Below are 72089 nucleotides of genomic sequence, written 5' to 3' on the forward strand. Positions count from 1 at the left end.
TTACTCCCTATGGCCTTCATAGTTGCCATCATAGGGGGCCTCTTTACTAACTTGCATTAAAGTGACATGCCTATGCCCTTGGCATTTAATAAACTGCAGCAAATGAGTACCTCAGTTTAGAAAATCCTGCAGTGGTACCGGGAATGCACACTGCTGTCCTCTGGAACATGCATTCCAAGTGCCACTGCTGAGATAGCTAAAGGGACATAAGCCATGAGTACAGAGACCCCTTAAACTGGTATAAAGACAAATCTCCATAAAAGATGCCTAGTATCTACCTCCATCCCTCCATGGCACACATCTTGCACTCTGCCCCCAACAGAAGAAGTTAAACCTGACTCCTGGCTGAAACCTCATTTTCCCTTCAAAATCACCAAAATGGCACCTTGCCTGCTAACCCTCATCCATGGACCTTTTCTTATACAATTTTGAAGAGCCAGGATCCTCCTTGAGGCAGAAATGGCCCCTTATCAATTGTTCCATCATGCAAACTGGTGCAGCTGACCAAAGGAGGAATAGCCTAGTGGTTAGAGCAGTGGACTATGAACCAGGAGACCAAGGTTCAAGTCCTGCTGTCGCTCCTTGTGACCTTGGGCAAGTCACTTTACCCTACATTGCCTCAGGTACAAAAACTTAGATTGTAAGCCCTCTGGGGATAGAGAAATACCTACAGTACCTGAATGTAAACCGGTGTGATATCTCAATTGAGATGAATGTCGGTAAATAAAATAAATAAATAAAAAAATTTACCCCTCATTTTGGTGGGAGTACGTTTCAGCTAGGGGGCAAAGCTTAACTTTGTTCTTTTGTTGGAGGGCTTGTTGGGGATAAGGGAGTCAGTGGGGCACTTGCAGTGGGGCAGGTTAGTTTTGGACTGAGAGGGTTATTTGAATGTGAGGTGGGTTCTGACTTGGGGTTTAATGCTCATTAGCCAACGGATGCCATTGGAGAAAATGTTTACTATACCTCTTGAGGTGTGTTAACGTTTTATAGATTAATGTGGATCACAAAGTTTATTGCAGTTTGTGTTACTCCACTTGAGCATTAATAAGTTGCTTGCACATGATCCTCATTAATATTTTGTTTGCATTTGATCTATTTTGTTTTGAGGGTTTTATATATTGACAATGTTCACTTGAGCATTGTCAATGTCGCACGATAACACAACTTCATAAGTACATAAGAACTTAAGATTTGCTATACAGGGTCAGACCAAGGGTTCATCAAGCCCAGTATCCTGTTTCCAACAGTGGCCAATCAAGATCACAAGCACCTGGCAGGATCCTTCTCCTTATCCCATCGATAAGCAGTGGACTTCTGCAACTCTACCTTAATAATAGTTTATGGACTTTTCCTCCAGGAACTTTCCAAACCTTTTCTAAATGCTGCTACACTAATAGCTTTCACCACATCCTGTGGCAAAGAGTTCCAAAGCTTATATTACAATCGGCAGTATGGGCCGCCACTCTTACCTCCAGCCCCAGGCCCAAGCTACTGCCACCCAGTGCTGCCAAGGACCCCTCGTACAGCTGCGCAGCAGGCTGCTGCATGTCAACAGGCCACATGCTCCAATATAGCTCATGGCTGGCCGCCGCCGATATCCTCTCTCCCAGGCTCCTCTCAGTGCGTGCATGCCTGTCATTCCCAGACTTAAAGAGCCTGTGGCAGAAAATCTCCCATGGTGCCCACTATTGACCTCATAGGCTCTGGCCTATTAATGACCCTTGCTTCCTTTAGTCTTTGCCTCAGTAACAGGTCTCCCTACATCCTACAAAACGACAGGGGAGAAGAAAAACTGATACTTCACGCATATCCAGCATAGCTCCCTGCTTCAATGGCAGGGGAGAAGAAAAACTGATACTTCACGCATATCCAGCATAGCTCTCTGCTTCAACGGCAGGGGAGAAGAAAAACTGATACTTCACGCATATCCAGCATAGCTCCCTGCTTCAACGGCAGGGGAGAAGAAAAACTGATACTTCACGCATATCCAGCATAGCTCTCTGCTTCAACGGCAGGGGAGAAGAAAAACTGATACTTCACGCATATCCAGCATAGCTCTCTGCTTCAACAGCAGGGGAGAAGAAAAACTGATACTTCACGCATATCCAGCATAGCTCCCTGCTTCAACGGCAGGGGAGAAGAAAAACTGATACTTCACGCATATCCAGCATAGCTCTCTGCTTCAACGGCAGGGGAGAAGAAAAACTGATACTTCACGCATATCCAGCATAGCTCCCTGCTTCAACGGCAGGGGAGAAGAAAAACTGATACTTCACGCATATCCAGCATAGCTCCCTGCTTCAACGGCAGGGGAGAAGAAAAACTGATACTTCACGCATATCCAGCATAGCTCCCTGCTTCAACAGCAGAGGAGAAGAAAAACTGATACTTCACGCATATCCAGCATAGCTCTCTGCTTCAACAGCAGGGGAGAAGAAAAACTGATACTTCACGCATATCCAGCATAGCTCTCTGCTTCAACAGCAGGGGAGAAGAAAAAAGGATTCGCACTCACAAAGCGGGGAGTAGCTGGCTTGTTACGGCGGTTACTACCCAAAACCAAATAAGCCTGATACTTCACTTTCAATGCATATCCTGCTTCAACGGCAGGGGAGAAGAAAAACTGATACTTCACGCATATCCAGCATAGCTCTCTGCTTCAACGGCAGGGGAGAAAAAAAACTGATACTACACGCATATCCAGCATAGCTCCCTGCTTCAACGGCAGGGGAGAAGAAAAACAACCAATAAGGGCTGAATAACACAGTCTGGGTAAAACAAATAAGCATGGGTGTAGCTTGCTTATTGCGGCGGTTACTTCCCCTACTACCCATAACTAATCAAGCTTAATATTTCACTTGGTTGCAGCTCCATCACTGCTCTCTACATTAATGGTGGGGGTGGAAGGGAAATAGAACCAAAGAGCTAAGAGAAACAGATAAGTATGAGAAAAAAATGTGAAGCTTGCTGGGCAGACTGGATGGGCCGTTTGGTCTTCTTCTGCCGTCATTTCTATGTTTCTATGTTTCTATCCTAGTAGAGTGAGTTGCCCTCCAGTGTCCTTCATCCTGTTTCTTCAGTCTCCAGTTCCAGCATCCTTTGTCTTGTCTCTTCAGTCTTCAATTCCAGCGTCCTTCATCTGGTGTCGTCAGTCTTCAGCTCTAGTGGTCTTTGCCTTTGTCTCCAGCTCCAGCAGTCTTCATTGTTGTCTACACCCTCTGTGGCCCTTGTCTTATTCGTCAGTTCCTGTGGGATGTCTCTTCAGTTCTTCAGAGTGCCTCACTTACTTGTTCCACCCCTTATCTTCCTGACCTGTCTATCCATCCCTCTTTTCCCTTTAGATAGATATTTGATATTGACCTTGCCTGACAAACTGATATTCTTGTTGCTGCCTACCTTTGACCACTGCCTGACTCCTGGACGATCCTGTCTGCACACTGTTTCAGACCATAGCCTGCCACCAGCTATGTCTCGCCTTCACCTGTTCCAATACTGCTACATCCATGGATCTCTCCACAAGCAGATGCTTCCCCCTGCCAGTGCCAGTACCCAGAGGCTCAACCTGAGCAGAATGTAGCCTGGTAAAGGCAAAGCTGCAGTTGGCCCACTGTCTCGTTGGGTCTGCTGCCAACAGTAGAGGCCTGCAGGGCTCCTCCCTGCAGGTTGTGTCAATTTCACCTTGGAGCAACAGCTTATTTAAGTTTTGAGTAAAATATATTTTCTTTTAATAGTTTTAAATGTTAAGAACATAAGAACATGCCATACTGGGTGAGACCAAGGGTCCATCAAGCCCAGAATCCTGTTTCCAACAGTGGCCAATCCAGGCCATAAGAACCTGCCAAGTTCCCAAAAACTAATTCTATCCCATGCTACTGTTGCTGGTAATAGCAGTGGCTATTTTCTAAGTCAACTTAATTAATAGAAGGTAATGGACTTCTCCTCCAAGAACTTATCCAATCCTTTTTTAAACCCAGCTACACTAACTGCACTAACCACATCCCCTGGCAACAAATTCCAGAGTTTAATTGTGTGTTGAGTGAAAAAGACCTTTTTCTGATTAGTTTTAAATGTGCTACATGCTAACTTCATGGAGTGCTCCCTAGTCTTTCTATTATCCGAAAGAGTAAATAGCTGATTCACATTTACCCATTCTAGACCTCCCATGATTTTAAACACCTCGATCATACCCTCCCTCAGCCGTCTCTTCTCCAAGCTGAAAAGTCCTAACCACATTAGTCTTTCCTTATAGGGTAGCTGTTCCATCCCGTTTATCATTTTGGTCGCCCTTCTCTGTACCTTCTCCATCGCAACTATATCTTTTTTTAGATGCGGTGACCAGAATTGTACACAGTATTCAAGGTGCAGTCTCACCATGGAGTGATACAGAGGCATTATGACATTTTCCATTTTAAATACCATTCCCTTTCTAATAATTCCCAACCTTCTGTTTGCTATTTTGACTGTCTCAGCACATTGAACCGATGATTTCAATGTGTTATCCACTATGACACTTTGTTGCGTCCGTCGCTGCTCGAAGCCCTCACTCCGCCTTCTTTACCTCTGTAGCGACCCTCTGGGTCTGATGGACGGTCAGCTGCTGCGGTGTCTTCTTGCCGTCTCCCTCCGGCGTCCCCGGACTGGCATGACTCTGTGGATCCGCCATGTTGCCTGATGATGTAGGGTGCGCACGCTCCGATTGATGTACCAGCAAGGGTTCGAACCTCGGGGGCGTCCCCCTGAGATGATGTCATCCGCTTCCAATATAAAAGGTCTCAGTATTCGCTAACAAATCGAGTTAGCAAGGGGATTGCTGGAGGGCGAGAGGAGAAGGAGGACAAAAAATTACCTTTTTCGCAGCTGCTGAGTTTCCCGGGGGTAAGCAGTTTTCGTTTGCCCCGACGGTGCTAAAAGATCTCCAGCCTGCGACTGACGCCGCCGGAGGGGCGTGGCTGTGCCCGGACCCGGAAGTGGGATTGTATAAAAGACTTTCTCCCTTTCACTCCTCTGAGGGCGAGAGGAGAAGGAGGACAAAAAATTACCTTTTTCGCAGCTGCTGAGTTTCCCGGGGGTAAGCAGTTTTCGTTTGCCCCGACGGTGCTAAAAGATCTCCAGCCTGCGACTGACGCCGCCGGAGGGGCGTGGCTGTGCCCGGACCCGGAAGTGGGATTGTATAAAAGACTTTCTCCCTTTCACTCCTCTGAGGGCGAGAGGAGAAGGAGGACAAAAAATTACCTTTTTCGCAGCTGCTGAGTTTCCCGGGGGTAAGCAGTTTTCGTTTGCCCCGACGGTGCTAAAAGATCTCCAGCCTGCGACTGATGCCGCCGGAGGGGCGTGGCTATACCCGGAAGTGAGCTGACTTTTGCCTGTTATAAATTTGACTATTATCCGGCGCGCAGCTGCCGCCGGCGCGCCGCTGAAGCCGCGCGCGCTAAAGGGGCGCGCGACACTAAGGCTTTGCCGGGCTTCGCCGGGACTTAGCAGGGCTCAGCCGCAGTTACAGGTTAGGTGTTGTCTTCTATCTCCTTAATGTTTCCCTCTCTTAAATAATTAATACATTACCACTTTTCCTGCAATAGTGTCCTTTCCTTGAGTCTCTCAAGCCCTCCATCAAGTGATAGCTACCATAGTTTGCATTACACTCGACACAGCTCTGACTTTTTGGAACTTAGAGCCTGGTTTTACTACCTATTAAATAAGCTATGCCTCACACCAAGAGGAAGGCAAAATTCAAGCCTCCGACTGGTGAGACGCCGGCAAATCCAAGTCAGAGAACTGTGTCTGAATGGTTGACCCAAAATTCCCCAGATGAGCTAACCATTGAAGGAGTTGAGTCAGAGCGGGACACACTCCTTCCGGTTGAGGAAGCATCTTTAAGCCCTGGGGCACCTGATGTACCACCACCACCTGGATTAGCGGGAGTATTACTCCCAGAAAATTCAGGTGAAAAACGGGAAGAGGTAATTCTGAATACCTCGGTCCTTGATAATATAATACATCAAGGGGATAAGGAAAAATTGATAGATAAAGTTAATCAAGAATCAATTCAACATACTATTTTGGAGAAATTAAATCTTTCTCCAAAGAGTACTAGCACTCCCAAATTAACTAAACACGACAGAGAGAAACCCCATCATAATGTTGAAATTACAATTAAATCAGATGTAATAATGACTAAACCAGCAAATGTCACATTGGACAATGTGTGGAATTTTTTAGTTAAGATGGATGGATCAATCAATAAATTAACAGAGATAGTGATGAAAAATACAAATATATCAGTTCAAAATTCCGAAAAATTAGTAGAACAAGAAAAGGATATTAAGGAACTAGATAAGAGAATATCACAGGTAGAGAAAATACAGAGCCATCAAATAACTGTAGAAACTGAGGTAAATAGACGGATGGAAGGAATGGAAAATTCGATTAGATCATTAAATCTCAGGATAAATAATTTTCCTATTATTAGGAAATTAAATCCAATAGAGCTTTTTAGAAATTACCTGATGCAAATTTTAGAGATTCCTGAAAAATGCCTTCCAGTAATTGTAAAAGCTTACTATGTTGGTATAAAGAGAGAGAATATAAGGCAAGAACAACAATTGGAAGAAAAAATACAAATTGATACATCCCCTGTGAAAATAGTGGATAAGGATAGTTCCTTAGATCTGTCAGACTTAATTCAGAAGTCTCAGGAAGAAATTGAAATAAAATCAAGAGGCACACTACTAGTCCAATGTGCTTTCATTACTGACAAAGATACAATAATGAAATTCTTCTTTCGCAATCGATTAAAACAGTTCTACGGACAAAAGATCTGGATTTATCCAGACTGTGCAAGATCTACTCAATTGCGAAGGAGAAAATTTCTTTTGTTAAGGAAGGAGTTAGTGGAAAAGGGAGGATCTCTCACATTAAGATATCCTTGTCGATGTTATGTAAAATTTGATGGAAAGAATTATATATTCACAGAACCTGAGGAACTCAGAAACCTTCTCGTTGTATAGTACCAGGTTTTACGGTTAAGGAGGGTTTAACTCAATGCAAACATTCTTTATATTTAATGCCTTTTCTTTCTTAGTATTGAATTTATGCCGCTTAAGATAGTAGACTATCACTATGATTTACCTTCTTATAAAATAAATAGACAGGTTTCTAGTTAGTTAATATTACCTTTATATAAAAGATGATGTTAGATCTTATGATATTAAGAACCTGTCATTATTATTGTTTGCTTGTAAGTACATTTTATTTGTTGTGTTTATGTTTTAAAACAATAAATAAAGAATTCAAAAAAAGCAAGGGGATTGCTTCATCTTTTCTCCCAAGCTACTCTGCCTCCTCAGACTTACCAGGGGTACCCGCTCCTCGGGGGCTTTGCTCTCTTTTCTTTATTTCAGATTGAGATAGGAACCGGTACTCGCTCCTCGAGGGCCCATGTTCCTGAACACTCTGAAGATTCTCTACTGCCTGGAAGCTATCACAGATACAGACATTTGTGAGTTACCATCGGTCTCTCAGAGCTTTCCTTGGAACCAGGTACTCGCTCCTCGAGGGCCTAACCCTTTCCATCTACTGAGTTTCCATAAGACCTTATGTGAGTTTTGACATCCAGTTCTGGCTATGAACACAGCATACCCTATCTACTCACTATCTATAGTTTCTCTACAGCTCAGCAACCCTGGGATCATTGTTCCAGTACCTGAGGGACTTCAGCCCTGCCAGGCATATCAGCTCACTACTGCCACCTCTGGTGGTTCTACTAACCTGTCTAATAAAAGAATTATCTGTGTCTGCCTCCATACCCAAGCCTAGCCGGTGGTCCCTCTCAGGATATCCACCTGGGGGCGCAGTCATCTGCCATTGGCCCAAGGATCCACCTATCTACATTCCTCTACAGCTGAGTGCCCTCTCCAAGCACTCCCCTGGTAATAGATTGCTACTCCTTCTCCATCAGGAGCCTTCAGAATCAGATTCATTACAGATTGCAACTCTGCAGTTTGTATCTTATCGGATTGTTAACTACTCCCTCTACAGGAGCTGAGCATATCAGATTGCTAACTCCTCCTTCCACAGGAGCAGATTCATTACAGATTGCTAACTCCTCCCTTCTTGAGGAGTAGAGCATAACAGATTGCTAACTCCTCTTTCCACAGGAGCTGATTCAAAACACACCTAGATCTCTTTCTTGGGTGGTAGTAGCTCCTAACATGGATACTAACATTGTGTAATTATAGCATGGGTTATTTTTCCCTATATGCATCACCTTGCTCTTATCCACATAAAATTTCATCTGCCATTTGGATACCCAATTTTCCAGTCTCACAAGGTCTTCCTGCAATTTATCACAATCTGCTTGTGATTTAACTACTCTGAATAATTTTGTATCATCTGCAAATCTGATTACCTCACTTGTCATATTTATTTCCACATTATTTATAAATATATTGAAAAGTACGGGTCCCAATACAGATCCCTGAGGCACTCCACTGCCCACTCCCTTCCACTGAGAAAATTATCCATTTAATCCTACTCTCTGTTTCCTGTCTTTTAGCCAGTTTGCAATCCACAAAAGGACATCACCACCTATCCCATGACTTTTTACTTTTCCTAGAAGCCTCTCATGAGGAACTTTGTCAAATGCCTTTTGAAAATCCAAATACACTACATCTACCGGTTCACCTTTATCTACATGTTTATTAACTCCTTTAAAAAAGTGAAGCAGATTTGTGAGGCAAAACTTGCCTTGGGTAAAGCCATGCTGACTTTGTTCCATTAAACCATGTCTTTCTAGATGTTCTGTGATTTTGATATTTAGAACACTTTCCACTATTTTTCCTGGCACTGAAGTCAGGCTAACTGGTCTGTAGTTTCCCGGATCGCCCCTGGAGCCCTTTTTAAATATTAGGGTTACATTAGCCACCCTCCAGTCTTCAGGTACAATGAATGATTTTAATGATAGGTTACAAATTTTTATTAATAAGTCTGAATTTTCATTTTTGAATTCCTTCAGAACTCTGGGGTGTATACCATCCAGTCCAGGTTATTTACTACTCTTCAGTTTGTCAATCAGGCCTACCACATCTTCTAGGTTCACCGTGATTTGATTCAGTCCATCTGAATCATTACCCATGAAAACCTTCTCCATTACGGGTCCCTCCCCAACATCCTCTTCAGTAAACACCGAAGCAAAGAAATCATTTAATCTTTCTGCGATGGCCTTATCTTCTCTAGGTGCCCCTTTAACCTCTTGATCATCTAATGGTCCAACTGACTCCCTCACAGGCTTTCTGCTTCGGATATATTTAAAAACATTTTTACTGTGAGTTTTTGCCTCTACGGCCTACTTCTTTTCAAATTCTCTCTTTGCCTGTCTTATCAATATCTTACATTTAACTTGCCAATGCTTATGCATTATCCTATTTTTTTCTGTTGGATCCTTTTTCCAATTTTTGAATGAAGATCTTTTGGCTAAAATAGCTTCTTTCACTTACCTTTTAACCATGCTGGTAATCGTTTTGCCTTCCTTCCACCTTTCTTAATGTGTGGAATACATCTGGACTGTGCTTCTAGGATGGTGTTTTTTAACAATGACCACGCTTCTTGCACACTTTTTACCATTGTAGCTGCTCCTTTCGGTTTTTTTCTAACTATTTTTCTCATTTTATCAAAGTTTCCCTTTTGAAAGTTTAGCATGAGAGCCATAGATTTGCTTACTGTCCCCCTTCCAGCCATTAATTCAAATTTGATCATATTACGATCACTATTGCCAAGTGGCCCTACCACCGTTAACTTTCTTACCAAATCCTGACCTGTGCTCCACTGAGAATTAGATCTAAAATTGCACCCTCTCTCATCGGTTCCTGAACCAATTGCTCCATAAAACTGTCATTTATTCCATCCAGGAACTTTATCTCTCTAGCATGTACCATTTTTACATTTACCCAGTCAATATTGGAGTAATTTAAATCTCCCATTATTACTGCACTACCAGTTTGGTTATCTTCCCTAATTTCTCTTAGCATTTCACTGTCCATCTCGCCATCTTGGCCAGGTAGATGGTAGTATACTCCTATCACTATAGTCTTCCCCAACACACAAGGGATTTCTACCCATAAAGATTTGATTGTGCATTTAGTCTCATGCAGTATGTTTATCCTGTTGGACTCTATCCCATCCCAGACAAAAAGCGATACACCACCTTCCAGGTACTTCTCTCTGACATTGCAATATAATTTGTACCCCGGTATAGCACTGTCCCATTGGTTATCTTCCTTCCACCATGTCTCTGAGATGCCAATTAAGTCTATGTCATCATTCACTGCTATACATTCTAATTCTCTCATCTTACTTCTTAGACTTCTGGCATTAGCATACAAACATTTCAAAGTTTGTTTATTATTTGTATTTTTATTCTGCTTATTAATTGATAGGGATAAGTTAGAATTTTTTAGCTCAGGTGAGTTTTTAGTTACAGGCACTTGGACTACTTTTCTTATTATTGGAACCTCACTCTTGGAATGCCCTAATTCTATTGCATCATTATTATCCTTTGAAGATACCTCCCTCCGAAAAATGCGCTGCTGAGTGACTGTTGGCTTTCCCCTTTTTTCTAGTTTAAAAGCTGCTCTATCTCCTTTTTAAAGGTTAACTCCAGCAGTCTGGTTCCACCATGGTTAAGGTGGAGCTCATCCCTTCGGAAGAGACTCCCCCTTCCCCAAAAGGTTCTCCAGTTCCTTACAAAACTGAATCCCTCTTCCTTGCACCATCATCTCATCCACGCACTGAGACTCCAGAGCTCTGTCCGCCTCTGGGGACCTGCGCATGGAATAAGGAGCATTTCAGAGAATGCTACCCTGGAAGTTCTGAATTTCAACTTTCTACCTAAGAGCCTAAATTTGGCTTCCAGAACCTCCCTCCCATATTTTCCTATGTTGTTGGTGCCCACATGTGCCATAACAGCTGGTGCCTCCCCAGCACTGTCTAAAATCATATCTAGGTGACGCATGAGGTCCGCCACCTTTGCACCAGGTAGGCATGATACCAGGCAATCCGCATGCCTACCAGCCACCCGGTTATCTACATTCCTAATAATCGAATCACCAGCTATGACAGCCAACCTAACCCTTCCCTCCTGGGCAGTAGGCCTTGGAAACACATCCTCAGTGCGAAAGGACAATACATCACCTGGAGAGCAGGTCCTTGCTACAGGATCATTTCCTACTGCACCAGGTTGATGCTCTCTGATCATCAAGGTAGCACCAGGGCTGCCAGTCTGAAGTTGGGACTTGGCTACTATGTCCCTGAAGGTCTCATCTATATACCTCTCTGTCTGCCTCAGCTCCTCCAGGTCTGGCACTCTAGCCTCCAGAGATCAGACTCATTCTCAGAGAGACAGGAGGTCTTTTCATTGCATGCACATGTATAATTTCTCACCGGCGGGTAAAAAATCATACATGTGACACTCGATGCAAAAGACTGGGAAGCCCCCCTCTTGCTGCAGGACCTCTGCCTTCATCTCAAATTTGTTCAGTTCCTAGTTAAGTTTTAGGTTGCTATGGGAATAGGAATGTGTCTAATTAGCCGCATCTCATTGAACTTCATTGTTTGTTCTATAGTCTTTGAACTCTTTGAAAGAGCAAACACTGATTAACATTTACTCATTCCATTCCATTCCTTAGCCGTCTCTTCTCCAAGCTTAATAGTCCTAACCTCTTTGGCCTTCCTCATAGGGGAATCAATAGTTGCCCTTCTCTGTACCTTTTTATAATTCAGCTTTTTTTTTTGTTGTTTTTTTTTAGATGTGGTGACCAGAACTGTATAGAATGTTCAGTTAAATTCTAAATTTGATGTTTAGTGCTTTAGTGCTCATTGCTTCATTATCACTGCTTAGTATATAGGCTCCACAAAGAGTAGAGTCACTACTAGCAGGTACAGGAACTCTATTGAAATCTTGCAAACATCACTACCAGAACCTTCTAAAGGATCACATTTGAATGCTTCACCAAAAGCCCCCAATTTTTGATCGTTACCAACACCTTCCATAGCACCATCATTAAGATCTCCTATACCTTGACACCAATTTTTCTTTCCAAGTTTTGCACTTGAATCTTTCAACGTATCACCACTATTTTCTTCCATATGTAATGGACCCTACAGTCACATTACCAGTAAGCCCTGGGCAAACTCCTTTATTCAGCTAGAGATAGTGCAGTTAGACGAAATAATTAGGGGAAGATCCATTCAGTATAGCCCCTACCTTTGAAAATGCAGGGATGGATGTCCCCCTCTGTAGATTTATAAGGACCTCTCTACAAAGAGCTCAAGGGGAAGGGAAGCATTACTTTAAAGTTTTGGAGGAGATTGGGGTTGGTTTTTCCTCTGATTTTAGAATTGTGGCCTACCTGGAGGCCTGTGTTCCACGTTGCCTGGGATCTTTGAACTAGGCTGGGGACTCACTCCCTGCCTACAACCCACTCCATAGGTGCAGGGTGTTTGTCCTGGGATAGTTTTGGTATTTTTTTCCCTTCAGTTATAAGAGGACCGTGAGAGCCCAGGTTGTTGCTCGGGAAGATATTTTCTCAGAGAAGCCTCTCCTAGGGACCAAGATTAGAGAGAAAGGCTACCCTAGTACTCTGGGCCCTGAAAGGGAAACCTTTTCCCCATCCAACCAACAATTAAGTCCCTGGAAGGACTGTGATCAAACTAGCCTGGTGAGGTTTCAGCCAAAAGAGACAAATTCTTTTATGGCCCCATTGGTTTGCAGTCTGCACCGGGGGATGGGGTTGCACATAGCATAGCTGTTATCAGCAACTTCCATAACCTCACCAGTTGTACCTCTGATAGAATGAAAACTGAGTTTCTAGAACATCTCCACTAGCAAAAATCACATCTCTACTCTCTTCATACCTCAGCTCCCAAGAAAGTGCTGCATTCGTTGAGTAGCCATATTTATTTATTTATTTATTTACTTATATATTTTTATTTTTTCTATACCGACATTCCTGTACAAAAATACAAATCATATCAGTTAACAATGAAACTTCAATTTTGCTCGAAGGCGGTACAAGGAACAATGTTGCCAGTTAAACAGTTGAAAACATGTTGAAAATGGTTGAAAACATGTCAGAACTCGTCTAAACCTAACCTGAAAACTCATGAAACTCATATCAACATGAGAGCATTAAATACAACAAATAGATCATAATGGGTAATAATGGATCATAGCCATATAGAAATGTTAAGTAGCAGTAGTAGTACACCAGTGCTGGCACCTTTCATAGTATTATCATTAACATTGGACATAGCAACACCACCAGTATGGCTCATATCAGTATCATCAACCCCTTTTATAATACTATCACCAAGAATTTACACTGTGTTACCACCTCCAATCTTTGTGATTTTCTTTTTCAGGCGCATGTTTGTTTTGTATTCCACCCCCCTCTTTCTCAGAGTGTGCGATTGATTTTGTTATTGATAAAGAAAATGTCTGTGAATTGATTTCAATCACGTGACAATGGGTAATGGACCCACCTTCTTTGGTTACTCACTCCAGTAGAATGCTCTGGTAGTCAGAAAATTCCAGGAACAACTATTTTTTCTGTGCCAGATATTCATTCTGGGATTTATTTTCAAGCTTTGCTCTCTCTGGTTATGTTTGCTAATTCTAAAAGTGTTTACTTGCATGTATTTATTTATTTACTTTCTTATTTATTTATTTTTTTATTCCGCCTAAGTCCAAGACCTGCTCTAAGCATGTTCCAGATAACATAGATATCAAATCATGACAGTTACAAGTACAAATAAAACATAATAAAATCATAATACAACAAAATAAAACATCATTAATGTTGAACAAGCCTATGTATCTTATATTCAGTAAATAGGTCAATCACAGCCTGCAAATGCCACACTAAACAAATATGTTTTTTAACTGTTTCTTGAAGGATTTATAATCGACCTCTTGACATAATGTCAAGGGTAGGTTATTCCATACACTAGGAACAGCTCTGGAGAAAGTATGATGAAAGGACTCTTAATCGAACCTTCTTAATACTTGAGATTTCTAGTAAAAATTGATGTTCCGATCACAACACCCTTGAAGGACAATAACAATGCAGACAATTTCTCAAATAAAAACAGAAAACCTTGAAGGTTATAACTAAAATCTTAAATTTTATCTGATTCTCAATGGGAAGCCAGTGTAGTAATTTTAATACTGGCGTAATATGATAATGGTGGGCACAGCCAGAGACTAATAGGTAGATTTTAAAAGTATTGCTCGTGCAAAAGTGGACCCATACACGCATATATGGTCCACGCGCGAGCAACTCAAATTTTAAGAAGCTGTGAAATACGCGTGTACATACCTGTGCGCGAGTTAAAAACAAGGGGGCGGAAAAGGGGCAGGGCCAAGAGTTGTGCACAGAACTCCACATTTTAGAAAAGCTGAGAGAGTGAGAGGCAATATGACACTATATATAATCTCCTCTGTAAGAGGGGCTCTTACAGCTCAGGGTGGGTTTGAATCATAAGAATCTTATCCAAACATTTTTTAAACCCAGTTACGCTAACTGCCATAACCACATCCTCCGGCAATGAATTCCAGAGCTTAATTATGCATTGAGTGAAAAACAAGTTTTCCGATTTGGTTTAAATGTGCTACTTGCTAACTTCATGGAGTGCCCCCTAGTCCTTCTATTGTCTGAGAGAATAAATAACTGATTTATATTTACCTGTTCAAGTCCTCTCCATGGCCCGGGTGCAAGGGTCTAGCGCACCAATGTAACACCACACCCTCCCAAACCTACCCAGAGTTGAAAGTGGCTCTCTTACAGTGGTACATATATTTAGTGTCATATTGTCTCCTTTACAGTTCAACTGTCTCTCTCACTCCCTCTCAAAACAGGAAATATTGTCGGTATTTCCTATTATGTTGCAAACAAATGCCCACTCCTATTAACTACCGCTCTATACAAGTTATCCTCAAGTGTTATGTTAAGGGTAGTAATATTCATAATCAAAACCAAACAGCTGTCAAACCCATAACAAAATTCCCGTTAGCGACATTTTTACGGGGTGAGCAGTCTTCTTGATAATTCATACATGTTCTTATGTTCTTAACTTTGCAGTTTGTTGCCCTCCTGAGAATTTACACATGTAGGCTTTCTTTTGCTTGATTTTTAAAGGTGAAATCTGGGGGCTTTGCAGTGGAATGTACTCTCAGGCTCTGCTCTGTTATGAAGCCATCCTTCCCTATTCAGCACCCCCTCCCCCAATTTCTGGTTTCCTTATACAGATACTTCCATAAAAGGGGATGATCTTTATGTAACCTTCCTTCTTAAGGCAAAGATGTTTTGACCCCTGTATTTGATGGGCAACTTGCAAACGAGCAATAATTACTTATTACATCCTTTAATTTTCATTTTGTTAGCATGTAACCTCTGTATATCCAACCCCTTACTTACATATAGCATCTAAAGACATTTACTCTATTTATTAACTAATCTTGGAAATGCCACCTTAATACACACATTATCCTATGATTTCAACTAAATTGATAATTAATGCAAGTGGAATCAATAAGGAATTCAGGAAAGGTAGGTTTTTTTTCTTTTTTTTTTATTGTAGCACTCTAAGTGAATGAGAGCATGCAACTTTGAAAACAATTAAAAAAAGCTTACACGTAAGCTCTGTTTTCCCTTAATGGCCTTTCTCAGTCCTGATTTAATCACAATCAGTTGATGTTATTAATGGCCTAATTTGGCTTTAATTTAATCAGGGGATTTTTCTAAACTTTAAGAGACGGTCAGAGCTGGAGATCGGAGCAGCCTTGCGGCTATGTGCTTTCTCATTATGGAAAGTAACATTAGAATATTGTATTAGGAGGATCAGAAAGGGTGGACTAGTGGTTGTGATTATTATATCTGATGTTATCATCTGATAATGATCAATGTATAGATGTATTTTATTTCAAAATATAATTTATGCAAAAATAGAAATAAAAGTACATTAGCAAATAGCAATCTATGTCACAGGGACGGCATTTGATGCCATTGCAACATGCTAAATTGCATGACTGTTATGTGTAGTCGTTCTTCTACTTGTAGTTATAAAGGCAAGGGATCACGCTCACTACCACCAGGGCTCAGTCCATGCACGGCCCCACCATACACTTGCATGGATTCTCCAAAAGGAGAGAGAGGATACACCTCCAAGGACCAAGGTGTAGTGTAAATCTCCCTTTCCATGGGTGTTAACGCAGAATCTATGTCTCTGTACTGATAAGTACCAATACACAGGGTGCGCACATGAGCAGAGGGTTTCAAAATTATAAAGTTTACTCTTCTAAAGGTTTAGTGGAAATTCCATTTTTTTTTCTCATTACTTCCATAATCACAGAATAAAACCAAGCCCAGAATAATCTATTGCATTGGTCCCTTTTCCCCGGGGGTGGGTGGGTGTAGGGATCCTCCTCTTTCTTCCTGCAAATGGAAAATAAAGCAGTATGGGGGTGCACAGGAATGGGTTCTTCTGTCCCCGGAGCTCTCTCCCCTTCCATATAATAATACCTGTGGCCCAGTGCTTGATCCTTTCTTCTCCAAAACTCTTCTCTCCTATTTCTCCTTAGCAGAAGCTCCCGTGTGGGGGCCCTCAGGGTTCTCCTCGCTCCTCAGCAGCGTGGATTCTATTTGGTATTCTCGTACTCTTCCAACCCCCTTCTCAGGCGTCCCTTTGATCTTTCAGTCTGAAGGTTCCAAAAGGAGCGCATCAGAAAAAAAAATGCCCTTCTTCCCCACTCTTCTCCCTCAGGCAGGAAGAGACAAGGAAAAAAAAAAAAAAAAAAATATATATATATATATATATATATATATATCTTCCTAAATTAAAGAGAGGACTGTGTGAACTGAAATTGAAACTGTTCAGTCTTTGAAGGAACACTTATACACCGTGATAGAGATTTGAAATGCTAGCTGAGCTTATTTTACTATGGAGAATTTATCAGCAGCACAGTCCGCCAACAATGGCCGTGTTTTGCCGGCAGGGCTGCGTCGGGCGGGACCCGCAAATGAATTCTAAAGAAGAAGCAAATGAAAAACAGCCGTTAGAGCAGAACAGCGGTCAAGGCGGCGGAGAGAGTGAGACTTACAGATTTATTAAATTATAGATTTGCAAATTATAGAGGGATTACACTGGGAAATAGCGAACGCAGCATAAATAGTTTTTAAACGATGGCAAAGACAGACATGAAACAAAAAATGCCACGAGCGCCGCAAAATACCTTTTGAAACTTAACTGAGTCTGAGGCTCAAAACCAGAGGTCAGACAAAATAGTGCGGCGACGCTCCTCCGTGCAGGGGACATTCCTGAGAGGGAGGAAAGCAAGGCAGTAGTAAAGCGCTCAGATCAGACTGACGATTACTCAGAAGGCAAATGATCATGTTAAACCGGTAGTTACTAGTATGAAGGTTTAAATTTAAATGTAAGCTTGCGACATTTTGTACCGCATGATTTTCTACAAGCGCTGTTTACTCGCATCTTCCACATCCTGAGCTATTTTCTTATACTCAGAGGTTGTGCATGATATTGGTTGACATTTTTTTTACCTCAACCAATCATATTTCATCAATCGTTAAGTGAAATATTTTTTTTTTCCTATTTTATTTTAAACAATTTGTATTGCTTTTCCAGTAAATCACAACATAGTACAAACAACAGGGAGAATACAGTGTTCCTTCTGCACTCCACCACACTGAACAAAACATATAACATCCGGAAGCTGTCTTGACCACCCCCTTCCCTCCCCCCCCCCCCCCCGACCCTTAAGACAACATCTAAGTAATTCCGTGATATGGGTTCCAATTCACTGCAGCAAGGGTGAATCCCACGCTCTAAGACCGGATGAGATGTCAATCATTTAAAATCCAGCTACGAACTTTGTGAGGCAAAGTCTGTATGTACGAATCCCAAACTTGTAGGAAGATGCAATGTGTCTTTGGAGAGGTTCGAGCCGACATCCGCTCCATCTGCATCAATAGATGAAAGTGGTTCCTCCAGGCCCAGAAGGAAGGGCCTGCCTCTTCCTTCCACTGTAAGAGAATCAATTTCTTCCCTACAAAACAAGCTTTCATAAATAAACGACGGGGGCCCACCTCCCGGATACGTAATAGAGGAATACATTCAAAAAGTATCAATAGGGGGGAGACAGGCAGTGAAATCCCCAAGATACTGCCCAGGTATGACATGACACGCTCCCAAAATCTTTGAATAATCGGACAGCTCCAAAACATATGAGATAGAGTGTGAAATTTTAATGTACATGTTACATTTTTTTTATGAGACCAAGCTAATTGTATTTTAGCAGGAGCTTTAATGACCGGGCCTCGTAGTTTGAAATATAGCAACATGCCATACAAGCTACAAATCTCTAACGAAGAAAATACATTAAAATCTCTGTGGGGGACTGTCAGACTACATTGTGATGTCACTAACAATTTTAAAAGCTGCTCTCGCATTGGTTAACAACAAGCATTTTGAAAGTTCCCAAAAATTTGTTTGCCGATCATAACCATATGCACATTTTTGTATTATTATTACTACTACTACTACTACTACTACTAATTATAGCACTCATCGTATGCAGAACTGTACAATAAAACATATAAGAGACAGTCCCTGCTCTGTAGAGCTTACAATCTAATAAAGACAAACAAACAGGACAAAAGTGACTTGAGGAATTTCATTTATTAATATAATGGTTTAAAATTAATGAGGCTGTAAGAGGGGCAATTAAGGGATAAGATTTTAAAGTAGCCTCACAAATTTTAGGTTTTCAGATGGGATTAAATATTAAGGCAAGTCTATTCCAAGCATATGGTACAACCAGGTGGAAAGCACGATTGACAGTAAAGGAGAAGGCCATTGATAGGCGTGAATTGCCTCATGAGTGGAGCACACAAGAAGAAGTGTAGAGAAATAAGAGAAGAAAGGAAGTGAAGAGCTGCAGTGTGAAGTCTCTTGCAGGTGAGTAAGAGGAGATTGCCTATATGTGGGTACAGGTAGGGAGCCAATGTAGTGACTTGAAAAGAGGGGTTATGTGGATATAGCGTAAAGTTGCATAGCTGAATTTTGAACATAAGAACATAAGATATGCCACACTAGGTCATGCCAAGGGTCCATCATGCTAAGCATCCTGATTCCAACAGTGGCCAAGCCAAGTCACAAGTACCTGGCAAGTACCCATACATTCGGTAAATTACAAGCTACTATTGCTTCTTAATTACCGTAATAGCAGTTTATGGATTTTTCCTTTAGGAACTTATCCAAACTTTTTTTTAAACCCAGTTACACTAACAGTTATAACCACATCCTCTGGCAATGAATTCCAGAACTTAACTATGTGCTGAGTGAAAAAGAATTATCTTCTATTTGTTTTAATTGAGCTTCATAATTTGTCCTTAATAGACCCTGAGTGCCTAAATCTCAGACCAACACATCCCGCGCTCTATTTCAACCACTTTTTCTAAATCATTTGGCACAAACTTTTTGAAAACGATACACCACTATGATAGTGTACATTGTTTATACCTTGTTCTATGTTTTCACGTCTTTTTATATTTTATGTTATTTTTAATCTATGTATGTTTTATCATACATAGATTAAAAATGTATATAGAGACATAGAGACATATGCACATAGAGACATATGTACATATGTACATAGAGACATATGTACATAGAGACATCTATCATATCCCCCCTCAGTCGTCACTTCTCCAGACTGAACAGCCCTAACTTCTTTAGCCTTTCCTTATAGAGCAGCCATTCCATGCCCCTTATTTTGGTCGCCCTTCTCTGCACCTTCTCCAGTGCAGCTATATCCTTTCTGAGATGCGGTGACCAGAATTGCATACAGTATTCAAGGTGCGGTCTCACCATGGAGCGATACAGAGGCATTATTACATCCTCCATTTTATTCACCATTCCCCTTCCTAATAATTCCTGTTTGCTTTTTTGATCTCCACAGCACACTGAGCCAACGATTTCCACTGTGTTGCCTAGATCTCTTTCCTGGGAGGTAACTCCTAAGATAGAAACTAACATTGTGCTACTACAGATTGTAGTGAAGAGAGAAGACTTACTGGGAGACGTGTGAAAAGCATGTTGAAATAGTCTGAGAAATGGTGACAGAGTGGATAAGGGTTCTGGTAGTGTGTTCAGAAAAGAAGAGATGAAATTTAGTGATGTTACAAGGAAAGAAGTGGCACATTTTAGTAGTGTTTTGAATATGTAAAAGGAAGGAGAGGGAGATCTTGAAGATGAATCTAAGGTTACGGTCTGAGGAGACTAGGAGAATTACAGTGCTATCCATTGAAATAGAGAAAGGAGGAAGAAGGGAGGTGGGATTGGGGGAAAGATAAGGAGCTCCGTCTTGGCCATGTTGCATTTAAGATGGTGATGAGACATCCAGGCAGCAATGTCAGAGAATCAGGCAGAGATTCTGGGACTGGTTTCCTGATGAAATGTTTGGTGTAGAGAGATACATCTATGAGTCATCAGCATTAAGATGTTATTGAAAGCCATGAGAGGAAATCAGAGCACCAGGGGAAACTATACAGATAGATGAAAAAAGAGCCCAGGACAGAAATCAGAGGCACTCCAACTGATATTGGGATGGCAGTAATAGTGGATCCTCCAAAAGAAATACTAAAAGTGTCATGGGCGAGTTAAGAAGAGAACCAAGAGAAGACAGAGTGCTGAAATCCAAATGAGGACAGAGTATCAAGGAGTAAGTGGTAATCAACAGTATCAAAATCAGCAGAGATAGGTCAAGGAGAATAAGGACTGAATAAAGGCCTTTTGTTTAAGCCATAAACAGGTCACTGGAGATTTTGGTAAGGGATATTTCTGTGTAATGCAGAGGGCAAAAATCAGTCTGGAGTGGATAAAGAATGGCTTGAGATGAAAGAAAGTCAAGTCAGTGGTAGTGAACAGCAAGTTCAAGAATTTTGGAGGCAAAAGAGAGGAAGGATATGGGATGACAGCTGACAAGACAGGTAGGATCCAGGGAGGGTTTTTTGAGGAGTGGTGTGATCACGGCATGTTTGAAGGCAGCAAGAACTGTAGCAATGGAGAGTGATAGACTGAGGAAGTAACAGATGGAAAGGATGACTGCAGAGGAAACAGAGCTCAGAAACTAGGTAAGAATGGGATCAGAGAAACAAGTAGTGAGTTTGGAGGAGGAGAAAACATAGGCATCAGAATGGGGGGGGGGGGGTGTCCCACAGGGCCCAATGGCCTCCCCATAATTTTCCACTGGCAATAGAAAAAGTGAAGTCTCATTGGCACTATTCCCTCCCCAAGAGACCACCCCTGCTGCAGCTCCTGCCGCGACCCCCTCACTCTCGCTCCATGCTCCTAAAGAGTTGGAGGGTTGCAGTCTTGAAGCACCTGGAGCTTTTTCCTCCTCCTTGGCTGCCAGCACCTAAATAACATCATCAGGTACTGACAACTGAGGAGAAGGATGAGGCCTGAGGCCCTTCAAGGCTGTGAGCCTCTGATTCTTTCGGAGTTTGGAGGTGTGTGAGGGGATCACAACATCACTGAGGTGGGTTGTGCAGAAAGGAAATAATGCGCAAACCCACCTGCCTCCAATGAGGCGTTGCTTCTGGGGAAAGGGAATGAAGGTGAGTGGCGAAGGCATGAAGAAGGTGAGGGGAGCGTGGGGGGGTAGGAGGGAAGGAAGTGAGGGGAGGGAGTGGATTGTGTGGATGAGAGTGAAAGAGAAGAAATTATAGGGGCAGAGAGTGAAACAGTGGGGATTCTGGAGGGTAGGACTGAAGGAGTTGAGTGGGGGTCAGAGTAAAGGACTGAGAAGAATGTGCAAAGTGAGATGAAGGAGGTGAGGAGATTGTAGGGGTGGGAGTGAAGGAGATGAGTGGAAGGGTCACTGGGAAGGAGTAAAGGAATTGTGGGGAAGAGAGATGAAGGAGGTGAGGAGATTGTGGGGAGAAGGTAGCGAATGAAGGTGACTGAGGGGATTAGAGGAAGAAAGGTGGTGGCAGGGGAGAGAAGGAGCAGCTGGGACAGGAGATGAGATCAAGCAGGGGTGGGATTAGCAGAAAAGGGGAGGGGCTAAAGAAAAGGGGATAGAGAGATAGAGGTGGATTGCTGGAGGGGAAAAAGCTGGAAGGAGGAAGAAAGAGGAGGGGGCTAAAAAGAGAGACCTGGTCTTTGATTTGTTGGGAAGAGTCTGTATTATGTTGGGGCCACCAAGTATTCATTGTTAGGCTTGGGGGAAGGCATCTCCCAGCATTCCACCTCCCAGCTCTATCCACCTCTTTTCCCTATTCACCTCTTCTCTCTTTAGTCTCTCTCTTCAGCCCCTGTCTCTTTCCACCGTTGCGCCCTTCTGCCCCCTCCTTATCCTCTGACCTCTTCCCCATTCCCACCCCTTCTCTTCCTTTTTCTTTTCCATACTGTCATCACCCTTATCCCTGTCCCCCATAGCCATACCCCTACTCCCACAAGAATAACCACAATGGCTTGGTAGGCCCAACAAAGTACAGTATTATGTTGGGGCCATAAAGCCTTCATTGTTTTTCTTGGAAACAGGCCTCTCTTCCTGGACCCCAGACCTCTCCTTTTTTTCCTGCCTCCTCTTCAGCCCCTTCCTCTTTCTCTTCAGCACCCCACCTGTATCCCCATCCTCCTTCTCCTTCAGCATCCCACCTCTCTCCCTATCCCCACTCCTTCTTGCTCTCTCCTCATTCTCCTCTTCAGCAACACATATTTTTCCCCCTCTCTACCCCTTGTCCCATCCTCCACCTCGCTCCTCACTTCCCTCCTCTCCTCTCCTCTCCCTGCTCCCACACCCCTTCCTCTTGCTCTGTTCTCCCTGATCCCTCTCTTCCCCTTGTTGCTCTGTCTGAGTCCTGCCCAACTTCCACAAGAAAAATTACAAAGGCTCAGCGGCCCCAACGTAATTTTATTTTATGTGGGCGCCATAAAGACTGGGTGATTTTTCTTGTCAGGGTATGTAGTGGATTCCTTAGTTGGCTTGCTGGCTGAAACTGGGGAACTACAATGCCACGGTTCATCCAGCAGAGGAGAGGGAGATGATAACCGGCTAGGCCCTTTGTGCAGTTGGGAATGCTGTCATCCAACTTCATATTTGCCCCACTTATGCAGGTCATTGGTCATAGGCTTATTTGTGAGAACAGTCTGGCAAGTGGCAACATAGGGTGATAGTAGACAAACGAACCATGGAGTAAAACGATACTTACCAAAATAAAAATTCATTTGATTTTGAAAATGAGAATCCAAACCAATTTGGAAAAAACAAGAAAGCACATAAAAAAAATAAAAGTCAGAAAAAACATCGTCTCTTTATCCATGTTAATTTTCCTAGATGTTCTTCAAACCCCTGCATCAGCATCTACTTTCATCCTCTTGAAGAGTAGGGTAGGGTAGTGTCTTTGTAGTTCCAGCATGATCAAGGGCTGGAAAAAGGGTGACAAAACCCTCTTCCTCAAAATGTACTCTCAAACAGATACCTCCACAAGTTGCTTAAAACTCCCAAATTTTCACAACCTTCACCCTTTGCTGGTATTACCAAGGCAAAAGCTTAGAACCCAGCCCTTCTAGATGAAGGGTTTTCCCTTTCTTCAGGAACTGATTCAAATACAAAAGTACACAACTCTTCCACAAATCTTATAGGGGTAGATTTTCAGACGAGCGCGAACAGCCTACTTTTGTTTGCGCTCCAGGCGCAAACAAAAGTACGCTGGATTTTAGTAGATACGCGCGGAGCCGCGCGTATCCACTAAAATCCTGGATCGGCGCGCGCAAGGCTATCGATTTTGTATAGCCTGCGCGCGCCGAGCCGCGCTGCCTCCCCCCGTTCCCTCCAAGGCCGCTCCGAAATCGGAGCGGCCTCGGAGGGAACTTTCCTTTTCCCTCCCCTCACCTTACCCTCCCTTCCCCTACCTAACCCACCCACCCGGCCCTGTCTACACCCCCCCCCTTACCTTTGTCGGGGGATTTACGCCTCCCGGAGGGAGACGTAAATCCCCGCGCGCCAGCGGGCCTGCTGCGCGCCGGGCCGCGACCTGGGGGCGGGTACGGAGGGCGCGGCCACGCCCCCGGGCCGTGGCCACGCCCCGTACCCGCCCCCAAAACGCTGCCGACACGCCCCCGCAACGCCGCGCGCTCCGGCCCCGCCCCCCGACACGCCCCCCTCCGAGAACCCCGGGACGTACGCGAGTCCCGGGGCTCTGCGCGCGCCGGGAGGCCTATGTAAAATAGGCTTCCCGGCGCGCAGGGCCCTGCTCGCGTAAATCCGCCCGGTTTTGGGCGGATTTACGCGAGCAGGGCTCTGAAAATCCGCCCCATATTCTCTAAAACTCCTGTCTTGGTCAGTCATTCTATCAGAAGCCAAGACCATCTCCTGATTATTTCTCTTAGGGAAAGGCAATGACCCAGTCCACATGCTCAAGGAGACATTTATATTCCCTAACTGCATCCCCTCCAAAAAATGTGGGGATGGGGAGGCGGATCCAAGATGGCCACCGGATGTTCTAGCGTGGTTTGAGCGTTCCTGACTAGCTCTCACTTTTGGATTTCTTGCGGAAAGATTACCTTTGTTGATGGGGAGGAAGCACAAGCCAAGGACCCCGTACCCCACGGTTGCTTCAGTGAGCACTCTGACCGGTCCATGTCACGCGCAGTGACAGAGGAGCGGGAGACCAGCCGCTGCAGAGAGCAGGAGGGGAATTTGAGCTTCCCTCTCTACCAGGCTCAGTTTCACCATTGAGTCCCGCTGAGAGAACCCCACCGCTTACTCCGGCTGCCAGCAGAACAGCGTTTACTCCGGGGGAAGAAACCCGAGACCAAAGTGTGAAGGATTTCAGCCCAACGGGGTCCGGAGCAGTGTTGTTGGCAACTTCTAGCCCTTTGGGAAAACTGGGGCAAGGCAGTGGCGAGAAAGGAGCATCAAAAGGAGAAGTTTTGGGAGCTGTTGGGGGAATCCACGCTATAGAAATACCATCAATGGTAAGACCGCAAGCAGGGCCGGCGGAAGCACTAGGCGAACTAGGCGATCGCCTAGGGCGCTGAGCATTAGGGGGCGCCGAGCCGCTGATGGCCAATGGCCGCCGGTGGACGTCATCCCAATAGCGGCTGAGCGGTGAACTACTGCTATGCTGTGTGCCGAATACACACAGCAAGAAGATCGGCGGGGCCGTGGTGGAGCTCAAGTCACCACGGCCGGAAGAAAACAATCGCGTCTAAACATGCTGGTGCTCCAGCTCCTTCCTGCCCGCGCGGCCCCGGAAGAAAAATGTTGCCGGAGCCGCGCGGGCAGGAAGGATGAGGTGCATCAGCCAATGCAGGAGCTTCTCCTCCTTCCTGCCCGCGCGGCCCCGGAAGAAAAATGTTACCGGAGCCGCGCGGGCAGGAAAGAGGAGGAGCATCAGCCGCGTACAGAAGAGGAGCAGCGCGGCTCGAGAAGTCCGGGGCGGCTGCAGAGCCCATCCTGCAGCGGCCGTGAAGAGGAGGCCCAGAGGTGAGAGAGAGAGACTGAGGGTTTGTACAGTGTGTATGTGTGCGTGTATGAGATGAGTTGAGAGACTGTGTGTGGGAGTGAGGACCTGAATGTTTGCAGAGACAGCATGTGAGAGCCTCTGTGTGTGTGTGAGAGACAGCATGTGACAGTGAGAGCCTGTGCTTGAGCAAGACAGCATGTGGGAGTGAGAGAGAGCCTGTGTGCCAGAGTCAGACAGCATGTGCCAGTGAGAGACTGTGTGTATGAATGATTGTATGAGAGAGAGCATGTGACAATGAGAGCCTGTGCTTGAGCAAGACAGCATGTGGGAGTGAGAGAGAGCCTGTGTGCCAGAGTCAGACAGCATGTGCAAGAGAGAGACGGTGTATACATGATTGTATGAGAGAGAGCATGTGAGAGTGAGTGCCTGTGTATGTATGTGTGTGAGAGAGAGAAAGCATGTGAGAATGAGAACCTGACTGTGTGTTTGAGGGAAGAAGACAGATGGAGAGAAAAGAAATATGTTATAAAAGGAATTGGCAAAAAAATAAGAAAGGGAAGGTGGAAAAAAAAAAAGCCTGTGACCAACTGATTAGAAAACTAAGATCAGACAGCAAATGTAAAAAAAAATAAATTATTTTTTACTGATTGGAACATGTAATCTTTGGGAATGTGCAAGAGTAGCACTTTCTCTATGCGGATCTCACAATGTACCATGAGGCCTGCACAGAGGAGGCAGCAGAATGGGCTTCAGTGCCAATAGTAGCAATCAGCACCTCCGCAATAGCCATACAGCAACAGTGACAGTGGCAGCAGAGGAATGAGAGAGGCTCTGAGGTTGCTGGCAAAAGAAAGAGAGGGGGGTCTCTGCCTTTAGTGTGTGCATGTGTATGAATGGGAGTTTGCCTGGCGGTGTATGTGTGTGAATGCATGGGTGCCTGCCTGAGGGTGTGTCTGTGTATGAGAATGAATGGGTGTCTTCCTGGGGTTTGTATGTGTGAGAATAGATGCCTGCCTGTTTGTGCTGTATGTGTGTGTGTGTGTGAGAATAAATTGGTGCCTGCCTGGGGGTCTGGGTGTGAGAATGAATGTGTGCATGCCTGGGGGATGGGGAGGGAGTGGTGTGAAAATGAATGGGAGCCCGCCTGGGGGTCAGTGTGAGAATGACTGGGAGCTTGCCTGTGTGTGTGTGTTTGTGTGAGAACGATTGGAAGCTTGCCTGGGAGTGTGTGTTTGTGTGTATGTGAGGGAGCCAGTGAGAGCATGAGTGTGTATGAGAAAATCCAGGGGAGTAAGAGTTTGTGGGGGGGGGGGGGTGTGTGTGGAGGGGGAGAGAGTGCCTTAGAGCCTGAGTGTGTCAGTGTCTGTGAGAGCGAGAGGTTATGGTTGGGTATAAGAGCATGAATGTGTATGTATGTGACAGTGTATGTGTGAGAGAGAATGGACATGTGAGTATGTGTGAGAGAGAGATGATAACCTCAATCAAGAGCTCCCATGTATGGACAGCAGGGGCTTTTTAAAATCCTTATTAGTTTTAATTATTGTGTGTTATTTGATATATGTGCTGTTTTGAAATATTTTATTGGTTTTAGGAAATTGTAAAAAATGTATATGATTTTAATTAATAGAAATTCTATTTATCAGTAGTTTTAAAATATTATTTTATTAGTATGGTTTTACTATTATAACTGATGCTTTATGTTTCTTGATTTTATTTGTTTTATGAAGAATGGTGGTTCTGTTTTTCCATTGTTAATACACAGTCTGGCTTCTTGGGGTTTCCATTTCAGTTTTTTCTAATTTGTGCTCCTTTATTTTGTATTCTGTATTTGGTGAGGGTCTGTCTCTGCTCTGTGTGTGTGACCATGATGAGAGATTCTGCTAGCATAGGGATCTATAGCAATCGGGTTTGTTTTGTTTCCTCAGTAGGTGGAGTATTGGTATTCTAGGACCCAGTGTAATATTTACCCTTGCTTATTCACAGGTAGGGTTATTGTTGTTTGAGTCCTTGGTGTTATTACTGTTATGTTATGATGGGATTGCAGTATAGATTTTGAGTGTCTTTTTTGTGGTGTTTTGTGTTAGTTCACAATGTGCCTGGCAGTGGAAGCTGTTTGTGCTGCTGTTACTGTGAAGTGACACCAGAATTTGAAAATATCTTTCAGTATGATGAGCTGTAAGGGAAACATCCAAGCTCCATTGTTTGGGGGAATTTCAGTGGATGCACAGAGTTACAGAACTGGAGGTACAGGATTTATATTGACATTCTGTTCCTTCCTATATATTCCTGACTTCACTCTCATAGCCACATAGAATCAGTTGACTGAGGCTATCAACATAATTTTATAGTGTGAAACTGGCCAGCTTTTTAAAATAACGCAGAGGACCCTTTGGACTTTTTTATTAACACTTTTTTTTAATAACCAATTTTAAAGCAGGATCCATGCTATAGAGGTGGGTGAGATGAAGAAATGTCATTTTGGCGCCCCCCCCCCCCCCCCAATTCTTCTGTCTGGAGACACCACTGATTTTCTGTGACCTTAAGCATTAGTACAAGAAGGATTAAGGGGGGATGCTGGAGAGGCACACACATGCATTGGCCCCCGGGCACCGGAGACCCTTGGTACGCCACTGGGTGCGAGCCATATGGAGCCGCAAGTGGTGGCAAAGAGGAGTGGAGTTTGGCAGGCCGCAAGCAGTGCCCAACCTGCTTGCGACCCAGAAAACCCCAGTCAGCGGGCGTGATCGAGAATGAGGTAAGGGTCGGGGCCGAGACCGGGGGGGGGGGGGGGGGCGCAAGGGAGAAGGCTCGCCTAGGGCGCCAAATCCCCTTGCACCGGCCCTGACCGCAAGGTTTCTCATTTGAGACGATTTGGGAGGCTATTAATGAGATGAGAATGTCTATATTGCAGCAACTAACTCCAGTAATGGAGCAAGTTAGACGGCATGATGAGAAAATAGAAATGCTTTCAAATATGAATTTAGAGTTGGAACTGCAAGTGGCTACTATAAGGACTGAGATAAAAATGTTTCAACAATCACAAGCAATGTTGCTGAAAGATAAGAATAACACTGCTTTGAAGATAGAAAATCTCGAGAACACTCTTAAAAGCAGAAACTTAAGATCATAAATTTTCCTCAATTACCGTTAAGATCCCCAAGAGAGGTCTTTAAAAAGTATCTGACTGATATACTCAAGGTTTCAGAGGAAATGATACCATCGATTATAAAGATATTCTATCTACCTAAGTCCAGAAGAGAGGCCTCTAATCAAGAAGGTGAATTAGAGACTTTGAGACCAGTGAGAGACCAGCCTCTTAACATAACTGCAATTTTGGAAACATCTGATACGGATCTTGCAGTACCTGCAACATTGATCGTGACTTTGGCATTAGAGACTGACAGGGAATGGTTGTTGAAATTAAGTATAAGGCATAGAAATGAAAGATTTTTGGGAAGCCTCATAAGAGCTTTCCCGGATGTCTCTCGTGAGACCCAGAGGAAGAGAAAAGCTTTCCTCCTGCGGAGACCACAGGTCTTATTAATTGGGGCGAGATATTTCCTTAAATTCCCATGCAAATGTGTAGTTAAATACCTTCAGAATACTTATGGTTTTATTTTATCCACCCCAGTTAACCCAATTCTTAGTGGGGAAAGTCCCCGTAACTACTGAAACATCCTGTTCAGATGTTCCAATAAGTCTCTCATAAATAAATAATTTGTTGCTGTTATATTCGGTATATTTCTTTAATAAGTTATAAAAATACTTTTACTTTAAGGTATGGAGATCCACACCCCCCCTCCTTGAGGACTTTAAAAATGAAGAGATATTGAAATTGTTTAATGATTTCTTAGATTAATATTGTGTATTATGGTATTGAATAAGTGTAATCTCCTCCTTTTTTTTTCCCATCAAGATTTGTTCTTGTAAATATTGTAAACTGCATAAATAAAAAATAAAAAAAATGTGGGGATATCACAGAGGGAGGACTTCAAAATACAAACCCCCCCTCTCTGATGGACAAAATAGGGAAAAGAGCTAGTGGCAGGTAAAACTGGGTCACAGCTGTTATGTAACATAACAGCTCTTATTCCCCACAAGAACTAGGGATGTGAATCGTTTTCCATATCGTCTTAACAATAGAAATCGTGTGGCAGGGCAAGAAAATCGTCTTAGGCACGATTTTTTAGTTAAAAAATCGTTAAAAATCGTTTTTTCCGATTAGTGCACACTAACTCCCGTTAGTGCGCACTAACTGGGAGTTAGTGCGCACTAACTGGGAGTTAGTGCGCACTAACTGAAAATGATACAATTTGACACTTTTCAGGTCAGTTAAGGTCAGTTTAGGAATGAATATGTATTCCTATTGGCTGCCCTCTTATTTATTCATGTTACCAAGTTTCCTACTGACAGTATATGGGGGATGGGAAATGGAAACAGTTGGTAGCTTGACAAAACAAGTAATGTGATCAGTCAATGTGACTAGAACTTGTGCCCTAACCCTGATACCAGGGGTATTGTGATCTTCCTGCACACAGTGCCCTATCCCTATTAATACCAGGAGTGTTGTGATCTTCCTGCACACAGTGCCCTATCCCTAATACCAGGGGTGTTGTGATCTTCCTGCACACAGTGCCCTATTCCTGATACTGGGGGTGTTGTGATCTTCCTGCACACAGTGCCCTATTCCTGATACCGGGGGTGTTGTGATCTTCTTGCACACATCCCGGTATCAGGGATAGGGCACTGCATGCAGGAAGATCACAACACTCCTGGTATTAATAGGGATAGGGCACTGCATGCAGGAAGATCACAACACTCCTGGTATTAATAGGGATAGGGCACTGCATGCAGGAAGATCACAACACCCCTGGTATCAGGGATAGGGCACTGTGTGCAGGAAGATCACAATACCCCGGAGGAGTGAGGGTCAGGCAGCTCCCCCCTGTCTGTGAAGCCAGCCTCTCACTAGTAATGCAGGGAGGGAGCTGTCTCAGACTTCACCATCCCCCCCCCCCCCCCCTTACCCACACACCATTCACTAGCTGGGACATGGGGGAAGTCAGGAGTGAGGGTCAGGCAGCTCCCCCCTGTCTGTGAAGCCAGCCTCTCACTAGTAATGCAGGGAGGGAGCTGTCTCAGACTTCACCATCCACCCCCCCCCCTCACCCACACACCATTCACTAGCTGGGACATGGGGGAAGTCAGGAGTGAGGGTCAGGCAGCTCCCCCCTGTCTGTGAAGCCAGCCTCTCACTAGTAATGCAGGGAGGGAGCTGTCTCAGACTTCACCATCCTCCCCCCCCCCCCCTCACCCACACACCATTCACTAGCTGGGACATGGGGGAAGTCAGGAGTGAGGGTCAGGCAGCTCCCCCCTGTCTGTGAAGCCAGCCTCTCACTAGTAATGCAGGGAGGGAGCTGTCTCAGACTTCACCATCCTCCCCCCCCCCCCTCACCCACACACCATTCACTAGCTGGGACATGGGGAAGTCAGGGGTGAGGGTCAGGCAGCTCCCCCCTGTCTGTGAAGCCAGCCTCTCACTAGTAATGCAGGGAGGGAGCTGTCTCAGACTGGTATCAGGGTTAGGGCACTGTGTGCAGGAAGATCACAACACTCCTGGTATTAATAGGGATAGGGCACTGTAAGAGATGACTGTAGTAGATTGAATAAAGATCTGATGTTTCTGCTCTCCTCACACCAAACAAAAACAACACACAAGCAGAGAAGCCCTTCTTACAAAGCTGAGCTAGTGAGTTAAGTAGGAGGAAAAGTAAACATACTGGTGCCAGTGTGGCTACTTAAAAAATACACTTACCAACAATCAATTACATATATTTGAACTGTGTACAGTTCCAGCCAGGACCACCTTTCTAAAATGCACAGTGATTGGCAAATTCAACATGCACTAGCATTTCAGGTGCCTGCTAACAAAAATAATAAACAAACAAGTTCTAGTCACGTGAGTGCTGATCATTACATTACTTTTTTTGTCAAGCTTCCAACTGTTTCCATTTCACATCCCCCCAACCATATTGGTAACATCAATAGATAAGAGCACAGCCAGCCAATAGGAATACATACATACATATTCATTCCTAAGTGACCTTTACTGACCTGGGAAGTGTGAACACTTTGTTTCATTTTCTGTTGGTGTTCGTTAGTTTCCAGTTCCATTTCCCATCCCCCCAACCATCACCTCAGTGGTAACCTTGGTAACATCAATAGATAAGAGGGCAGCCAGCCAATAGGAACACATATTCATTCCTAACTGACCTTCAGTGACCTGGAAAGTGTTTATTTGTATCATTTTCAGTTAGTGCGCACTAAATCGAGTTAGTGCGCACTAACGGGGAGTTAGTGCGCACTAACTCCCGTTAGTGCGCACTAACACGATTTAACGATTTTTAACGATAAATCGTTAGAATTTCTATTGTATCGTGTTCTATAACGATTTAAGACGATATAAACATTATCGGACGATAATTTTAATCGTTGAAAAACGATTCACATCCCTAACAAGAACAATGAATGGGACCTGGCTTAGTTTCTTTGCAAATGCATGTCTGTTTCTAGTGCTCTTGTGTTGTGTTGCATTGCATGCAGAGTCTGGCTTCTTGAGGATACCATTCAGGTTTTTGTCTGCAAACGGAGAACTCCCAGACAAGCTCAATTTATTTAATTAAGAATTGGTTAACTCAGAACCATCTTTTTATGTATGTAACGAAAACAAGGCTCCTGTGGGCAATTAAGCACCCATTAGAAGGGCTATCACAACAATTGTTTTGTCTTGATGGATACCTCAGTCCTATTCTCTCTGAAATAAGAAGTTTAGGGGTTTTCTTGGACTCACAACTGACATTGAAATCACATATTCAACATTTTTGCCACTAAAAGGTTTACTGCCCTTTGAGTTGTTCCACTCAGTGGTACAGTCCTTGGTTTCATATCGCATGGATTACTGCAGACATTGGATTTCCAGACAAATTCATCCCTGTTTTACATCTTGCTCAGCATCCTGCTGCATGGCTATTTACTGGCTTTTCACGTCAGAAGTGTATGACCTCTGCATTGAGAGATCTTCATTGGCTTTCGGTCAAGTGCAGGTGTAAATTCAGGTTTTTGGTTCTCATTTTCAAACTTCTTGTTTGTGATCAGCGATGTGTGCTATGGAACTGTATTGCCTGGTACAACCCAGCCAGATTCCTACATTCAGTGGGAACTGGACTGTTGCAGATTCCTCCATATCATAATTCTAAGCTAGAGCAGGCTCGGACTGAGCTTGCTCATTTGCGGCAATTTCACACACATTGGGAAATGTTGCCTGTAAAGTTGAGGGAGGAGCAGGATGTGAAACTTTTCAAAAAAAAAAAACAGATTAAAGCTATGTTTTTCAAAAAGGCTTATGCATGAGGAGGCGCTCATATTCTGTTTTAATTTGATGTATTACATTTTAATTGCATGATATTTTTAATAGTTTTAAGATTTTTAACTGTTTGTGTGTTGTATGTATTGTGATTTTATGAAGGTTAAGCTTATAATCCACACTGAAAAACTTTCATAAGTTGAAGAATCTAAAATTCATAAAATAAGTAAATAAATATTTCTGTTTTCAATTTGTGATCACTTATTTTGTATTTGTTGAGGAACATTTTGCATATGTGACTAAGATGAGGTATTCTGCTAGCATGTAGTTTTCTATGTAGGGATCTGTAGCAGTTTTGTTCATTGTACTTTCCCAACAGGAGGGTGTTGGTGTTCAAGGTCCCAGTGTAAAATTTGCAGTGCTCCCTAATTATAGGTAGAGTTGTTGCTTTTGGAGTCTTGTGAGTTAGCACTGCTATAGAATGGCAGTGCTAACTCACTCCCCAGGATTTTGTATTATTTCACAATGTGCCTAGTAGTGGAGGAAATTTGTGTTTCTGTTATATAGATGACACCATTGTTGGCTGTTTTATGTTTAGGGAGGGGGGGCTGTGATTGCAACATATATATTTACAGAAATGGAGGTATAGCATTTATATTGGATTTGTCTTGCAGATACGATGGTACAGTATGTTGGGTCTAATCTCAGTCTCTGAAATTTACTGCTGGTGCTTTTTTTTAATACTTGTATTGTGGCAAACAGCTTCTTTCTGGAGCTGATGTTTTATACATACAGGCAACATAATGAGGTGAATTTGGAAGTTCTTTTTAATGAGGTGAGTGGTTCCCAAACCTTTCTAATAGAAGTGTCAGTAATAAGTGACTATTCTGTACTACGTATGGAGATAAAGAAGTATATCAAATATGAAGTGATGCAATCAAAGATCAAGAAAATATGGCCTAAAGATACAGAAAGAGTGCTATTTATTTGGGAACCACTCACCTCATTAAAAGAACTTCCAAACTCACCTCATTGTGTTGCCTGATGTATAAAACAATAGCTCTAAAAAGAAGCTGTTTGCCACAATACAAGTATTAAAAAAAAAAGCACCAGCAGTAAATTTCAGAGACTGAGATTAGACCCAACATACTGTACCATCGTATCTGCAAGACAAACCCAATATAAATGCTATACCTCCATTTTTGTAAATATATATGTTGCAATCACAGCCCCCCCCCCCCCCCCCCCGTTGCGCTTGGGGGTGGACCCTTGTCCTAGAGCAGTGGAGAACAGCTCCCTGTAGGGACCAGGAAGCACCTGCCCCCAGGAGGTGGAGCACTTGGAGGAGACAGAGGCTTGGATGAGCTTCACCACTGGAAGCCCACGGTCCCCCTGGGTGGAGCCCGTAGGGACCCAGGTCACTTGGACTTAGGTGGGCCTCGCAGGGTCTCCTGGAGAGGTAGTAGACAGGTGTGCCCACGGACAGCAAGGGAGCGTGGTCAGACTCAAGACTGTAGGTCAGATAAAGCAAGGAGGACCAGAACAGCATAGGCGATGACAAGGCAAGGGACAGAGTGGGAATCAGGAGACGTGGTCAAACAGGCAGAGGTCAGAATCCGAGGGTCAGTCCGAGGAGTAGTCAACGAGGCAGAGGTCAGGTTCCAGAGGTCACAAGGCAGGCAGAGGTCAGGATGCAGGCAGCAGACAGCAACGTCAAGGAACAGGTCGAGGTCAGTACCAGAGAGACAGTACGAGGGTACTACTTGGGAGACGAACAGACTCAGGAACAGAGGGGTGCTGGAACATTAGGAGGCAGGAACAAGGCTGGAACAGTAGGATACTGGAACAAGGCTTAGGACGCAGTGACAATCTAGCACACCATGCAGTGCCGACCTGATTGCCAAGTCAAGGATATGCAGGCAGGAACTTCCTTAAGTAGTTTCTTCAATCAGGGCTCGCTGCGGAGCTAGGACCCACCCCTGGCCCTACAAGAGGCCAGGCGGTCCGTGCACGCGTGCGTAGGGGCATGGCCAATGCCACGGGAGATGCCAAACTCCAGTGTGAGGCCTGGTGCGCCGTGGAAGCTCTGGTGACCACCGCCGCGAGATGCTGAGGCTTGGAGGCACTCGCGATTGCCGCTGGGGAGGCCGATCTGGGCCCTGCAAAGAAGCCAGGGAGGTGAGCAGGCCCGTGCATGGGCCGGATGCAGACAGGGCGCACAACAACCCCTCCCTAAACTTAATATTGACGCGTCTATTAGTAATGTTGGGGTCCATAGTCATTGGTCGTTTAGTGGACAACTTGTCTCAGATATTCCATGGGAGAAATATTCCACTGAATATGCTTGATTTAAAGCTACCCAGCTAACCATTTATTTATAATTCTTATAGCCCACTACCTCCTGGACATTGTTCGATGCAGATAGCAACAAAACATAAATAATAAATATACCACATACATTATACATATGCATTAAAATTCTGTCAAACCTAAGTTAACATCTTTTGGAGCAAAAATGTTTTCACTCCTTTCCTAAATTTTAATAAATCTTTTTCTACATGAAGGACCTCAGGGAGTGCAAGTCGGAACCGGCACTTCTACTGACGCTTACGCCATTGCTAGGCTACTACGATGGGAAGCGTACACCTGGAGACCCACTATAAATAAAGGTACGGGGCGAGGGGAAAAGGGAAGGGAAAAGGTTGGGGGTGGGATCTGAGCCCGCAAGATATACTGAAAATGAAAAGGGAACGTCGGAGCAGGGGGTGGGGGAGAGGGCACTCTCGGCCCCAAATATTTTTGTTTAAATATGAAATGAGCCATTTTGGGGAGGGAGTTGCATGTTTGGCCCGTAGGACCTTTGCAACTTGGGTGGGAGGGAGGCGGGAGACTGACCATGATGTTTGTAGTTTTTTTCAACAGGAACATTACTTAGCCAGCTATATAATTTTGAATATAGTCGGTTAAATCTAAAGTTATACTGCCACACGAGGCTGGATAACTGTAAATGTAAAGCAATAAATTAGCATAGCTGGGGCGGAGCTTGGTTGAGCCGTTTCCTCCACTGTGACTCTGTTGTGCAGTTTTCTTTGCTGTGACTTCAGAACAGGAGAAAGGGTGGTAAAGGACTGAGGAAAAATAGATGAAAGAAGGGACAGAGAGGGAGGTAGAGGTGACCTGATTAAGATCTCAAGACTAATTTTGTGTATCTTGTCATAGAAGTAGTCAGCCATACTCTGGGAAGAGAATGAAAGTAGGGGTGGAGGGAAGCAAAGGGAGTTTGAGGAGGAAATTGAGTTTGGCAAAGAGACGGCAAAAGTGGATGCAAGGGAGATGGTCGGAAGGACGTGGTAGTTTTCCTTGGCAAGTGCAATAGCAGACAAAGGAAAGAAACAAGGCATCATGAAATGTGCACACATCTTCTTGTTTTCCCATTTTCAATATATTGTACTTTACTAATAAATTCACTAAATATGATGAGAGCAATTGGTTTAACAGAGATGTCATTGATGGTTCATGCTACATCTCATTCTAGCATGAACCAATGAACAGTAGCATTTTCCTTTTCACTGTTGTTCATGCAATTTCTTTTTTTCTTTTGCACTGTAGATATACAATAGCATTCATAATAGAGTAAGCAATGTTTTCTGCAACTTGAACAGGCTTATGCTGAAGTGTAACAAAATGTAGGTCCTTACTTGTAAACAAAAATGACTATTGCTTTGTCAATTGGATTGAATTTTATGTTCTAGTAGAAAAACCATGAGAAATAGAAAATTGTCCATTTGTCTGTACAGTTACGTTGCTTTTGCTATCCATAAAGCTCAATTGTAGCCTTAGATGAAGACGTCAGTTCTTCAAAAATGAAGTGCCCTCAATCGCCAGAGACTGAGAATAACAGAGGCAAAACCCAAGAAAAGTAATGGCTGGCTGGCTCGGCCATACCTTTTTCTATCGCATGTCAGGAATTTAGTCTACTGCACTAAATTCCTTTTATTGTCCAAGTGTATTCCAGTTTGTATTCTGAGCAATTATGTTGCCTTAAAAATACATTTGGCGAAATCTAATTATACGTCTGAGTTATTAAACATTTTTAAACACTTAAGAAAATTAAAAAAAAGAATCTGTCCTCATTAACAGTCTTTGTCTACAAAGCAAGTGTCTTTCCCAAAGCTGTATAACAGCCAAACTATAATTGCTGACTTCATTGTAAAGAAAAGTATAAGAGCAACAATCAACAGCCTTATTACACATACATAATTGAGTCTCATTACAAGTTTATGAAAACATAAACTGTCTTAAACACACTTTTAGAATTGTAGCATCATCAAATCAGCACTTTTATTATACTAAAGTAATGGTGTTTAAAGACACTCAACATATGTTGCCTGGTCAAAAAAAATAAAGTTGTTAATATGATTCTGAGATGTACATAACTCTTGAATCATAGCTACTTTATTCTCACTAGAGCTGTCGAAGATCTGGATGAAAATGATTTAGCATCCACACAATCCAGTGATTTTTTTTCCACATTTATGACTTTACTCCAGTGTCTTGATGACAAACAAATCCTATTTCATCTACCTGTTACATCCAGAGTAGTGACTATTGGCAAATTTACTGACAGTCAGTAAAAGAAATAGGCCTGGATTTGCCAATAGGCACATTAGGCCTTTGACTGGTGCATCAAAAATCTGGGGGCAGCAGGCTAACAGAAGATTTACTAGCTCCCAGCTGCTAATATCACTCAGCAGAGAACAAATCTGCTTCCCGCTCTAGCCCTTTCCCTCTCAGGCAGCTTACAGAGAACAGGAGAGGCCGGATTGATGCTGGAGGGGATAGAGCAGAGCAAAGAGTTATTCAGTTTCCTAATCCAGTCTCTCCTCACCTGAGCAGGAAACAGAGGAGGGGTAGGGATGGTGTTGAAGCAGGTAAAGCAGAGAACTGCTACTCTGCTCCCTAATCCAGCTGCTTCACCCTAATCTGCTGTTGTTTACCTGGGGAGAGCAGGAGCGTGGCTGGAGTAGATACAACAGCAAGTCTGCAGCTCTTTGTGCTTCTGGGACTCAAGACTTAGCTGTCAGCAGAAGAAGGAAGTGAAGCTTGAAAAGGAGTGATGTGAGAAGAGTTGAATGCCTGGGCAGTATGAGTGGGGGTGAATGCTGTAGGAAGTGAAGAGGGAGGTGATTGCTGGGGGAAGGGGTCATTAAAGGAGTGAATGTTGGGGACATGAGGAAGTGAATGAAAGATGGAAGAAGGCAAGAAGGGGATTGATTGCTGGGGAAGCATGAAGAGAAAGTGATTGCATTTTCCTTCCCATCTCTCAGAACACAGCAATGCAAACTTGAGTAGGGATGTGCAATCCTCACATAGGATTTCGGGGAACCCGAAAACAGAACCACATTTTCCCGAAATTTCATGAAAATTCGGTTTTCGGGTTAGCACGCTAATGTTAAAATGTTAGTGCACACTAACCTGAAATTTGGGTCCCCCAAATTACAAAGGCTCGAACCCCGGGAAATACGAAATTTACCACAGCAGGCCAAAAACGAAAGGTTCAGACTTTGCACATCTCTAAACTTGAGAATTCTGTCAGAGTGAGGGGGAAGAATTAGAGAGAGAGAGACTCACATACATGATTAAACTCATACACAGAGCAGTGTGTGAAAGCAAAGAAGGATGATGAGATTGTGAGAGACAGTCAAGTAGGGCATTGAGAGAGTAGGAGAGACCATACAAGCGGAGTACTGAGGTAAGATTGATTCAGAGAAAGGTCGATAGGAGGACTGTGAGATGGGATAATAGGGGAGAGCAAGTCACACTGGAGAGGATGGAAGATCAGGAAGAATATGAAAGAGGCACAAGTGAAATAAAATAATTGGGAAATTAAAATAGTTGGGATTCAGTTAGTATTGAATATAAAAAGATGGAAATGCTTGCCAATGTGCTTCAATGGTGTATATCAAAATGGTGCCGACCGCTGGGGTGAAGGCACCACAGTTAATTCCGGCATAACCCCAGCAGATGGTGTAAGTTCACAAAGAAAGAAGAAAGAAGGGACACCGTCATCACTGCTCTGAGGCCTGGGCTCCAGGCCTGAGCCTTACCCTAGGGCTGGGTCCCAGATGTTTGGGACTCAGCCTCTGGACTAGGCCGCAGCATAGAGCCTGGGTATGGACCCTGGCCTAGGCCAGGGTCCATACCCTGGCCTAGGCCTAGGCCCAGCTAGCCTACTAGCTGGGCCTCAGAGCAGTGATGACGGTGTCCCCTTCTTTCTTCTTTCTTTGTGAACTTACACCTTTTGATGCTCCTTTCTAGCCTACTAGCTGGGCCACGGCATTGAGTCTGTGTCCAGACATTTGCCTAGGCTGAGGTCCAGACATCAGGACCCAGCCTCTGGATTGGGCTGCAGCATCAAGCTTTGGCCCTGGTCCTGGTCTGGGCCCGGGCTCAGGCATTGGGACCTGGCCTGGTTGCTTCTTTGGATATCCAATGGATCAAGTCAGAGAAATTTTTCGGAGGGGCTCTGGTCTCTACTGAGGCCTTGGTGTCAGCCTGGCCTAGGCTGAGACCCTGGCGTCGCGCTCAGGCCTACACCACAACCCTGTTTTGGGCCTTTGCCTATTCTCTAGTCGAGGCCCTGGCTTTGAGCCTAGGCAATGCATGGGAGTAGGCATTGCACTTGGGAGTAGGCCACAGCCCCTGCTTTTGGCCTCGACCTATGATCTACGTAAGCCCCTGGCCTCATCCTAGGCCTGATGCATTCTTTTTCAATGAATGCAACAAATAAGGATTTTTCATTCTGGGGAGGCCACAATTTATTTCAGGGCCCACACATGAAAACAATTGTCCTTATTCATCATATTTTGCACATTCATTTAAAATGAATGTACATCTTTAATAAGAAGAAACAAGGACTCATCAATTTGATTTTATAAACATTTTTTGCCATACTTTTTTTTTTTTTTATTCTCAGCTGACAGAAAAACTCTTTTCTTCCAGAGTTTTTTAAATTGTTTGGAAAAGTTTGTTGATGTAATTTTTATGTTTGTCCATTTGTCTTTGCGGTGTATCAATGTTTTTATGCCTTACATGTGTTTTTTTTTGTGTTGATTGGTCCTTTATAGTGTCTGATGTTATTATAGTTGATGTTATTGTATTTGTTTGGGATTTAATGGCAGTTTTGGGGGGATGTTCATCTTGATGGATTATGTCATGTTTTGATTTTGCATTTTAAATTGCGAAATGTTATTTAGTTATGTATTGATTTTGAAATGCTTCTTGTGTTTTCATTAAAATTGATTTTGATTATTAAGATGAAAAGATACATTTTTACTCTTGGTTATTAATGGCATTTATTTAATGTACTTTTAAAACCGTATTATTGCTTTTTTGTAGACTTAACATTGCACAACTAGAATTTTAACCATTGTTATCTTTACAATGCCTTTTTCCTTGGCCAGCCTCACAAGGTGCATCCTCTCTCTCTATCCTTCTCTTCTATTTCCACATATTTTCTTATTAGGAAAAAGGAACTCAAAGCCCCTCTGACTGTCTAGGACTGGGACAGGGACACTGTCTTGCTGTGAGCCTGCAGGCATCCACGGCCTCACTGGGAAATGCATGTAATGGATGCTAGCAGGCTGAGCTACTGACTGACTGAATCCTGTAGCTCTCTTTCTTCTGCTGCCATACATCCTAGCCAGCACTACCCTAATGATTACTAAGGGAGAAAGACAGTGAATAGAGCATCGTTATCCAAACTTACCCTGCAATTTAGTACTAGTTCAAAAAGTGCTTCAAATTTGGTGAAGAAAATATCCTACTGTTTCCAAAGAGAATGATGTTGGTGCTTGGATCTTTGAAAAATATCCTTTAAAATTTGTTTTGAATATTTTGCCCTGCCCATTGTCCTTTCTACCTGTTTACCTTAGCTCTCTCTGTCCTTCTTATTCTATCCCATCACAGCCCTATTATTTCCACTGACTCCTTTTGAAAGCCATAGCGGAGGCTGGGCCGAGCAAGCTGAGAACATCTGTGAATTTGAAATACTGTGGGGACTATAAAATCAAGTAGTATTTCCATAGCATTTCAGAACTAGAAATGCTCTAGCTAAGGCGCTGGAGTTTTGCATTGTGAATTTCCAGCAATCCACCATTCCCGGGACAATTTTTATTTGGAGGACCTGAAATTGTAAGAATGAATGGGGGTTCCAGTTTTAAGACATCAAGCCTTAGAAGTGTCATGTTTCATTGGCTGCAAGACAGCATATCCGAATCCTACTATGAATTGTCCATGTTCCCTGCCAGGCCCAATATTTGTGCTCATTCAAGCTAAGTCACTATCATGGCCAGTATGGCAGGGCACTGCTGTAAACTGATTGTTAATTAATTCAAAATTTGTGAAGAGTAAGGGACGAGCACAGGGGATTCTTGAGGATGGAGGAAACAGCAGGAAGCTGGAGACCAAGTGGGATATGTGATATTGCAATCGGTAGACTTCATGGCGCTTTGCAAGCTGTAATATTCTGGGGGCTTTTTTCCCCCCCAGGTTTCTATACAGAAAAGAAAAAATGCTCCTACTGCTCATTGTCTACCATTTCTGCATATTTTCAAAATAATAATAATTACCCTTAAGAAATATGTATAAATTATAAATAAATGCAATTCTCCTCTGTTCATGCCCCTCCTCACAGGTTTTACAGGACGTTCCTGTTGCCCTGGTAATCTCTCTTGCATATCACACGAGGGAGCAGCCCTTTGTAAATCTAGACATGGAAGCTCATTATCAGCTCATTTAGGGCACATCTAAAGTCTTCTCATGCCACAGGCCTAGAGGCATGTCCAAGAAATCACTCAACATGTAGTGGAGTACCAGAAAACGGGCCTTAATCAAAGGTGACTTTTCTCATTCTGTGCCTATGGGATGGGGGGAAGCTTTTATGGAATGAGGCAGATTGTGTCAAACAAAATATGTCATATAAAAAAAAAAAAAAATTGAAAAGAAAACTCCCTTGGCAGAGCAGCAATGCAAAGACAGAAATAGACTGTAGAAACCAGCGGCATTCTGTTCAGTGAAGGGGGCACAGCTAGGACTGATCTGTGCATTTCCAGTTTTGTGGCACTTTTGTATGTTTTTGACATTTGCTCTGCTCTCTAATTTGCCCAACCTTTTCCATCCCATGTCTAGTTGATATTGTCACTGGATGGACAAGCGTGACTTTTCCCACTCCATGCTGGTCCTCCGAATATCAAACAATCTCGCTGTACTTGACAGAGTCCTGACAGCTGCTGTTTGTGTTTAATTTTATAGTCTTTCTCGCCTATGCTTTTCTGAGTTATTTTGCAGCAAATAATCACAGCATGTGCACCCGGTTGTGACACTGCTGCTCTCAAAACCTTTTATTCAGAGCATTTACCCTATATGGTTTCTCAGTACAATGCATTTGGAAAACATTTATGTAACCTTGAAAATTATGTAATGGCACCGTAGTGTATGGCTAAAACTAAGCTATGAAAGCATTAAAGAATAATAGTAGGGAAGTTTATTGAGTACGGCCAATGTCGATAGCGTATTTCAAGGTAGCAAAGAGTAAGAATAGATGGGCCAGTTCATCCAGATTCAAGGCTTAGAAAATGCCACAGCAATAAGCTCTGTCAAATAAAATTAAGCAAGTCTTAAATTAAAAGGAATGACTCAGAGAAGTCACAAATATTGGGGAAACAGAATAAAAACAAACCCTTTACATGTTATTGTAGGTCTGTGTCCCTGCTTGGAAACATGTAAGGCATTATCAGTTCCTTTACAATATTCATGACCCTCATTATCCCTTTCCCAATATGCAAAGATACTCTCCTGACATCATCAACATCTGGAATTGGGCACAAGAAGCGCAATGAGCCTGCTCGTACCATGATGTTACTATGAAGAAAGAGCAGGCGACTGGCCAACTCACCCCAGGATGCTGCGAAGTTCACCGGCAGCAGCAACACCACCATGATGCCTCTCTCTTGCTTCCACACACCTGCCTTGGATGGGTGTGCGCTCAGCAGCATCCAAATTAATGGTCCTGCGGTGGGAAAATGATGGCAGCACTGGGTGATGATGTCAGCACAGCTGGATACTTAAGGCCCAGTCATGCTTCCCCTCAATGCCTCAGCAACAGGTCCCCCTGCCTATCAGTGTGTATTGCTATTTGTCCTTGTGCCTTCTTTGATTTGTCTTGCCTTCTCGTTACCCTGTTTTGTTGTTACCTTGTACTGCTGAGTCCTGCCTTGACCTGTCTTGCCCTGTTGGTCCTTCTGGTTGCTCGCAGTCTGTCCTGACCTTTGCTTGCACCAGATTACTGATCACTCACTGCTGCCCTAACCTGGGTTTGGACCAGAATACTGATTACTCGCTGATTGGCCTCTGATATGCTCCTGCTGCCTGCCCTGACCTTGGCCTAGACCCGGATACCCTTGCTAATTGCCAGCCCTGATGGCTGCCTTGTCCCAACTTCAACTGACCACTCCCTTTCACTTTTCGCCTAAGCCCTGCTGGCTGCTAAAACCCTTAGGCTTAACCTGCAGGGAACAAGGCTGGTATAGGTGAAGCCCCAGTTTCAGTCCCAGCAAGAGCAAGCCCACCAGTTATTAGCATGGGCCTAGAAGATTCACCTACTAAACTTCGTCAACCACACCATAGTCCAAACATCCGTGATAGTTTCCTGAGGCCATGAGCGGGGTGGATTCATCCCTGGCTCAGGCTCTCTCAGGGTTGGCCCTTCAGGTCTAGCAGCAGCAAGACCAGCTTAATAATATGACCTGCATTCTTCAAGGCCTAGTGGCCCAATTGGAATCCCTGCAGGTTCGTACACCTGTACCCGCATTGGCATTCTCCCCAGCTGCTCCTGCCCAGCCCCTAGAACCCATGCCCCACCACTACCCAGATATGACGGGGATCCTAAGAACTGCTGGGGGCTTCATAAATCAGTGCATAATGCACTTTGAACTGCAGGCTGCCAACTTTCCCTTAAACTGAACTAAGGTGATCTTTATGCTGTCCTTCTTGGTTGGCCTGGCCCTAGCCTGGGCATTATCGCTCTGGGAATGGAATGACCCCCTAGTGGAGATCTTGGACAACTTCCTCTGAAAATTTTGGCAGGTATTTGATGAGCCTGGTCAGGCCTCATCTACGGCTATGGAGCTGCTCTGCACAGTGGCCGACTAGGCCATTCAATTTCATACACTGGTCTCAGATCTCCACTGGGGCGAAGATAGCCTGACCTTCATTTTTGGGTGGGATTTGCAAAGCATATGAAGTATGAATTAGCAGGCCTCCACCTGCATTAGAAGACCTCATCACCTTGGCTATAAGAGTGGACCTCCACTTCCAGGCATGAGTCCAAGAGTGGGAGGCATCCTGTCAGCACTTCATACTAGTGCCAAAATTCCAGCAGCATCTGAACCCCACAACAGATTTGGCACCTGCTTCTTCCTCAGAAAATCCCTTACAACTCAGTAGATCCTGCCTTACCAAGGAAAAGAAACAAATGTGCCGGTAGCTTAACATCTGCATCTACTGCACAGCTCAGGGACACTTAGCCAGCATTTGCCCCCGAATTCTGAGCTTAGGTTGGCCCTCCTCTTCTCCTCAGTTGCTCATGCCAATTTGTCTCCTCTCTCATGATACCAAGTAGTACATCAAGATGATCTTGGAATCAAAAGCTGGAGGCAACTTTATAGACCTTGGTTCTCAATCTTCAGCCAGCAATCTCCGACAGCACACTGGATAAGCCAGGTACAATATCCTTGCTTTATGGCAAACCCTTCACTGGTCACTTGTCTGTGGCCACCCTACCAATCATACTCCAAACGGGGCTCCTGGACAAGGAAAGGATCTCCTTCTAGGTTCAAGCCAAAGCAGTCAATCCCATCATTCTTTGTTTGCCTTGACTCCTGCTCCATAATCCATCCATTCATTGGGAAGTTCTTCAGATTCCCTACTGAGGATCCTCATGCCAGCAATGTTGTTTTCTCTGGGTCACCCCTCCAGTAACCCTTGCCTAGACTAAGATCTCTGACCTCCAGGGCCTTCCATCTCAGAACACAGTTTTCTGACATTTTTAGTAAAAAAAAAAACATGCCGAGGCACTGCCACATCACAGGTCTCTCATTGGGGCCCCGCTTGTCATGAGAAGTGCCTGGAATCCATTTCACCATTACCATGTATGGCAACCACAACTACTCTTTCCGGCCTTCCGCCGCAATATGCATCCTTCTCCGATGTGTTCTCTAAAAATGCCGTGGACACATTACCTCCACATAGCTCATATGACTGTGTGATCAACTTGTACCTAATTTGGAGCCCCTGCGGGGCAGAATCTACCCTCTTTCACAGACGGAGACCCAAGCCATGTCAGAATATAGTCAACAAAACCTGCCTAAGGGATTCATTCGGCCCTCCAAGTCCCCTGCAGGTGCAGGGTTCTTCTTCGTAGGGAAAAAGGATGGCTCTCTGCGCCCCTACATTGACTACCATGGCCTAAATGAAATAACCCTCAAAGATCGCTACCTGCTGCCACTTATCTCAGAGCTCTTCGATAGACTTCAAGGAGCTACGATCTTCTCAAAGTTGGACCTCGTAGGGGCTTATAACTTGGTCCGGATCTGCGAGGGCGATGAGTGGAAAACCGCCTTTAACTCCCACGATGGACACTTCGAATACCTCATAATGCCATTTGGGTTGTGTACGCTGCTCCTGCGGTATTTCAAAACTTGATGAACGAGGTTTTCAGAGATATGCTATACCAGTACGTAGTCGTATATATTGATGATATACTAGTTTTTTCACAAGACCTCGAAAGTCATCGCTGGGGCGTTTCTCGAGTTCTACAGCAGCTGCGGGAGTCAGCTATTCGCCAAGCTGGAAAAGTTTTCATTTGAACAGGAGACCATTCCCTTCCTGGGCTATGTGGTATCGAGTCAGGGCTTTCGTATGAACCCTCAAAAACTAAACAGCATCTGTGACTGGCCTCAACCTACAGGCCTTAAGTATTGCATCAGAGGTGGACCCTTGGGCCAAGGTGGGGTTGACTAGGTAGGGACTTGCGGGTCACCACCGTCTTCATATGGAGTGGGCTGATAGACAGAGGCCGCTGGAGCTTCACCTATACCAGCCCTCGTTCCCCACGGGTTTAGCCTTTGGGTGCCGGGGCCAGCAGGACTTAGGTGGGCCTCTGTGTGTAGTCAAGGTGAGAGTTGGTTCAGCCCAGAGACAGCAGGTGAGAGATGGTACAGATTTATTCTGGACAGGGTAGTGTCCTGGAAACTCGAGTACCAATGGAACAGAGACAGACGGGGGTGCTCGAGCAAGAGCAGGCTGAAGCCTGAGTAAACCATGTCCACGGAGTAAGCTGGAGCATCGAAGAGCAGGCTTGAGTCAGGGCTGGTGTCATTCCAAAGGCAGTGACAATTGAGGCTGAGATCTGATCACGGAGATAGTCAATAGCAAAGTCAGGCGAAGCAGAGGTCTGGGTCTGGAGATAGGCAATAGCGTAGTCAGGCGAAGCATAGGTCTGGGTCTGGAGATAGGCAAGCGTAGTCAGGCGAAGTAGAGTCTGGGTTTGGAGATAGGCAATAGCGTAGTCAGGAGAAGCAGAGGTCTGGGTTGAGATAGGCAATAGCGTAGTCAGGTGAAGCAGAGGTCTGGGTCTGGAGATAGGCAATAGTGTAGTCAGGTGAAGCAGAGATCTGGGTCTAGAGATAGGCAATAGCGTAGTCAGGCGAAGCAGAGGTCTGGGTCTGAGATAGGCAATAGCGTAGTCAGGTGAAGCAGAGGTCTGGGTCTGGAGATAGGCAATAGAGTAGTCAGGTGAAGCAGAGGTCTGGGTCTGGAGATAGGCAATAGCGTAGTCAGGCGAAGCAGAGGTCTGGGTCTGAGATAGGCAATAGCGTAGTCAGGCGAAGCAGAGGTCTGGGTCTGGAGATAGGCAATAGTGTAGTCAGGTGAAGCAGAGGTCTGGGTCTGGAGATAGGCAATAGATTAGTGTTCTTGATCTGATACCTGATGGGAGGAGCAATCAGATAGTAGTTAGCAATCCGTTCAGGATCTGTAGTTATAAATGAGAGATGAGGGTGGATCCTTGGACCAGTGGCAGATGACCACATCCCCGGGGAATGATCCCGAGAGGGACCTCCGGTCAGGCTCAGAGTTAGGAGACAAACACACACTAGTTCTTTATTAGACAGTATACTGAACCACCAGATATGGCAGTAGTGAGCTGGCAAGCCCGGCTGGGCTGTAGTTCCTCAGATACTGGAACAGCGATCCTTGGAGGCTGAGCTGAAAAGAGACTGAGATATAGTGAGTAGGCAGGGTATGCAGATGTAACACTCACACAATGTCCCAATGAAGCCCAGGAACTGGAAGGTATAGGCCCTCGAGGAGCGAGTACCTGGTTCCAGGGAAAGCTCAGAGAGAACGATGGTAACTCACTGATGTAGCTGAGATAGTTGGTAGTGAAGACTTCCAGGCAGAAGAGTATACGAAGTAAGTCTGGGATGAAGGCCCTCGAGGAACGAGTACCTGTTCCAGACTGTCACCTGAAAAAAACAAGGAGAGAGCGAGGCCCCCAAGGAGCGGGTACCTCTGGTAAGTCCGAGGAGGCAGAGTAGCTTAGAAAGACAAGCGAGTCTGTTGTCAATCTGTGTCCATGTCCATGTCCATGTCCTTGCTAACTCCATGTGTTAGCAAATTCCAAGACATTAAATATCCGTTGCGGGTGACGTCATCTTCGGGGGACGCCCCCGAGGTTCGCGCCAATGCCGGTACTTCAATCAGGGCCGCGCCGTGCATGTGCCCCTAGGCCTCCAGGAAACATGGATATTGCAGTGTCGAGCCCGTCTGGAACGCCTGAGGAAAGTGGCAGGAGAACGCCGTGGTAGCCAGTCTTCCCGTGGACGGAGAGGGAGACGCCAGAGAGGTAGTGAGGCGGAGAGAGGTGGCGTCAGGCACCAACGGACACAACACGTATCAGGCGAAGCAAGATCTGGATCTGGAGAGAGGCAATAGCATAGTCAGGCGAATCAGAGGTCTGGAGATAAGTAATAGCGCAGTCAGATGAAGTGGAAGTCTGGATCTGGGGATAGACAATAACGTAGTCAGGCAAAGCAGAGGTCTGGGTCTGGAGAAAGTCAATGGGTTGGTTAGGCAAAGCAGAGGTCCTGGCTTGGAGAGATCAATGGCGAAGTCAAGCAAAGCAGAGGTCTGGGCTTGGGAGAGAGTCAATGGTGAAGTCACGCAAAGCAGTAGTCAAAGTCCATGTAATCAATCCGAGGTATGAAGGCAGGGTAGGAACAAGGAGACTGGAACCAGGATCAATGAGGAACAGGAACACAGAGATGAGATGAATCTCTCGGAGACAACAAAGTACTTGACCAGCGAGGAGACCTATTGCAAAGTCAACACTAGGGAATGGAACCTGAGCTTAAATACTGTAGCTAGGTTGACGTCATCATCCAGGGCCATGGCTAGGTTCCCGCCGCAGTCTCTACTTAAAAAAATCAATGGTGCGGGTGCACCCGCCTCGGGAGAGGCGGGCAGTGCAGATAGCCGCATCTCTCTGCGGGCCACGCGGAGAGGGCTGGATGAGAAGTAGTAGCAGGACCTGGAACCCAGGCACTGCAGCAGAGCGGAGGCACACCGGGGGAAGCCCAAGACAGAGCTGATGCCCACCGCCACCAGTGAGGAGGAACCAGAAGCTGGTGTCACTGTAGAAAGGGTGAGAGGGCCGTGCCACGGGTGTCCTGCTGCGGATGGCATGGCGTAACACTAATGCCTTCCAAAGATTCCTTGGCTTCGCCAATTACAATCTCTCTTTTATCGTACCATTACTCCACTCTGACTGCACCACTCACAGCCAAGACTCGTAAGGGGCCAATCCCTCTCAGTGGACAGCCGAAACTATGACGGCTTTTCAGGATCTCAAGGCCGCCTCCTTAAAGAACCTGTCTCTGGCACCCAGATCCTACGGGCCCGTTTGTGGTTGAGGTCGATGCTTCCAATGATGGCGTTAGGGATGTATTAAGTCAGTATTCCACTATTCATACGCTGCACCCCTGTTCTTTCTTTTCTCAACAATTTTCACCAGCGGAATTCAATTACGCTATCGGGGACAAAGAACTGCTGGCAATCAAATTGGCGTTTGAGGAATGGCGCCCCTGGCTTGAAGGGGCTCAGCATCAGATTACCGTATACACGGACTATAAAAATGTGGAGTATCTGACTCAGGCTCAGTGTCTGAACCACCGCCAGGCCCACTGGTCCCTCTTCGTCACACAATTTAATTTCGTATTATGTTACCATCCTAGCAATAAAAATGGTCGCGCTTACAACCTCTCGCGGTCATTCATCACCGAGGATGTACCTGATTCACCACGGCACTTCAAAGACCCCGCTAGGGTCATCCTGTCGGCAACCTATCCAGTACCTAAGAACATAAGAACATGCCATACTGGGCCAAACCAGGGTCCATCAAGCCCAGCATCCTGTTTCCAACAGTGGCCAATCCAGGCCATAAGAACCTGGCAAGTACCCAAAACTAACTCTATACCATGTTATCTGCTATTAATTAAGTTGCTAATTTGTAAGTCAACTTAATTAATAGCAGGTAATGGACTTCTCCTCCAAGAACTTATCCAATCCTTTTTTAAACACAGCTATACTAACTGCACTAACCACATCCTCTGGCAACAAATTCCAGAGTTTAATTGTGCATTGAGTGAAAAAGAACATTCTCCGATTAGTTTTAAATGTGCCCCATGCTAACTTCATGGAATGCCCCCTAGTCTTTCTATTATCTGAAAGAGTAAATAACCGAGTCACATTTACCCATTCTAGACTTCTCATGATTTTAAACACTTCTATCATATGCCCCCTCAGCCTTCTCTTCTCCAAGTTCCAAACTCCAGGAAAGACAGTGGTTCCTCGCCCGCTTCGACAAAAGGCGCTGCAATGGGCTCACGACTCTCTGACCTCCGGACACCCAGGTCAGGCCAGGACTCTTTCTACCCTTTTATGCTACTATTGGTGGCCCACTATTCGATAGGTTACCTAAGCATACATCGAATCCTGTCCTACATGTGCCCATCATAAGCCTCCGGCTGGGAAGCCCTAGGGGCTCTTGCAGCCACTTCGGTTCCGAGCGAACCTTGGACCCATATTGCCACTGATTTTATAGTGGAAGAACACCATATGGGTTACTGTCGATCGCTTCTCTAAGATGGCACATTTTGTGGCTCTACCTGGTCTCCCACATTGCCCTAGCTGTCAAAAATGTTTTTTCTGCATGTATTCCGTCTCCACGGTCTTCGCAAGCATATTCTCTCTGACCATGGAGTTCAATTTACTGCACATTTCTGGAAATTTCTTTGCAAGAAGTTGGACATTTCCGTAGACTTCACTTCAGCCTACCACCCTCAAGCCAACGGCCAAACTGAGAGGACAAATAGGACTCTGAAACAATTCCTTCGAGCCTACATGAATCAGCAGCAGGATGACTGGGCCAACCTTCTGCCTTGGGCGGAGCTTGTATTAAATTATCATGTGTCCATGTCCACCAGTTCATCTCCTTTCCAGTTGGTTTATGGGCGCCAGCCTTTATCATTGCTGCCTCTTACGCTGTCCGTGGCCTCTCCGGCAGCCCAAGCAACTGCGCAAGAATGACACCAACTGTGGCTCGATACCCAATAGCTGCTCGAACACACTGCCCAGTGATCAAAAAAGGCCTTCGATGCTCACCATTGCTCAGGACCCCAGTTTCAACCTGGAGATAAAGTGTGGCTGAGCACTAAGTTCATTCACCTCAAACTGTCGGCAACACGCTTTACTCCTAGGTACATTGGTCCCTTTCCAGTATTACACTGCCTGGGCCCTGTTACCTACCGACTTCAGTTGCCTTCCTCATTCAAAATTCACCATGTGTTTCATGTTTCCCTGCTGAAGCCTCTGATTCTTTCTGGATTTTTGAAGAAATCACTGGATCCCGTATTGCTATCCTCTGAGGCTGATGTCACCTATCAAGTCCGAGATGTCCTGGACATCAGGAAACATGGCAGGAGATGGGAGTACCTCCTGTCATGGGAGGGGTTTGGGCCTGAAGAAAACAGATGGGAGCCCGTGGCCAATATCCTGGACAAGGATCTCATTCGATAGTTCCATGCCAAGCATCCTCACAAACCCAAACCACCGGGGAGGGGCAATAAGGGGGGTACTATTATGGCCATTGGTCGCAGATGGCTGCGACCACATGTGCTTACCTTCTGCACTGCTCTCCTGCCCTCCCCAGGGCTGCTCGTGACTCAGGTCAGCTTTCACCTCCACATTCCCCAGGACTCCTGATGGCGGCCCAGACGCCACTGTCATTTTCCTCAACTTCGGGCCTTCCTAGGCGCACGTGCATGCCACCGGGCCCTCCTTTCTAGCCTCCTTGGCAGGAAGCTCAGGGGTGTCTCCGGTTGATGACATCATCAGACCAGGGTATTTAAACTCCACCTTTACCCTCAGCTAGCCAACTTGGCAACAAGTTCCATACGTCTTCAACTACTGCTTCCTGTTCCTGAGACTTCTCTTTGTGCCTTGACTGTGAACCCTGTCTGGTACCCGCTCCTAGGGGGCCTGTCCACGTACTGGGGACTCACTCTCCTGGCCTCCCCCGCTTCTCGGGCTGGCTCCGCGTCTCTTGGGTTCTATCCTGCAAGGTTCCCCATTGCTCGGGGCTATCTATGGGACACATCAACTATTCGTGAGTTCTACTAGGGGACTCCCCCACTCCTTGGGGTTGCACCTACAAACGACATTGGGACTACCTCCACTTCCCCGCTCCTCAGCTCAGTCTTCCCTGTCCTGAGGGCTGGCCTACGGCATTTCATCATCATCCTATGCTGTGCAGCTCCTCCCTTCGGGGTTGCCCTCCAGAATACCTCCTGATTGTTCAAGACTCATGCCCCCCGCTCTGCGGTCTGTCTGGCATCCCTTCCCACGGGGTCCCTGCTCAGGCATCACCTCCAGTCTACTCTCTTGGGGGTCCCCTCCTGGTGCCGTGGGATCTCTCTATTGCCTCACCCAGAGCTCTCCACTGTCTCTGACCTTACCTCCCGACGGTGCAGACCTGTGAGGGTCCTTTCCCCAGGTAGTGTCAACTTGCACCTCGGGCCAAGGGCCCACATACCCATAAATAGAGATGTGAATCGGAACCGGAATCAGTTTCGATTCCGATTCCGATTCACATCGTTAATGTTTTTTAGTGAGGCCCGATTGCGTTTTTGTTTATCGGAAGTCCCAGGAGCGATCTCCCGGTCTCGGGCCGTTGGCTGCGCTAATAAAAATGGCGCCGATGGCCCTTTGCCCTTACCATGTGACAGGGTATCCGTGCCATTGGCCAGCCCCTGTCACATGGTAGGAGCACTGGATGGCGCCATGTGACCAGCCGTGGCCAGAGAGGGGGAAATCGCGTCGGGACCCCCCCACTGGATCCCAAGTAATTTAAAACATTTTGGGGGGGTTCGGGAGGGTGGGGGATTTGTTTTAAAGGTTTGGGGTGGGTTTTAGGGTTTTTTTGGTGTGCCGGTTTTCCCGCCCTCCCCCGATTTATGATTTTTAATGATTTAAAAAAAAAAAAAAACACGACGATAAGATTTCCCTCCCCCCCAGCCAAAATCGATCGTTAAGACAATCGATCACACGATTCACACCTCTATTAATTTATGGATTTGTTTGTTGTGTAGTGAGGAGAGATATTTCAACTTTAATTAGTTGGTGATCAGACCAGGGTATTATGTTGTGCATAGTATTGATTGGGCAGTTATTTTGATTGGTGAATATAGGTCAAGCATGTGTCCTGCTTTGTGAGTAGGGTTGGTTACATACAGTGACCATCCTATTGCAGAAGAAAAAAAAATGGTTTGTTTAGTAGATTTGTGTAATTAGTTTGGTTCTTTAGTTTCAAAATAAACAAAAAAAAATTATTTGTTCTTGGGTGTTCATTTTGTATTTGCCATTAAAGTCAATGGGAGAACCATTGCTGGAAATTTGCAGTCTATTTTGGGCTCCAGCATTGGGACTTTCACATCAATTCCCATGAAACTTGTTGGAAAAATTATCAGAAGGAGGAAGGAACTCCAAGGTATCTAGATTGTGGCAAAGTGGCACCAAAAGTGGCATGAATATTTTAAGGATCTGTAAAGGGGCAAAGGGGTACCAACAGTGGCAGGAGTTCTCTAAGGCATTATTAGAGGAAAACAAATTAGAAATAGGGAGAAGAACACCCCAAGGTCCAAATGAGGGCTCCAGCATAGTGGCATGAACCCTTGATGGCAGCACAAGAGGCAAAGCAGCACCAAAAGTGGCATCAGCCTCCTACGGCTTCATGAAGGCAGAACGAAGCTGGCAATAAGAACATAAGAACATAAGAAAATGCCATACTGGGTCAGACCAAGGGTCCATCAAGCCCAGCATCCTGTTTCCAACAGTGGCCAATCCAGGCCATAAGAACCTTGCAAGTACCCAAAAACTAAGTCTATTCCATGTAAACATTGCTAATGGCAGTGGCTATTCTCTAAGTGAACTTAATAGCAGGTAATGGACTTCTCCTCCAAGAACTTATCCAATCCTTTTTTAAACACAGCTATACTAACTGCACGAACCACATTCTCTGGCAACAAATTCCAGAGTTTAATTGTGCGTTGAGTAAAAAAGAACTTTCTCCGATTAGTTTTAAATGTGCCCCATGCTAACTTCATGGAGTGCCCCCTAGTCTTTCTACTATCCGAAAGAGTAAATAACCGATTCACATCTACCCGTTCTAGACCTCTCATGATTTTAAACAACTCTATCATATCCCCCCTCAGTCATGATTTTAAACACCTCTATCATATCCCCCCTCAGATAGACTTTTCTCCAAGCTGAAAAGTCCTAACCTCTTTAGTCTTTCCTCATAGGGGAGTTGTACCATTCCCCTTATCATGTTGGTAGCCCTTCTCTGTACCTTCTCCATCGCAATTATATCCTTTTTGAGATGCGGCGACCAGAATTGTACACAGTATTCAAGGTGCGGTCTCACCATGGAGCGATACAGAGGCATTATGACATTTTCTGTTTTATTCATCATTCCTTTTCTAATAATTCCCAACATTCTGTTTGCTTTTTTGACTGCCACAGCACACTGCACCGACGATTTCAATGTGTTATCCACTATGACACCTAGATCTCTTTCTTGGGTTGTAGCACCTAATATGGAACCCAACATTGTGTAATTATTAGGGATGTGAATCGTGTCCTCGATCGTCTTAACGATCGATTTCGGCTGGGAGGGGGAGGGAATCGTATTGTTGCCGTTTGGGGGGGTAAAATATCGTGAAAAATCGTGAAAAATCGTTAAAAAATCGAAAAATCGAAAAATCGAAAAACCGGCACATTAAAACCCCCCTAAAACCCACCCCCCACCCCTTAAATTAAATCCCCCCCCCCAAATAACTTAAATAACCTGCGGGTCCAGCGGCGGTCCGGAACGGCAGCGGTCCGGAACGGGCTCCTGCTCCTGCATCTGTCGTCTTCGGCCGGCGCCATTTTCCAAAATGGCGCCGAAAAATGGCGGCGGCCATAGACGAAAAAGATTGGACGGCAGGGGGCCTTCCGGACCCCCGCTGGACTTTTGGCAAGTCTCGTGGGGGTCAGGAGGCCCCCCACAAGCTGGCCAAAAGTTCCTGGAGGTCCAGCGGGGGTCAGGGAGCGATTTCCCGCCGCGAATCGTTTTCGTACGGAAAATGGCGCCGGCAGGAGATCGACTGCAGGAGGTCGTTCAGCGAGGGTTCCGGCGCCTCGCTGAACGACCTCCTGCAGTCGATCTCCTGCCGGCGCCATTTTCCGTACGGAAAATGGCGCCGGCCATACATGTATGGCCGGCGCCATTTTCCGTACGAAAACGATTCGCGGCGGGAAATCGCTCCCTGACCCCCGCTGGACCTCCAGGAACTTTTGGCCAGCTTGTGGGGGGCCTCCTGACCCCCACGAGACTTGCCAAAAGTCCAGCGGGGGTCCGGAAGGACCTCCTGCCGTCCAATCTTTTTCGTCTATGGCCGCCGCCATTTTTCGGCGCCATTTTGGAAAATGGCGCCGGCCGAAGACGACAAGATGCAGGAGCAGGAGCCCGTTCCGGACCGCTGCCGTTCCGGACCGCCGCTGGACCCGCAGGTTATTTAAGTTATTTGGGGGGGGTTCGGGAGGGTGGGGGATTTAATTTAAAGGGTCGGGGGTGGGTTTTAGGGGGTTTTAGTGTGCCGGCTCACGATTCTAACGATTCACATCCCTAGAATTATAGCATGGGTTATTTTTCCCTATATGCATCACCTTGCACTTATCCACATTAAATTTCATCTGCCATTTGGATGCCCAATTTTCCAGTCTCACAAGGTCTTCCTGCAATTTATCACAATCTGCTTGTGATTTAACTACTCTGAACAATTTTGTGTCATCTGCAAATTTGATTATCTCACTCGTCGTATGTGGCAGAAAAACCTCTAAGGCATTGATAAAGGGAACAAGCAGTAGAAATAGTAGCAACAAAACCTCAAACTGTTGATTGGAATTTTGAGGGTTTTTTTGAAATGGGTTTCTAAATTAATCTGTTATTACATGCAGCACATGTAAATGGTTTCCTTTAAATGGTTTCCCTTGTGCATATTTTCTCTTATCTGTGTATTTCTTCCCTCCTCACTGAGGGCTTTTGTGGATAAACCACTCCAATATAATCAACAAACTCACAGGGTGGGAGAACCAGGCTGGGATTGTAGAGGTATAGGGAAAAAGAAGAACCTTATAACGGGTGCCATAGTAGTAGAAAAAAATTGTTTCTTTTGTCTTATTTCACATTTTTGTTCTAGGTACAAAACAACCCAATATAATAAATAAAGTAGAAAGCTAGTGTGGGAAGAACATCCCAAGGCTCCAAAAGAGGGCACCAGCTACAGTGGCATGAGGTGCCCTATGGTGTTAAAAGGCAGCAAGTTCCCTGTTATTAGAGGTATTGCAGGAGGGCATGAGGCAGCAAGTCCCCTGTATATAGTGGTATTAGGTACATTGCAGGTAGGCGTGAGGCTGCAAGTTTCCTATGGAGTAGGGTGACAATACAGCTCCATGTCAAGGGGGACAAGCCAATCCAGTCCTGGTTTTACCCATTGGATTCATAGAAATGTAGTTTTGATTTCTCTGAGTTCCATAAGAAAAGCAGAACTACGTCTCATTGCATGCATTATGGTAAACCAGGAACTGGTTCAGTTTTTTTTCCCTTGACAAGGAGCTACTTGGTCACTCATCATGCAAAGGTAAATTTTAAAACAATCATTTTAAAATGTACCTTTGCATGTAGAGCACTGTTGCTGGTGCCCTCTTTTGGAGTCTTGGGATGTTTTTCCTTATCAAGGGAAAAAAAACAGAAATATGTAGACAAAAACTGAACTGGAAACTGCATAAAGCCGGACAGTATGCAATGCAAGAATGGAAAAACAGAAACACCATCATTCCTCATAAAATAATAATAAAATCAAGAAATATAACTGCTGCGACCGTCAGACTATGACGGCTTCGCCCCACCTACCTTACTCTTCTTGCGGCTCCTCCCACTCACCTCGGACTACTGGCTGCCGCGGCGTCTGTTTGCCGTCCTCTCCAGCGTCCCCGAACCGGCTTTGGTGCTGCTTCCTTCCATGCTCCTCCAAGGTACCATAGGGCGCGCACGCGCACACCGCCCTCATCTTTAATTCCTCATTGGTGCGAACCTCAGGGGCATCCCCCTGAGATGACGTCACGCTGCCCGGATATTTAAGCCTACCTCTTTTGCTAGCTATTAGGGATGTGAATCGTGTCCTCGATCGTCTTAACGATCGATTTCGGCTGGGAGGGGGAGGGAATCGTATTGTTGCCGTTTGGGGGGGTAAAATATCGTGAAAAATCGTGAAAAATCTAAAAATCTAAAAATCGCAAAACCGGCACATTAAAACCCCCTAAAACCCACCCCCGACCCTTTAAATTAAATCCCCCCCCCTCCCGAACCCCCCCCCCAAATGAGTTAAATAACCTGCGGGTCCAGCGGCGGTCCGGAACGGCAGCGGTCCGGAACGGGCTCCTGCTCCTGAATCTTGTTGTCTTCAGCCGGCGCCATTTTCCAAAATGGCGCCGAAAAATGGCAGCGGCCATAGACGAACACGATTGGACGGTAGGAGGTCCTTCCTGACCCCCGCTGGACTTTTGGCAAGTCTCGTGGGGGTCAGGAGGCCCCCCACAAGCTGGCCAAAAGTTCCTGGAGGTCCAGCGGGGGTCAGGGAGCGATTTCCCGCCGCGAATCGTTTTCGTACGGAAAATGGCGCCGGCAGGATCGACTGCAGGAGGTCGTTCAGCGAGGGTTCCGGCGCCTCGCTGAACGACCTCCTGCAGTCGATCTCCTGCCGGCGCCATTTTCCGTATGGAAAATGGCGCCGGCCATACGCGTATGGCCGGCGCCATTTTCCGTACGAAAACGATTCGCGGCGGGAAATCGCTCCCTGACCCCGCTGGACCTCCAGGAACTTTTGGCCAGCTTGTGGGGGGCCTCCTGACCCCCACGAGACTTGCCAAAAGTCCAGCGGGGGTCCGGAAGGACCTCCTGCCGTCCAATCGTGTTCGTCTATGGCCGCCGCCATTTTTCGGCGCCATTTTGGAAAATGGCGCCGGCTGAAGACAACAAGATTCAGGAGCAGGAGCCCGTTCCGGACCGCTGCCGTTCCGGACCGCCGCTGGACCCGCAGGTTATTTAACTCATTTGGGGGGGTTCAGGAGGGTGGGGGATTTAATTTAAAGGGTCGGGGGTGGGTTTTAGGGGGTTTTAGTGTGCCGGCTCACGATTCTAATGATTTATAACGATAAATCGTTAGAATCTCTATTGTATTGTGTTCCATAACGGTTTAAGACGATATTAAAATTATCGGACGATAATTTTAATCGTCCTAAAACGATTCACATCCCTACTAGCTATCGAGTTAGCAACTTCTCAGATTACTACGGATGGGATTCGCTCTCCGTACTGAAGCTACTCTGCCACTTCAGCGTTTTCTGAACTCTTACTGCTAACGGGGTACCCGTTCCTCAGGGGTCTCTTCTGCTTCTTTCAGGTGCTATCAGGAAACCGGTACTCGCTCCTCGAGGGCCCATGTTCTCTGAGTTGCTGCCTGCATCTACAATCCTTTTTACTTGGAAGACTTCACTAACAGCATCCATCGTGAGTACAACTACCATCTATTCCACAGTACTGCCTTCCCTGGAACCAGGTACCGCGCTACTCGAGGGCCTTGCCCTCTGTTCCAGTGCCAGACCTCTCGTCTAGTGGAACATCTGTGTGAGTACAATACACTGAGTCTCCCTGCTCTAAGGGATCAGGTACTTGCTCCTCGAGGGCCTGCTCTCCCTGTCTCAGAGCTTTAACCCTATTCTACCTGGTACACAGTGAGAAATATATAATTTCTCACTGTGTACTCATAACTCTCAGTCTATTTCCACTACAGCACAGCCAATCAAGGGATCAGGCTGTTCCAGTATCCTGTGGGATACTTGCCCAGCCAGACTCAACATCTACTCACTCAAACTGCCACCTCTGGTGGTTTCCAAAACTGTTTAAATAAGATTTCATTCTGTGTTTGTGTGTCCAGAGTCTAGCCTGACACCGTGGTCCCTCATGGGACTGCCCCCCGTGGGCCGTGGTCAGCTGCCACAGTGTCCAAGGATCCACCCAAACACAATAACCATAACAATAACATTAATCATAATAGCATAATATACTAATAGAATAACTATTTCAAATGGCTGATGAACAGGATTCAAATTGGTTTTAAATGTTCTCAAAAACAATAAAATATTTCAAAACAACAGACACTTCAAATAACATTCATCAGTTCCATCTAAAAATAATTTTACAAATTCTGCACTCTCCATAACCTGATATCTTTTGATTTCCAGTCACCCTAAATTTGTTGTGGATTGGGGCAGAGGGACCCACACAAATATACACAAGCCCTCTTACATATAAAGGCTTTTCTCCTCCTCTCACATACACAGGCTCACACATGCACACAGGCTCTCTGCACTCCACACCACACCACACACACTCACACAGGCTCTCAGGCCACACTACCGTGTGTACACATGCATACAGGCTCTCTCTCACACACCCACATACACACAGGACTCTCTTCACACACATGCCACACAGGGATGTCTTGTGCACATATATCCATGCACATACAGTCTTTCACTCTCTCATGCACACAGGGTCTCATTCCTCCAGCACACACAATGCACTCAGGCTCCACTCTCTTCCATGGAAATATACACATGCACACACACATTCACACATACAGAAGCTCACACTCTCTCGCACACACTCACAGGGCATCCCAATCTCTTCAGGGCCACATCGGGATAGTGACCAATCTCTCTCATTCATTATCAACCCTCCCCCAGAAAATAATCTTTTATCACTATCTATCCTCCCCAAGCACCAGTATCTCTCTTCACTATCAACCCTCTCCCAGACCAGTATCTCTCTTGTCTCTGTCATCCCCCACAAGACCAATCTCTTTCTCCATTCACTGTCACCCCCTTCCCCTAAAGCAATCACTATGAACTCCTCCCACACCCGGTTCCTCTTTCATTTAATGTCTTACCCCACCGACTCAAGACCAGTGTCTTCCTCTCTCTCTCTTCTCTTCAGGGGGGAGCAGCTGCTGCATATTCAGTATGTTCTAGCAGGAGTATCACTGCAGGCAGTGCTGTTACTGGAATGGGACCAGGTGCCCCTGTGACATAGTTAGGGCAAAGGCTATTGGCGCCATTTTTGAATACTGGCAAAGGCTTATGGAGTGCAGGAGGTCACTCCCATACCCCCACTGGACTTTTGGCAAGTCTGTGGGGGGTCAGGAGGGTCCCCAAGACTTGCCAAAAATCCCTGGTGGTCCAGTGGGGGTCTGGGAGTGATCTCCTGCACTCGGGCCATCGGCTGCCAGTAATCAAAATGGCGCCAATCGCCTTTGCCCCTTACTATGTCACAGGGGCTACCGGTGCCATGGTCAGCCCCTGTCACATGGTAGGAGGCACAAGATGGCACCGATGGCCATGTGACAGGGGCTGACCAATGGCACCAGTAGCCCCTGTGACATAGTAGGTCAAAGGCTATCGGCGCCATTTTGAAACCGGCAGCCGAGGATGTGAGTGCAGGGGATGGCTCCCAGACCCCCCACTGGACCACCTGCCATCCCCAGGGAGTTTTGGTAAGTCTTGGGGGGTCAGGAGGGCAGGGGTTTGTTTAAATTGGGTCCTTTAGGTGGACAAATTATTCGTCGAGATTCGTTGTATTTGTGGGGAATCGCGATACGTTTCACTTCCCCACGAATAGAATGAATAAGGCCCTATACATTGCAGATTCCCAATTCGTAGAGAACGAATGCACACCCCCTAATCTTTTTTTGCTTTTGCCAGTGAGAATTCGAGCTGCGGAGTTTGTAATATTGCAGTGGTCTTATTGTTGTGTAAGGTAGACCAAGCAACAGTGCGCTGCAGTAGTCAGTGCTGGCAAATATTATTGAATGAAGCACAGTGCGAAAGTTTGGCAGAGACAGTAATGGTTTTAGTTTTCTAAGTACCATAAGTTTAGCATACCCTTCTTTAACCTTTAGTGATATATGCTGTTTGAGGTTTAGCTCTGTGTGTATTTTGACACCGAGGTTGCCTATCTTCTCTGCTAAATCGATTTTTTGGTTGCTATTGAGTATTATTGGAGTTTGCGTTATGTTCATATTCTTTCATTCTAGGTGTAGGAATTCAGTTTTATCAATGTTAATTACCAACTCTATTTGGTTCAGTAGTTGTTTTATTATGTCAAGATCCATAAGGCTAAACTTATTGTTTTTTCAATGGTGTCCTCTATTGGTAGGATTAATTGAATGTCATCGGCATACACGTAATGTATGATTTCTAGTCCTGCGAGAAGATGGCATAGTGGAAGTAGATATATGTTAAAGAGTGTCACTGAAAGTGCCAATCCTTGTGGAACTCCAGTTTTTAGGGTTATTTTTTCAGATAGAGTGTTATTAATTTGTACTTAAAATATTCTGTTGGTTAGATACGATCTGAACCATGTGATTATGTTACCTAGTAGTCCTATTTTTTCTAGTCTTTTGATTAGTATTTAGTGATTCACTGTGTCAAATGCTGCTGATAAATCCCAGTAATACCAGAATATAATGTTTTCCACTATCAAATCCTCTTAGCATATTATCTGATAGTGCAAGTAAAAGAGTTTCAGTGCTGTAGTGCTTTCAGAAGCCGTGTTGAGATGGGTATTTATTTATTTATTTATTTATTTATTTATTTAGATTTTTTTTTTCTATACCGATGTTCCTGTATACAATACATATCGCACCGGTTTACGTGGAACTGAACTATCGCCTCAGGGGCGTAATACATTATAACATGTTGACATAGAACTTAAGGGAGAACATTCATGAACAAGGTAAACTGAGGCAGGGTACAAAACTAATGTACATTCAGGGTAATGAATAGGTGATATTGGGTACACAATCAGAGAGAGTATGTAAAGTGATATAGATAACGTCTGTCTCTTCATCAAGTTTTAGCTCTCCGGGTATGTAAAGTGATATAGATAACGTCTGTCTCTGTATAAGATGTTATTATTTTTCTAGGTGCTCAGATAGTTGTTGTTTAAACTGTTTTTTCTATTAATTTGCCAATTAATGGTAGGTTGGAGACTGGCCGATAGTTAGCTAGAGTTAGGGGTCCATGTTTTTTTCTTTAATATAGGTTTGATAATTCCTCCTTTTAGTATTTCTGGCATGTAACCTTCTTCTAGGGAAGAGTTCATAATTTTTGCAAGGGTAGGGGCGGGTGAATGTCGAGGAACTTTTTTAATTCCAATATGGGTAGTGCGTCTATTTTATGTGAGGCGGGGTTTAGTTGCCTAAGCAAATTCTCAACCTCAACGTTTGATATCTCATTGAATTTTGACCACTGCGTCACATCTCTTGTACACATTTTAATCTCTTGTTTGGGTGTCTTTGTATTTTGGTTCTTAGGTTATCGATTTTGTTACTAAAAAATTGAGCTAAGTCATTGCATCTATTTTCGAGTAAGTTATCAGGGGAGTTAGTTGTATCTTTGGTGAGATTATTGACTATTTTGAATAAGGTTTTAGAGTTATTCATGAATTTTTCTATCTTTGTACTACAGTAATCCTTTTTAGCTTCGAGAATTGTTTTTTTGTAGTAGGGTAGTTGTTTTCGGTTTTGAGTCAGATGTTCGGTTGATTTATTGTTTTTCCAATCGTTTTCTTTTTTTCTAAGTTTTCATTTCATTTTCTTTATGTGTTCGGTATACCAGAGGTTTTTTTTGTTTCAATTCCTTTGTGCGTATGTTTTTTTTGGGATTAATGTTATCCGCTAATGTATTGGTCGTGTTAATCCAAGCTGTTGTAGCTGTATTAGTGTCAGTGCACTTAAATGAGTTGAGTTCCACTTGTATCTTGTTTTTCAGTGTTTCAGTATTAAATGGGGGATGGTATATAATGACCAGGGGTTCCTTTTTTTTTTTTAGCAATTCTGTTGTTTTTGAAATTATTAATGTAGATTGAATAAGGAAGTGATCTGACCAAGGGATTTATGTATAGCTTGTATTTATATCTTCAAGGTGGCTAGTGTTTATGAAGGTTAGATCAAGAGAGTGTCCTACTCTGTGTGTGGGTTTATCTGTTATTAGTTTAAACCTAAGAGCATTCATTATGTCTAATAGTGTCTGGCAGGTATTGGATAGGGGCTCTGAGTCCATGCGAAGGTTGAAATTCCCAAGTATGATGGTGGATTTAGATGTATTTAGGTGAGCTGTGAAGAATTCAATTAGTGGGGAGATGTTTAGTTCCAATAAGCTGGGTGGGCAGTATAAGAGGCAGATTTGAAGATTACTGGTCTCAAACACTTGCATATTCACTCTTATAATCTCTCACATATACACACTCATTCTCACAAATACACACACACTCACTCTCATGCCTCTCATTCACTCCCCAAACACTCATGCACACTCACTCCATTCTCCTCCCCTTCCACACACATACTCATCTCAGTAACTGCAAACCCTTCACTGCCAAACACTTTGGGAAGTAACACAAACACCTGAAAAAAAAAAAGACACCTAGAACCTTGTCATACCATTTCATACCATACCAGCATTAACTCGGGACTCAGCCTTATCTATGACATGGCAGCAATGCAAATTTTATACCATGCCCTAATACACCACTTACTGCTTCAAAGCTGCACCTCAGTCACACATGCAGAACATAGATAGAACCTTACCCAATACAGAATAAGGGACTACAAATTAGAAACAGAAACAGGCAGACAAAAATAAAATGGAAAGCCCAAAAACCTGTTATGCTCAGGCTTGTGGACCCTTGGTCCGACAGGAGGATGGGATACCTTGGGGGAAGACCCAAAAGTTCTCCCGTCGGGTGGCGAGGCAGGAACCAAAGATGTGACCAGTGGACCCTCGACACTGTAGACAGGCGTGACGGTGGAGGCGGACGAAGAGTCATGATGTCGAGGAGCGGAGGTGTGTCTTCACCGCTGGAGGTCCACGGTCCCCCTGGGAGGAGCTCATAGGGACCCGGACCACTGGGACTTAGGTGGACCTTTGAGAGGGTCAAGCAGCCAACGTACGGTGCAAGGGCTGACTGGAGCTTTACCCCTGGAAGCCCGTGGTCCCCCCGGGAGGAGCCCGTAGGGACCCGGGCCGCTGGGACTTAGGTGGGCCCTTGGAGGCGATGGTCAGAAGGAAGTCCGAGGTCGAGAGCCAGAGGGTCGTCGCTCACCAGTCCAGGGTCACGCACAAAAAGGATCACCACTTGCCAGTCCGAAGTCAATACCAGGAATCACCGTTATCCAGTCCGAAGTCAATACCAGGAATCACCGCTAGCCGATCCGAAGTCAATACCAGGAATCACTGCTAGCCGATCCGAAGTCAGGAACCAGGAAACCAAGACGAGCTGGAACAAAGAATCAAGATGCTGGAACTCACCGAAGCAAGCAGACTCAAACAATTCTCACAGGAGACGTTGCCAAGTCAAGGAATGGTCAGAGGAAGTCTCATTTTATACTTCCTCTGACCCTGTGGATGGGAATCAGCTGCAGCCAATTAAAAGGATGAGGTCCCTTTAAATCTAGTGAAGAGGCGCAGCCTCGCACCTAAGGATAGCGGCGGCCATCTTGGATCTGGGCCACGGGGGAGAGCAGTTGCGGCTGCGAGGGAGGAGCAGGGACGGCTCTGGTCCCAGCAGCCAGCCCGGAGACCCACGTCACCGCACGGAGGTGCTGGGCCCGGCTCAGGGCAGTCGGCCCCGCCACGGTCGAGAGTCCGGTCGTGGACGGCCACGGGCACAGAACACAACAAAACCAGACTCTGAACAATGAAATACTGAAGAAAGAACAAAGTACAAATATAATGCACATTCCCAAAGATAACATATGCTAATCACTAAAAATTCAAAATAATTTATTTTTTTTACCTTTGTTGTCTTATCTCATTTCTCTAATCAGTTAGTCCCAGGCTTCTTTTTTTTCCACGTTCCTTTTCTGGATATTTTCCCAATTCCGTTTCCTGGATCTCCTTTATTCTCTCTGTTTCTTCTCTATCTGTCTTCATCCCTTCCTCCCTCATTCTCACACTCTGTGTCTCTCCCTCAAATGCTCTCGTATACATACAGGCTCCCACTCTCATGCTATGGCTTACACCTGGCTCTCACTTTCACATGCTGTCTCTTGCTCATATATACACACATCTGTTCTCTCACAAGCTGTCTCACTCTCTCACACATAGGCTTTCACTCTCACATGCTTTCTCACACAAACACACATTCTGTCTCTCTCACACACACATGCATTCACTCTCACTGGCTCCCTCACATACACACACACACACACACACACACACAGGCAAGCTCCCATTCATTCCTCACAGACACACATACACACACACAGGCAAACACATTCTCACACACACTCAGAGACCACCCAGACAGGCTCCCATTCATTCACTCACATACCTCCAGGCAAGCTCCCATTCATATACATACACAAACTTAAGGAAGGCCCCCTCTTTCTTTTGCTGGGAGCCTTTCTCGTTCCTCTGCTGCCTCTGTCACTGTATTGCAAAGCTTTTGGTGAGGAGCCAATCATTGCTACTGGCATTGAAGCTTATTCTGCTGCCTCCTCTGTGCAGGCCCAGCGATATTAAAGATTTGCGGGTCTAACACTTCCTTCATGCTAATCTTGTGCATCGCGAAATCAGCATAAAGAAAGTGCTACTCTCACACATTTTTAATACTGCAGGGCACCCAAAGCTTTGGGGGTCTCGTCTGTGCTTCGGGTCATGGTGGGATGAGCTCCACCATGGCCCTGTCGGTCTTACTGCACGGGGGTAGGAAAGTTGTGCGTGGCCTCCTGAAACGTTGTGTGTGCCCGCACATGCGCACAGTTTAGAGAGAACATTAGCAGGCAGTGTACGGCGAATGCCACAGCGGCGTTCTGAAAGAGGCATTTTTTTTGCTACCTCAAACTTCTGCTGCCTGAAGTGGCCGCCTCACCCTGCCTCATTAGAGAACCGCCTCTGCACCCTTTCACCGTAGACCTTCTGTCTCCATCAGCTCCTCATTTGCCTCTAGCTCCCAATTGTGGTTTTTGGAACAGGGTGGCGGTGGCTCAGTCAGGAGAAATGCTAATCCCCTCTCCCCCTCTTGCTGATCCTGTCCCTCTTTTTCTACCTCACCAGTGCCTGTGAGGTCACAGACTCCTGTGAGTTCAGAGATCCCACCCATTCCCATTGGATATTCCAATCCATCATCCTGCTGGGAATTATTGTCCTTAGACTCTGCTAGCTTGGTCTGGGGAGTCGTGTTTTGAATTAGCTACTGCTGCCAAATTGTCAGATTTGTTTTGTTTATGATGGGGATACCTGTCCACTTAGAACATGGCTAAGACAACCAGTTATCTAACATAAGCCATCCAATAGCAATCACTATTCACCTGAGACAGATTTAAACCAAAAAATAAAAAAAAGTGAAAGGTTCCATAACCTTTTGCCAGTTTCATTGAGATATTTATCCAATCCCCTTGAATTGATATTTTTTAAGTGAACAGTCTTGAAATTTTACATGATTAAACTTGGATTTGTCCTGTAATCTTGCTCAGATTGTCCTCAAATACAAGGAGAGGAGAGGGCAGGAAGATTTCAAAGTACTTAAGAAGCTGCTCCATCCAACTTTTTACTTTTGCCAGCAAAATTAAACCAAATAGATGTCTATTCCTTAGCTGTCTTTTGTGACTTGGTTTGATGAAATGAGCAATATTAGGAATCAAAAGGAAATCATGGTTTAGTGAGATTCTGATGAACCGAATCTTGCTGGTTCACATTCTGTCTGGACATCCTCATTATTATGTTGGTTGTAGATCAAAACTTACCAAACCACCCCTTTTTCTAGGGTGCCTAGAATAAACTGAAGTACCTTACTCATCCCTAAAATGGTTGTTCTTTTTGAAAACTTTATAATAGTCTCAACACCCAGATCCATTTCTGTGCATGCTTTATTGTAGCAGTTAAATATCTGCTCTAAAAAACAACAACCTGTTTTATAGCAAACCAGTTTCTGCAGTTTCTTGTTCATTTATTAAAAAGAAGGACAATTGAAAGGACTGCCTGCATCAAACATCAGATCATGATGCTCCTCAGGTTATAGACAACTTTAATTTATCTCATAGAGTGTGCTGAGGGTCATGACAAAAAATATTATTTATTATGCACATTTGTTCTTTTTCTTATGGACTTACAATTTGTTTGGTCTTGTGGTATAATATCTGAGCTGCATCTGAGCTGCATTTTTTCCCCCAGCTGCTCAAGAAGCAGCTGGGGGAAAAAAAGCCCAAAATCAATCATTATGACATTAGAATGACTGTGACCTCAGATCAGTTGAATATGAAAAGTTGTATTCAATTGCTCTGACATGACATCAGATGAGGGTGGTTGGTTGAAAAATGGACAAAAGATATGTAAAACCCAATGGGACAGGCACCGCAGTCCAGACTGTAAGATGGCAGTAACAATAAGCATTTAAAGGAAGAAAATATAGCCTCTTTAATTCTTCTAATGTTGATATTTCAGCCTTTTTTTTCTTAACTATGGAACAGAACAATAAAAGCAAAGAAAGTCTGCACTCATTAGTAAAGTATTAAAACCAGTCAGAGATTCTGGACTGCTCCAGGGGGGTAAATTTTCAATCGGGTGCCTAAGTGCAAAAGTCTGTGCATACTTTCCTGCCAGTCCAGTCAATTTGCAAACACAAGAGAGCTGCAGATATTGTGTTAGAAATGAATATTGCACTATGTGGCTAAAAGTACATGAGTACACTTATCCAGTGACATAATAACGTGCTAGATGATAGGAGAGAAAGAAAAACTAGCCCATCTAATCTGTTCAGTTATTTCTGTCTACATTGCAAGGAGCTATAACAGAGATAACCCAGATGCAAGTCATAGCATGTAATAGGATGTCATATGGTTGCAGAGAGGAAAACGTTTTGTTTCAGTTTGTTCATGCTTTTGTAGGGCACCTCCATTTGGTTGGTTGGTTTAAAATGACAAAAACAATTTCTTCATTTTCTTCATTCATTTATAAAAATCAATAGAGGAAGCACCGCAGCCTATTTTGGTTTTCTCATCAATTCTAATAAAACTTGAGGGTAGATATCATCAGAAGGGTGAAGGTATGTCAACTCATCAAAACTATATCAATATGGCACCAAAAGTGTCAGGAAAAGCTTAAGGCAGTGAAATAGGTCAAAGGGGTACCATCAGCAGTGGCAGTTTTCCCCACTGTCAGAGGAACAAAAAAGCAGCAGGAGTGGAAGAACACCCTAAGGCTTCAAAAGAAGGCACCAAAAATCCTTAAAGGTAGCATGAGAGGCAAAGTTGTACCAAAAGTGGCATCAACATCGTAAGGCACCATGAAAAGGGAACAAAGAAGCAAAGGTGGCAGGAAAAACTCCAAGGCACCAATAAAGAGTCAAAGCAACACAAAGAATGACATCAGCACACCAAGGCACCATGACAGGTGCAAAGAAGACCCCCTACACCACAGTGACAAGAACACACCAAGGTGTTGAGAATGGAGAATGGCAGCAAAGCAGAGTGGCAGCAAGGCCCTCAAGATTTCTAACATGAAATCTGGCAGCAGAACATCGGCACGCAGCATCTAACTCAATATGTGTGATTTTATCATGTTATTTCACCTTTAACTTATAAGATACAATCCAATAGAGTTATTCATGTAATTATTACAGATTTACAACATTCAGCAAATAGTCTTTATTTTGAATCTATGTTACCGGACCTTAATGACACCTTCTATAGATAGTATTAACAGATATAATTACCAAATTTCTATATGTGCCTTTTTGAAAACCGTTGTGACGACGGTATAGAAAAGATTCTAAATAAATAAATAAGTAAATAAATAAGTAATTAAATAAATAAGATGTAAAGTTTGGGTATGGAACAATCCTGAGTAGAAGAAAGAATTCTAAATTATAAGGATAAGGGATATAAAAGCAAGGCAGAGTGGCATGGGAGATGCCTGTCTTCCTGTTGAAGCACTTGACACTTAGCAGATTTAGAGAAGACAATGATCTGTCATCAATATTACGTTTGTCATATAAGCTTTTATTGTATTCCCTAATTGAAATTTATCTTGCTGATAGGTGGAATTGTGGCTTTCCTGGTAATTCCCAAGGTTTGCTTTATTAAGAAAGCTTTTCCCATATTTTGTAGCTGAACACGGTCTCTTCCCTTTGTTTATTTTCTGGTGTTGCATTAGTTCTCTTTTTCTACTAAAACCCTAACCACATTCAGAACATGGTAAAGGTTTCTCGTGTGCATCTTTTCTCTTGTGCCTGCATTTCTTCTTTCTGACTGAGGGATTCTGGGGACAAAACACCACAATATTACCAAGAATAAAGAAGGGTAAAAGAACTGGTCTGGGATCCTAGAAATGTACAACAAAACTGTAACAATGCTTACCAATTCCAAAACCCAGTGAATGAAAGAAAAATATATATCAAAACTCAAAAACAAATGTATAAGGTAGATTTTAAATCCAGAATCAGATTACTATTTTTTCAAAAAGATGATATAGTATAAGCACAGGGATCACACACTTGTTTAGTGCCTCTTTCTCTACAATTTTCTGCAAAATATAATCATCGGTCACAACTGAGAAGGGTGCTTGCCATCATATTCACATATCATCAATCAATGTTTTAAGCTTCTTTTTTTGCAAATAAATGATGATATGAGAATACAATGATGAGCATCTTTCTTAATTGTGACCGATGATTATATCTTGTACCACGATTGTAAGGAATGAGACACTAAATAGTTGTGTGATCCCTGTGCTTATATATGACGATCATCTTTATGAAAAAATACTATAATATGATTGCAGATTTAAGATATACCATGTTCATTTATTTTTGAGTGAGATTTTGTTCTTTTGCAACAAAACAGTAAGGCAAGGTGGTAATTTAGATGGTTAAAAGAAACTAAATACTCTCCCTCCTCTCAATTGTGATTATGATATCTAATTATTTAATTGATTTCTCCCCCAATTATTGGGTGTAATTGAGATACAAGATGTTGTTTATGTAAGTATATTACTTTTATTATATGTTAATCTTATAGTATCAACATTACATATGTTACATTTTTGTTTAAAAATTGTTTTTGAATGAAAATTGAATAAAGAATAAATTGAAAAAAAAACCAGTAAGGCAGAGAACCAGAAAAGAGATGAAGTGAGAGGAGAAATTTGTATTTTGTTTTCTTTTTCAAATGTTTTTTTGGGGGGAAAACAGCCCAGTATAACAAAGAAACAGAGTGGGAGAACTAGGCTGCAACTGTAGAGGGGTACAACAAAACAAAAACCAGAAAAGAGGTGGGATGGGAGGAGAAACTTGTATTTTTCTTTTATTCAAATTTTTTTTTCTGGGGATAAAACACCCCAGTATAACCAACAAACAAATAAACAGAGTGGATTAACTAGGCTCAGATCCAAACAGCAAACAACACTGATGCACCAAAACTCTAATGCTGGTACACAATAGACATAGCAGTTTGTCAAATTAACAGCATGACCCCAAGGTAGTATATTAGGGGCAAGGCAAGTAAGCAGAGCAGTAGCAGCAAGACTCCTAACATGGTATATCTGTGGCATGGCAGATAGGCATGTGACAGCTAGACCCTAAGGTGGTACATAAGGGGCATAGCAGGTAGGCATATGGCAGCTAGACCCCTAAGATGGTACATAAGAGTCATGGCAGATATGCAGAATGGTAGCAATAATGCCCCTAATGTACACCTGGAGCAACACAGGTAGGAAGAGCGGTAGCATCAAGAGCCCTAAGGTGGTATATCAGAGGCATGGCAGGTAGGCAGAATGATGGCAGCAAGACTACAAATGTGGTATATCTAGGGCACGACACATAGGCACAGCATCAGCAAGGTCTTTAAGGTGCTTTCATTCATCATGCCATTCACATGGAAACTTTGGAAACCCAAGAAAAGGCAGATTGATTTTCAAAAAGCCCAGCTTTTCCATCAACTCTGGCACCAACCTTGAGCGATCAAGGCTCATGATGATCCCTGTCATTGAGAAAACACATTCACTCGGCAATGGCATGCTGGTTAGTGGGCAGAAAAGAATACGATGAGCCCCCTTGGTTAATTCTGGCCAATCTGCAGATCTGTGTGCCCAACATACATGCCAGTATATCTATGTCCATGTCATTGATGGGATCTGTGAGATAGCATGTCACATAAATTTGTGCTGAGATCTCCTTTGCTGGGGCAGACCAAGTGTCTCTCCTGCCAACTGCTTTAATTATGGCCTGTGACAGGAGAGATGGCTCTTTGTAGGCAACTTGGCATTGGAATATTTAGCTGGGGAGGGAGTGGAACCTGACAAGGTGCTACTTCTGCTTTCAACTAACCTCTGAAGTGACCACTCTTTCCTGGGTTACATCCCAGTTGTTCCTCCACTTCTGGTGTCCCTGTTCATACATCCTAACTACCAATATCTCCTTCATAAATGTGAGACGCTGAGACTGGAGGATAAGATTCCTTTTCACCCATGGATCACAAAGTACAGCAAGTATGTATGCATTGTTTTGTGTTATAGATGAGAGAATGGTTCTCAGAGGAGAGCTACAAGGATTGTTTTTTGGGACTGGTTCCTTTCAATATCTTCATGAGCGATATTGCAGAGGGGTTAAAAGGAAAAGTTTGGCTTTTTGCGGATGATACCAAGTTCTGCAACAGAGTGGATATGCCTGAAGGCGTAGAGAGAATGGAAAGTAATTTAAGAAAACTTGAAGAGTGGTTGAAGATTTGGCAGCTGCGATTCAATGCCAAGAAGTGAAAAGTCCTGCATCTGGAGTGCGGTAATCCAAAAGAACTGTTTGTGATGGGGTGCTAAAGACTATCGTGCATGGACCAGGAGAGGTCCCTTGGTGTGATTGTGTCTGGCTATCTGAAGGCAGTGAAACAACATGACACGGCAGTAGCTAAAGCCAGAAAGATGCTGGGCTGCATAGAGAGAGGTATAACCAACAAGAAAGGGGAAACGATAATGCCCTTTACAGATCCTTGGTGAGGCCTTACCTGGAGTGCTGTGTTCAGTTCTGAACACTGTATCTCAAAAAGGAGAGAGACAGGATGGAAATTGTCCAGAGGGAGGCAACCAAAATGGTATGGGGGTCTGTTTCATAAGACCTACAAAGAAAGGCTGAAGGATCTAAATATGTATAACCTGGAGGAGAGGGGGTGCAGGGGACATATGATACAGACCATAAGATATCACATAGGAATTAACAAGGTAAAGGAAACAGGATCGTGGACCCTTGGGCCGGCTGAGACTGCAGGTGTTGCACTGTGGGGACCCACAGTGAGCGTCGCAGCCGGGAGGCGGCACTGACAAGAGGCTCCGAAGAAGGCTTCACCACT

The sequence above is a fragment of the Rhinatrema bivittatum genome, chromosome 1 (assembly GCF_901001135.1).
Source record: "Rhinatrema bivittatum chromosome 1, aRhiBiv1.1, whole genome shotgun sequence".
Taxonomy (NCBI): domain Eukaryota; kingdom Metazoa; phylum Chordata; class Amphibia; order Gymnophiona; family Rhinatrematidae; genus Rhinatrema; species Rhinatrema bivittatum.